Consider the following 72,089-nt stretch of genomic DNA (forward strand, 5'->3'; position numbering starts at 1 on the left):
ATGATTGATAAGGATAAGGTCCACCCATGCAATGAATAAATTAACAGCTTAAGCATGTAAAGGCAACTTCACTTCTTTAATATTAATGAAAATAAAGTGACTCTTACAATACATCTTGTTTGTTTATATACTCACTATTAAAACAAACCACTCAAGTTTATTTTATTAAAGATTCCACTAGGTGGCGATAAATTATATTGTTGGATGAAACGTGCTTACGTATGATGACGTTAGCACGTATGATGACGTAAGCACGTTAGGGCGAGCCCTCCCGGAAGCCATAGAGAATGCATTGCAGCGCCCCCGTTAGAAAAAAATCATCTTTGAATGTAAGTCTATGGGGCCACTCGGGGCGATTCTCAGCCGGAGTGAAATCGCCCAAAAAGAGGCGGTACTCCACAGAACGTGACATGACGCTGATTGGACTATATCCAGAGGCTGACAGTGACGGCTAGCGTGACTCTGGTTGAATGACATTGGTGGTGCGTCGCCCAATCGCCCTAATGAAGAAACCGCCCCTGGTTGTGTCTACAAGGAGCCAGATAGAAAACAAAATCCACTCCGTGTGTTCTCCCAAATAAGGCGACGTTGCTGAATAATGGTTCCCCTTCAAGATATTTGCATCTCAATTTATGTTTCTTTGCTTAAATATTTTCCCTGGCGGTGCAAATAATCAGAAAAACTAATGTTTGGTTACACCTCTCGTGTATATTTAATAATTTCGTCCAATTATCGTCTTCAATTGTTAATTTTTCACCTCCGTCAATTATTTTGATTAGCTTTAAACTTGAGGGATTTGTTTTCTAAGATTTTGCACGCACACCCTTTTACTGTTTTGTAATTGCCTCATTACTTGCGTTTGCCGTTGTAAGCCAGGTCCCCCCCCCCCCACCCCCCCCCCCCCACCTTTGGTGTTCTTTTAGTCTTACGCTGATGTTACGTCCCATCTGTCCAATATAGCTTTTACATCTTTAAATTGTCTGAATATATTCAACAGAAACCATGCAACTGCCCATAAATATCATAAACAAAGACCTCCCCTCCCCCATATAGTCTTAACAGACTGCTGGGACAAGTGCTGTTAGCGAGCGCCTATGAAGGCCGGAACGGCACACGAGGGATGGGTGGTCAGCACAACGCCCGGCCGCCTTTGTCTCCCTAGTGGCAATGTTTACATATATACACACAGACACGTCCATACCCAGTGGTAGCAATCACTACTAGCGGCAGCGCGTACACATCAGATGAACGTCGTGGTGTACAGCGTGGGCCAGATGTCTTGTGACCCCTAATTAATTGAGCCATAATATATTGTTTTTCCTGTGCATATACATTTCCTTTTTAAATAAACCTTGCTTTAACAACAAAAACATTTTAGAGAATGAAATCGGGGGGGGGGGGGTGGTCACCAGACATCTAGACCACCCAGTATAATTTTCGCGAGCCTGTTCACAGCGATGGGATCTCCCTTCCCGGTCGCCCCACTCGAGCGCTTCACCTCTCAGCCGTCGCCTCGCTCACGAGGTGCCCGCTGCCCGCTACGAAGCTTTAAAAAAAAAGGTGCATTGGAATAAGCAAGTCGCTTTTGCGATCCCGGCTCCAAATAATTCAAATTATTATTACAGATAATGTTAAATCCGTTTACTAAATACATCATCAAAATTGTTTTACGAACTGGGTGTACATTAAGAAGCACGGATTCGTAATTATTTTATATATATATAAACGATAACATTCAATTGACTTACATGCAACGTATACTTTCTCCGCAGTGAAAAAAAAACAGAATCCACGATTTTCTCAGTTACCCTAAATCCACAAAGGCAGCAAGACCCTCGTCACCTCTCCAAACACCTCCGTGTTTAAATATCGCGGCGCAATATTGAACCTGCGCGTTTACATTCGGTCAAGGCACGAGAGACCCAAGCGCGAATCCATCTTTATCCGTGTGAAACCGGTTCCGCCTGCGCCGTGCACCGCAACGGCTGAGTGGGGGAGATAATCTGGTCACGTGCCAGAAAAATAAACAATCAATTAACGACCACACCTGGATCACGTGACACCCAGCTCACCTGCAACGGCGGGGGGGGGGAGATCCCCCAGAGCTGTGACCAGGTGTTGTTCATGCGCTGTGAAGTTCATCACCTGGCAGACTTCTAGACGTTTCGGTGACACATTTTACACCTTCGTCGTGACACCGCCACAAACTCGACACGTTGATGGGTCACACTGCTCTGAAAGGCAACGTTTCGGGCAATGCCCCTTCTCCGCAGCAGAGAGATGCTGTTGCCTATTGCAATGGCATCGCTGCCAACGCAGCGTCACAAACAAACTCAACGCGATTTTTGTTAAGGCGCTCTTCCACCTCCAACCCAGCTTATATATAAGCTCCTAGCTTGGTAGTGTCTCATTATTCACCTGAAGACGGCTGCTTGCGTTGTAGCCGAAACGTCGTGAGAATTATTTTATTTTATTATGTTTTATTTTTATTATTTTATTACTTCCCTTCTACGTGACTTTACCGATAGAACCAAGAAGACAAAACTCGACGCGGTTCGCCGCACGCGGCCAATGTGTCCAAGCAGCCGCGGTGACTGTGAACCCATAGCGAGTGGGCTGGGGCAGGGAACACGATGCGACACGTCACTGTGGGATCCGTGGTCTTGTCTCGTTGTGGTCTGGGGACTCATGTTGTTCTTAACACGTCGTAGGCTTTCGCGACCAATATCATATAGAATAGAGTGGTTTTTGGGGGGGGTTTGATCGCGTAAATGTATAAATGTGTCGTTAAAACCCGCCACCACCCGACACGGCCAACTAGTAAGGGTTGTTACGTAAACAGAACTTGGCCAATTCGTCACTAGTACAGCACGCCGGTGTGTTGGAGAGCCAAGCCACAACATTTACAATCTGAGTACGACGTTTCGCCAGTTCTGTTTAAGTAACAACCTTTACTAGTTGGCTGTGTCGGGTGGTGGCGGGTTTTAACGACACAGTTATATATTTACGCGATCTAACCAAAAAAAACCTCTTATGGGTTGTTGTTGTTCTTGTTGTTTTGCTGCCTTGCCCAAGCTTAGATTTAGTGTTGGGAAATCGGCAGGAATTTATGTACATACTTACGCAATTTTATACTTTATTTATTTGTATATGTATATTTCAGTGACTTGCTTACCTTTTCTCTATTTTGCACTCCTATCGTTGTCGTTGTACTGTTTGTTGTTGTAACTTGCTGACCGGCGCTTACTGGACATCGGTGAAGCAGAGCTTCAAAAGTTCACCGGATTCCTCCTCCCGTCTACATTTTGCCATCGCTAGAAAGGATAAATCGGGTGTTCGAGACTCACTGCGGAGTTGCGGCCAAAGGAGAGAAACTCACTGCCGATAGGAGGCGCGTGGTGCGTGCGGAGCGGCGGACTTGAGCTCGTGTGCAGGAGCCAGACGGAGCGGTGCGAGACCACGCGAGAGGGAGTCGCGGTCTGCGGAGGCCTTCATCCAACGGTGGATAAATCGTGACCGACGACGATGATGATGGTGGTGGTGGTGGTGATGAATGTGTCACGAGTTGCAATGTTCATCGAAGGAGTTTAGTCGAGAAACACCGATCTAGAGGCATCACCTCGCTGCGTCTGGAGGGCGGGGGGGGAGGCTGGAGTGGCTGGTGTGTGGAGATCGCGGTGGTCTCACGCCACGCACGCTCCATCTCTGCGCGACCCATCAACCCCTACCGTCACACAGTCACTGGGAGGCCCAGGACCGATTCGGAAATTCGTCAGTAAGTGTTGGTCGTGAGCGGGAATCGAACCTCGGGAGGCCGGGTTTGTGACGAGCACGGAGGACAAAGACCACCACCACCACCACCCACCCGTAATGCCTTCGTCGCGAGCAGCAGCAGCAGCGTGCAACGGGGTGGACGATGCCGCTCGCGCGCGCTTCTGTGGAAGCGAGGAGAAACACGAAGGGCAGAGGAGATGCGGGCAGCCCCCGGGGTCTGAACGGGCACCTCACATTAACAGCGATATAACAGACAAAGACCCCCCCCCCCCGTGTAGCCTTAACAGACTATTGGGGCAAGTGCTGCATGTGGTCGTGTAGGGGTGAGCGCTACGAAACCGGCCAGCCGAGTTCGATTCCCGCCCACGGCCACCAACATCAGTGACTATTATCCGTGTGTAAACATCGCCACTCGGGAGACAAAGGCGGCCGGGCGTGGTGCTGGCCACCCACCCCCTCGTGTGCCGTGCCGGCCTTCATAGGTGTTGCTCGCGAACAGCGCTTGCCTCAACAGTCTGTTACAGGCTACACGGGGGATCTTTGTCTTTGTAGGCTAAAGTGACTCAGTGTCCTCTCCCCCCACTGCTCGTAGCGGATCCTCTTCTGGCCGTGTCTAATTGAGACGGACGCGCATTACGGGGCCACGGGGGAAAGAGGTTTTTGGAAGCCGCGTGGACTCCCGCGGAACATATCACGGTCTCTGCTGAAAATCCGTGGAAGGGCATTCGTTGCAGGTAACTTGGTTGAGCGGCAAAGGCGTACAAGGGCCGCGGACACGTGCGCAAGAATGCAGAGATTTTTGAGCTTCCGCGGATTTCTCATGGATACGCTTACAGGTGCATGCATACATCGCGCGCGCGTGCGTGCGTGTGTACAGGGCCCATCTCTAATATCAAGGAGTCGTTCACGGGCACGCTCACTTGTCATTATTAATGGATGCCTCGCGTGCCATGAGAACATTTTAAATCATTATATCCTTCTCTACTTTATTCCTCTCTGATATTCACACTTTGTTGATATCAACCTTTTTCTCTCTCTCTCTCTCTCTACCTAATCACACAATTTGGGGCACACCACAATGACAAGACGGTGGGCAACCCGCGGGTGGTGGGGTAAAGTGTGGACAGTCCCACCTCTTCCAAGACGTCTGTCCAGCGTGGAAGAGTAGGCCAAATATATACAGACGAGACTTGTGCCCGTCCAAGGACGGGTGTGTTGCAGTAAATCTGAAACTTGCAAGCGAAAAGCAGACCGCGACGTGATATATTCATTGCATCCATTCGTGTGCAATTTGTAAGGCCGCGGTGACAGACTTATTTTATTTTAAGGTTATAATCCCTTGTTCATCGTGACGTCCTTTTTACTTTGATGTCTCAACAGCGTTACGGAGACCACGTGACGTGAGGGTTCTGACTTTGTCGTGAGGGTTGTGAGTTGACGCCGAGGAGGGGGGAGGAGGCGCCTCGGCCCCCCCCCCATGTGGAGTGACGTCACCCGCTAATTATTATTAATGGCGGGGTGTCCATTTGGAAGACGTCACCTCTTCATGATCATTAATATGGGGGGATGTTCGATATGGAGTGACGTCACCTGCTCATGATTATGAATGAGGGGGGCTGGCCGACGTGGAGTGACGTCACGCGCGGGACACACAGACATTCTTGGCTCATTATAGTAGTAAATATATACTCTAGAGGGGGTGGGGGGCTCTCTAGAGAGGGCAAACTCTGTAGAGGCCTCCCTAGAATGTTGGTAGTGGAGGCCCTTTCATCCAGCAGTGGAGTGAGCAAGATATTGCGGGGGCTGCGATCGGAAGGCTTCGGAGTTCCAACCATGGCTGGAGGTTGACTCAGCCCATCGTCCCTCCCTCCGGGGTCGATAAAATCGGGGGAACCAATTTGTGGGGAAGTCAACTCGCCCCCCCTCCCCGCTGCGATGCGAATCGCTTAGACTGATTTATACATTTTTAAAAGCCTACACACGAGCACCTGGGTTAGAATCGTGCAAGCAAAGCGTTAAACGCACGTCCGAGACTGTTGCTGTTGTTGTTATTGTCCATTAATTTATATTTGTGGGGGGGGAAGGGGTTTGGAAAGAAAATGCCGTGACCGATGCCTCGAGTCAGAACTTGGATCAATTTTGGGGCGCAGCGTTGACAATGGCAGGTATTTATCAGGCCCGGGTCCCATTGTACAACAACCGAGAGCTTCGCAGGAGGAGTATAAGGGTGGACGAGAGGCCACTTTAGCATCGCTCAATGGCGCGCCGGGATTGATTGACTCTTGCTCCGCTTGCAGGCAACCGGGTCTCGTCGGCGTGGGAGGCAGAAATGTATTGCCGATCTGACTTGCGAGAGTATTGTCCCGGTCATAAGATGCTTCCGGATGGTAAGACGCACCCAAAACTTTGTTTTGCCGGTGTCCGTTAAAGTTATACAACTTTGGGCTCACACACACAAGTAAAGACAAAGATCCCCTTGTATAGCCTGAACAGACTGTTGGGGCAAGTGCTGTTAGATGGTGCCTATGAAGGCCGGCAGGGCACACGAGGGGAGTGGGTGGACAGCACCACTCTCGGCCACCTTCGTCTCCCGCGTGGCGATGTTTACACACCGCACCAGGTACTCATTTGAGGCTGAGTCAACCTAAGGGAGGTCCATGACCGGTTCAGATTATATTATCGTCACTGGTGTTGTCCGTGAGCGGGAATCGAACTCAGGTGGCCGGGGTTCGTTCGCTTTTCTGTATATCGCAGTTGTTACCGCATTGTTCGCGATTGTAAGATGCTCGGGATATTTCGACATGTGCAACCGGCGTCAATGGAGTTGTACAATTTACACTATGAGACCTCCTTTACCAGTGGCAAGATATAGTAATAGGTTTTTACCCTTTCATCCGGTACAAAAACTGACACCTTTATACAAGGGATCATGTTTGCAATAACCACAACACAAGCAGTCAAAATGCTAACAAAAATAAACAACTCTGATAATGATAATGATATGCACTGTCCTTTAAACTCTTAGGCTTTTTCGGTAAAGTCACGTAGGTAAAAAATATAATTAAAATTAATAAAAGCAATAATATAAATAAATATAGAAATAAATATTATTTTATTTTATTTCTATTATTACTTTTATTAATTTTAATTTTATTTTTGACTTTACCAAAAAACCTAAGAGTATATGAATCCTTGCAGTCACGAAAGCTTCAAATCTAGAACTGTCCTTTAAGTTGATTGGTCCACACCCGAGACAGCTTTTCTTAGAGCCTCGTCTCCATTGGTGTTGGACCAGATGACTGCTTGTGTTGTGGTTATTGCAAACATGATCCCTTGTATAAAGGTGTCAGTTTTTGTACCAGATGAAAGGGTAAAAACCTACTACTATACTGGAGTTGTACAAGTTTTGGTCTCGACGCGCCGCCAATCTTTCAAACACCAGCACTCGTCTCTCAACCAATCAGGCAGCTCGCTCCGACAGTCGCCTCTCGCGAGATTATGATGACAATGAATACGCAAAACCGACTGCTGCTGCTGATGATGGTGATGATGATAACGGTGTTTATTGTATTGTGTTTGTTGTTACGGCGTTCTGACCCCGTGTCCCTACTGGACATCTGTGGAAAATAAGAGCTTTACAGCGCATCGGATTCCTCCTCCAGAATATACTCTGCACCGCATAAGGGGCCGAACATAAATGACGTCACGCGATTTTGGACGATGTTTGACCCCCCCCCCTCGTCATACGGCGTCACAAAAAGTCAGACCCCCCACTCAAATATGACGTCACAAAGCTCTGCACCCCCCCCCCCCGAAAAAATCAAACATGCTTCAAATCGCTTTAAACTATTGTCATTGTAGTGCGTATGTAATGTGGCGCTGCACTCTGATGTTGTAGGAGAAAACATTCATTAAAAAGTATATTTAATTGAGTAGAACGTCTATATTTATTGAAAGTTGCGCATTTTGATGTGACGTCACATTTCTCAACCCCCCCCCCCCATCGTCACACATCGCCACAAATGTCTGACCCACCCCCCCCCCCTAAGCTATACGACGGCTCGACCTGAGATATTTGTGTTGGTCGTGCCCGCTACAAACCCGGCCATCAGAGTTCAATTCCCACGTGCGACCCAACAGACGAACACCGCATCTGTCTTGGCAACTGCGTCAGGTCTCCTCAGCCGACACACCGCACCCGGAGCGGTTGTGCGAACAGCAGCACTGGAGCGATACAGGCGATCGGGGCGTGTTGTGTTGGCCACACTTCAAAGGCGACACTCGCTAACAGCACTCGCGAGCAGTACCTGCTGAAGGCACGTGGCATCTTTGTCTTTGTATGCTCGCCGATCTCTCTCTCTCTCCGCGAGAGCTCAACAACACTCGTCACCGAAACCAGATCCCGACGCAGATTCCGTTTGAGTGAAAAGGTCCACTCCGTGCGAGACATTGCGCCGCGTGCCAATAGCTACGCACGGAGAAGGGTCTCACACGAGCGAGAGAGAGAGAGAGGGGGGTGGGGGAGGGAGAGATGGAGAGTGTCAGCCGCATGTCACGAGCCCTTTAAAGGACGCCAATTAAAGTGCGAGAGAGAGAGAGAGAGCGAGTCTCAGATTTACTTCACCCGTCGGCCCTGGGTCTATAGTCACCGATTGCCATGTTGCCTTCATGCTCCGCTCAATAACTCTCCGTGTGTCCCGCATGTGCGTGTGTATGTCTTTGTCTATGCTGGGAGCGGTGGCGTAGCGGTTAGCGCTACGCTGCACTACGAACCTTGGTCACCCGAGTTCGATTCCCGCTCACGGCCAACACAAGTGACGGTTATCTGAACCGGTCCTGGGTCTCCACAAGGTCGACTCAGCCTCAAATGAGTAGCCTGCGTACGATGTGTAAACATTGCCACTAGGGAGACAAAGGCGGTCGGGCGTGGTGCTGGCCACCCAACCCCAACAGTCTGTTACATGCTAGACGGAGGATCTTTGTCTTGCTTGTCTATGCGCGCGCATTGGGTATATTTTTTTCAGACTATTGGGCAAGTGCTGTTAAGCGGCACCTATGAAGGCCGGTACGGCACACAAGGGGATGGGTGGCCAACACCGTGCTGTTATTTACACACTGAACTAAGGTACCAATTTAAGACTGAGTAGACCTAGCGGAGGCCCAGTACCGATTAAGATATTTGTCACGAAATGTTGATCGTGAGCTGCAATCGAACTCCGGTTGCCGCATTCGTAGCGCAGTTCGATAAGCACTCGGCTACCGCTCCCCACGTAGACACACACACGCACGCTCACACGCGCGCACACACACACGCGTGTGCAAAAGGAATATTCAAAAACGCGTGCGCACGCATACACACACACACGCTCACACGTGCAGTGGCACGCAGAGCCCGTGGCTCGTGCCCACCGCGCGTGCCGTAGTTGATCGCTGCGCGGCTCTCGTCAGTCCGCGTCTCGCCGGATCCGAGCCGAGAGGAGCCGATCCCGACTCGGCGTGTGATTGGGGCGGGGGGATTTATTGAGCCATTAACATTTCCCAGCCCCCACGTGAGCGCCGCGACGACCTTAAGCCAGATCCCGCAGGGCACGCGGGCGCGGCGCTGGTGGGGCGACGTGAGAGGGAGACGCGGCGGGCGTGTTGAGCCACCAGCCTGGGAGCCACCAACTTGGGGAATAACAGTATGGGAAATAGCAGTATGGGAATATAACAGTATGGGAAATAGCAGAATAGAAAATAGGAGAATGGGAAATAGCATTATGGAAAAATAGCAGAATAGGAAATTGCAAAATAGGAAATAGCAGTATAGGAAAATAGCAGAATAGGAAATAGCAGAATGGGAAATAGCAGTATGGGAAATTGCAGAATGGGAAATAAATAGCAGAATGGGAAATAGCAGTATGGGAAAATACCAATATGGGAAATTGCAGAATAGGAAATAGCAGAATGGGATATAGCATAATGGGAAATAGCAGAATGGGAAATTGCAGAATGGGAAATAAATAGCAGAATGGGAAATAGCAGAATGGGAAATTGCAGAATAGGAAATAGCAGAATGAGAAATAGAATGGGAAATTGTAGAATAGGAAAGAGCAGTATGGGAAATAGCAGAATGGGAAATTGCAGAATAGGAAATAGCAGAATGAGAAATAGAATGGGAAATTGTAGAATAGGAAAGAGCAGTATGGGAAATAGCAGTATGGGAAATAGCAGTATGGGAAATAGCAGTATGGGAAATAACAGTATGGGAAATAGCAGTATGGGAAATAGCAGAATGGGAAATAGCAGAATGGGAAATATCAGTATGGGAAATTGTAGAATAGGAAATAGCAGTATGGAAAATAGCAGTATGGGAAATAGCAGTATGGGAAATAGCAGTATGGGAAATAACAGTATGGGAAATAGCAGTATGGGAAATAACAGTATGGGAAATAGCAGAATGGGAAATAGCAGTATGGGAAATAGCAGTATGGGGAATACGAGCATGGTGAAGCATGCAATCCAGCAGTAGATACAATTCCTATATACACATCGTAATAATCAATTAATATTAAATGGTTACTGATTGGACGAGGATGCACATGATGGTCACACACGCGCGCACAGCACATCCCCATAAACAAATTATAAAGATCCCCCTTATAGCCTTAACAGACTTTTGAGGCAAGTGCTGTTAGCGCGAACCTGTAAAGGCCTTCCGTCCACGGCACACGAGGGGCTGGGTGACCAGCACCACGCCCGACCGCCTTTGTCTCCCCAGTGGCGATGTGTACACATGACACCAGGTAGTCATTTGAGGCTGTACCGACCTAGGGGTGGGCCGGGGACCGGTTCAGATAATCGTCATCGGTGTTGGTGGGCACGAGCGAGACATCACAGGAATTCACTCCGCTGCTCCCGAATCGGTTGTCCGGCTTGAACACTTTCATGTGAGATCACCAGGTGAGGCCCACCGAGGCACGGAGCTCTCTTTCAGAAGCGACTTGGCCACAAACGATAGCTCGCTGCAGTGGCTCACCACGTGGACATCGATAGCAGCCAAATACTCTGAACGCGTGTTCATTCAAAATGTGGAGGGAAAAACCGAAGGACCCGGAGAAAAATCCTCGCGACCGCGGGGAGAGAGACACGCAAACTCGAAATATATAGCAGGCGTCAGGGTCGGGATCGAACCCACGGCCTCCTGTACACCAGGCGAGGTAGTTAACACCTCCTAGCCACCGTGATGATGAGAGACAGAGAGACGCAAACTTAAAATATACAGCAGCAGGCAGCAGGGTCGGGATCGAACCCACGGCCTCCTGTATACCGCGCGAGGTAGTTGACATCTTCTAGCCACCGTGGCGAGAGCGAGACTCGAACTTGGCTCGCCGCGATTCGTATCGCAGCTTGCGAACCGCTGCGCGACCGCTCCCCGCACATCCTCATGGGCCCTCCTTCACATTCGCAATTAGGGGCCTTGGCGCTTGGCACAGATATCAATGGAGGTGGTGGGGGTGATGCGTCATTAAATGCGCTTCTCCCAGCCTGCTCACCCCCCCCTCCTCTCTCCTCCGATCAATGCGCGCTCCTCGCCAAGCGCTTCACCTGCGAGAGAGAGAGAGCGAGCGAGCGAGCGACGTGCATTTCCCAAGTCGCATACAAAAATAAAATAAAATAAAAAATTAAAACGACTTCTACTCGCGTGCGCTCCACCTCGTACCCCTCCTTCTTTTGGGGGGGTGGGGGTCACCGTTTCATCGATTTGGCACAATTGCAATGGACGCGCGTTTCCCATTAAAGTCGCCGCCGCCGCCGCCGCTAACGCGATGGCGTGCAATATGTATGTGCGCGAATGCAATGTATTCCCCATCGCCGCCCTCTTTAATCATCCACTCATCCTCGCCGCGCGTCGCCCCCACGCTTTGTCGCCTCGCTAAAGCTGCCCCCGTTTCGCTTTAATTAAAAGGGTTTTAGAGAAATGCCAATTCCCCCTGCGGCTGCAAAGCATATTGGGTTCTACATGCGCATTGTATTGACTCTTATAGGTGGAGGGGGGAGGTGGGAGAAGGGGAGAGGTGTGGGGGGGAGGTGGGTGGAGGTGGGGGGGTGGGAGGAAAATGCGGCGCGTGCCGCGCGCTGCTCCGCACGACGTCCGACGCGTCGCTCCCACGTGCTTCTGCAGGAAGGAGCCGTCGGAAGTTGGAGCGAAACGTCGGACGTAGTGCCGAGCAACACGCGGTAGAAGTCGAAAACGCATCGCTGGGCTGTACGGCACAACCGCGAATGGCGATGCAGGAGGGTCAGCGGCGAGTGGCGTCTGTACCAACCAACGCTGGCGAGCGTGGTGGAGTGTGGTCAATAAATCCTCATTCAGCAGGCGACTGCTAACGGGTGTGTACATTAGCTCGACTGCTACGTTTGCTCAGCGCAAAGTGAACATCTGGCGAGGTGGTTGGTGGTGTAATGTAGTCAGCACCAAAGGTGAAGGTGGCGGCTTGAGCGTGCTTGGCGCTATTCCGCATCATCTGTTCCGTCCGTACGGGATCGAGTGTTGCCCCCTCGCATGCGTGGGATATCTCCAGGCGCCCCGGTTTCCTCCCCGCACGTAAACGCGCATTCATTGTCCGATAACATCCGAACACGTAGAGGGTCGCAGATCTTGGGCGACTGTTGGTAGCGGCGTGTCCGGTTCCTCCTCCTCCTGCTCGCGCCTCTGAATCCTCGAGAGCGAATACTGGGACGCTAGTTACAAGTTGATATTCGTTTTATTATTATTGTACCATTATATATGATCAACTTCTCGCGTGCTGCCTCGACCCGCTTGAATAGGGGACTCACCAAGTGATGATTAAAACATCCGCATTACCGACTTAAATCGTGTTCCATCCTTTTGAGTTTTTTTAGTTTTGCCCAAGGGGTGCTCCGAGGGGGAGTGCTGCACGGCGCCTCTTCATTAACGTCTCGGGCACGAGCAACTCTCGCAGCACGACGTTCACACGTGCTGCGTCGGTGTGCTTCGTGGGCTATGGATCTAAGTTGAACTTCCATCGCACCGCACGTAGCCAACCGCGCTAATCGGAGGTGCGGGAGAAATGACAAACTAAACACAAAAAGCAGTCCTCAAGAAATTCGTTTTCAATCTAGATTTGAAAGTACATCGCTCCAGTGGCTTCTCAATGCTTGAAGGGAGAGCGTTACCTCCCCGAAAGCGTGCGATGCAGTGACCGGTAGTGTAGCGGGTCGCGCCACGCTGCGCTACGAACCCGGCCACGCGACTTCGATTCCCGCTCACAGCCAACACCACGATGACGATTATCTGAAGCGATCCTGGGCCGTCATTAGGTCGACTCAGCCTCAATGAGTACCTGGTGCAGTGTGTAAACATCGCCATTTGGGAGACAAAGGCGACCGGGTGTGGTGCTCACCACCCACCCCCTCGTGTGCCGTGCCGGTCTTCATCGGTGCTCGCTAACAGCACTTGCCCCAACAGTCTGTGAAGTCTACACGGGGGATCTTTGCCTTTGCGGTGGGATGCTACTGTGAGCGAGCCTTCGCGCATTTCTGCACGTGGGTTCGGAGTGCACCTGGCCAGCACAAGCGCCGTGGTGACGCCAACACAGCCACTTAGTTGGCGTGTTGTTGTTGTTGTTGGGACGGTGCCGTGGTGTGCCGGCCAACAGAGGATTTGCAATGCAAAGCGGTTGCCGGTGCCATCTCTGGGCACACGGCAGTTCAAACAACGGCAGTAGTGTGAGCTTGTATGGGCGCCACGGTGGCTTTGAGATGTTGTATATTTGGAGTTTGCGAGTTTCTCTCTCATCATCATCACGGTGGCTATGAAATGTTAACTACCTCGCCTGGTATACAGGAGGTCGTGGGTTCGATCCCGACCCTGACGCCTGCTGTACATTTGGAGTCTGCGTGTCTCTCTGTCATCATCATCATCAAGGTGGCTAGGAGATGTTAACTACCTCGCCTGGTGTACAGGATGTCGTGGGTTCGATCCCGGCCCTGACGCCTGCTGTATATTTGGAGTTTGTGTGTCTCTCTCTCCTCGTGGTCGCGTGGATTTTTTTATTCGGGCCCTCCGGTTTTCCCCTCTACATTTGGCTGCGATACATCCCACGTGGTGATGACAAGCCACGCAGTTGAGCTCCCATTTGTGGCCAGGTCGCTTCTGAAAAATGTCTATACACATCAGCGGGCCTTACCTGGTGGAAAAACTTTCGTTTCGTTTCTAGTTTAACTGTAGACCACAATTAGTCGATCGGCAGATCGCGTGTAAAGTCTGGCCAGTGTGGACGAGTAGGCCAAAAGCTCTCTGTCGAGTGGGCTCACTACGCCCCCTCCCCAGTGCAGGTCCCTTCTGCTGCGCATTTACCCCACGGTGCAGTCGTCGTGCAAATCAGCGTTACGATCTGCGTCGTGGGCGAAGCTTTTCACGAATCCGCGCGCATCACCCGGCGTGGCACGTGGGGTTGGAGACGCGGACATTGACAGCGGATGAGAGATAGTGGCAAAAAATAAAATGACGAAAGGTTCGCAAGTGAAGGCGGAGAGACGCACACCGGGAATTCGCATTCGAGAGGCAACGGGACAGGGAACGCGTGGAGTATCGGAGAAACAGACGCAAATTAGAGAGGCCACATTTTCTGTCATGAAACGGTAAGCGCGGGCTTGGGCAGGAATAGGAGCACAACTAGCAGCGTGGGGCAGGCTGGGGGGGGGGTGCCTTGACCCCCCCCCCCCACCCGTGGTGGCAAAAGCTACGAGTTGTACAGCCCTTGACGACCACCGTGAGATCTGTTTTCAACAACAAGTGTCAAAAAACAGCAACTTGTTTTTCCACAGCGTTAAATGTTCGAGACCGTGAGCGTAACAATGATGTGATTAGGCCAGAGGAGCCCCGATGTGTATCTATAATAATCGCTCCGAGGTGCGACCGTGCGAGACAAATCAAATATCGCCGCACCCCCCAGAGCTGATAACGTCGTCACTACGCCAGTGGGCAGGACGCGTCGCTAGAACGAGGAAGAGGAGGCGGCATGACGACTGATGGCCAAGAAGGAGATGAATGGAGTGGCAGGGCCAAGGATCGCGAGGCGTGCGAGGAGGAGGACGCGCACCGAAGAGAACGTCTCGCGTGCAGCCCCGGCACCGTCCGTCGTCTCGTCGCGAGGATCGCGAGAAGTGGCGGCGGATTCGGGAGACCTTCCTTCATCCAGCAGCGGATTGATCACGTCCGACTACTACGACCATGACGATGATGATAGTGACAATATCAATATTAGCTGGGCTTGAGGCAGTTCTGGATATGCGATTAAACACGCGCGCGCGTACCAAAAAAAAAAAGTCCCCAAACAATCAAATAAATAATCATCACCATGATGATGTTGTTGATGAATCATTCCATAACCGATATCCGGCAGCGACATTCCTCGTTCTGCTTGGACGCGCGTGGAGAATGAGCTCAGGGCCGTGAGCTCAGGGCCCGCTAATTGAATTAAGAGCGGCAGCCGGTGGCGGCGGCGGCACGGCTCCGTAACGATCCCCACCTGCGCCACCTTCACTGCACGGAGGAGCTGGTCATCACCACCACCACCACCGCCGCCGCCGCCAGCCCGGAGCAAGTGGTGGAAATTCTACGTTCTCCTGGCGGGGGGGGGGGGGTGAGGGCGGTGGGGTTGGGGGCTAGTCCATTCATAGGATAACCACTGCAGACTGCAAACTTCACGCAGCGGTACTCATTGACAACAGAGGAATGCACGGGGTGAGTCAACGCCCCCTGCTCCACTTGTACGTATGTTGAACTTTTTTCTCACCGTACGTTGCCAACCTTGCGAATCGGACAAGGGGGGCGGGGGGGGCAACAAACCAAACACAAACAAAACAGTTCTGAATAAGTTAGTTTTAAATTTTATATCTAAAAGTTCATAGCTCCAGCGGCTTCCAAATATCGGAAGGAAAAGCGTTCCAGACGGCCGCAGCATCGCACCTAAAAAGCGCCGTGAGATGCGGTGACCACCACCTTTGTTCGATGGCTCTCCTAAACGCCGCTGCTGTGTCCTCCACTGGTCTCGATCATCTGCAATTTGATTTGCGTAATAACTGCGCGCCGCACACCTGTACAAAATCCCGCCGCTGCTAAGTGTGTCTCGTGAATGTTGTTTTAACGTCCGCCCCCCCCCCCCCCGATTGTCCATCCGCAACACTCCCGCGCGGTGCACGAAGCGGCGAATCAATTCGGTCCACCTCGTACCGAGGAGGGCCACGCGTGTGACCTCCAGACGCATCCTGTCAGCACCGGCAGCAATTCCTGCAGCTAATAATAGTGCGCCATGTCTCCCACCCCCACCCCATGTACAGAGAGAACGTGCTGAACTCGCAATTCTGTTCATATGGAGGAAAAAAGAAAGTGGTCCGTATCCCAAAAATTCCGCTGCACTCTGCACCAGTTATTGAGCGCGCGTACGAATTTTACGAGTTTCGACTGAATGATAATAATAATGATCTTCTTGGTTCTTTCGGTAAAGTCACGTAGAAGGGAAGTAATAAAATAATAAAAATAAAACATTATAAAATAATTCTCACGACGTTTCGGCCAGGTGAAGAAACAGGTCTGTCGAGAAGACAGCGTCTGACCTGTTTCTTCATCTGAGGACGGCTGCTTGCGTTGTGGCCGAAACGTCGTGAGAATTATTTTATTATGTTTTATTTTTATTATTTTATCACTTCCCTTCTACGTGACTTTACCGAAAGAACCAAGAAGATGAATCCCTGCAGTCACGAAAGCTTTAAATCGAAAAATAATGATATCGCTGCAAGAGTTATGCGTACCAAAACAGAAGTGTGTGCGTTTTAATACATGCCCTCTCAAAATGATTACGGCTGACTTGCCAATTTGTGACGAAGCCAATTGGCCACTTACTGACACGCCAAGTATTCGCGTGTTTACCGTCTTGTAAGATTCACCCCCTCATTCCCAGTGTATTTTAAAGAAAGGTTTTGGGTTCATCTTGTCATCTGGTAGGTGTGTGTGTGACCGGATTTCTATAACCTTACTGGCGTCAGAAATAAGTTTTGTGTGCAGCTTCTAACTTGGAGAATACGATAGTCCATAAATGGACTCATACGTACTCCACAATTCAAAACACAAGTCGCATAATAGGGTTATTTACGTGAATAGGACGAATACAAGCAATCCGTGGCTGTACACGTCAACAGAAAATACCCGAAAACGCACACCTCGGTTAAATGTTGGTAAACCTTCGTTTGGATCAGCGCGTGTCGTATTCCCATTACAGGACGTATATTTCGCCAAATTGTTCTTGGCATTGTCCTTACAAAGTGTCATTTTTGGCCTCAAATTGGGTAAAGAGGAGGGGGGGGGGCTGTCACACGAGATGGGATTTAGACCCAGCAGCGCATCCAGAATCAGATTTGTGAGAGGCACGGCACGGGTCGGAAGAAAATCAAAATGACCAATGCTCGCAAGCTCACACGAGTGCGCGCACACACGGACACAAATGTCCACAAAGATCCCCCATGGGGCCTATGGAGGACTGTTGAGGCAGTGCTGTTCGCAAGCTCCCATTAACGGCGGCACGGTGTGTGAGCAGATGACGTGGTTAGCACTATGCCCGGCCGCCTTTGTCTACCCCCAGTGCTGATGTTTACACACTGCAACAGGTGTTGATTGGAGACCGAGTCGAGCTAGGAGATGCACGGGAACAGTTCTGATACAACCAATCGCCGATGTTTGGGTGCTGCCAAGAATTAAACTCGGGTGACGGGTGAGTTCCTGGCTCAAGCGCATACAGATAGATTCCCGGTACAGCCTTGGGACACGTGCGATCAGTGAGCACCTATGAAGGCCAGCATGGCACACGAGAGGGTGTTGGCCAACACCACGTCCGGCCGAGTTTGTCTCTGCATTGCTGATGTTTATTACACACTGCAACAGGTACTCATTGAAAGCTGAGTAGACCTAGGGGAGACCCAGGACCGATTCAGCTATTCGTCAAAAGGGGGTCCTTTGGCGTTCTTTGCGCAGTGCGCTAACAACTACGCCACCGTTCCCCACCAAAGACAGAAGCGTTTTACACAGAGGAGTGCAGTTTAAACATTTTAATATACAATTTTACACACATTCTATTATGTATACGCTGAAAGTTATTACAGGCACTGGCATCAGCAAGTGCACCATTGTTTAAGAAACACAGGGAAGCTTTCAAATTAGCCGAACACAATCTGAGAAGCAAACGTCTCGCGTCGATACAAATGAAGTTTGCATTAAAAAGAAAAATGTGGACACAAGAGAGTAAAAACGTTTATCCCAACAGAGATATTTAAAGAAAAATGCATTTTCACAAGGAAAATGTTACACGCTGTAACACATGCACGTTATGTATATGAATTTAGTTTGCACGCCACCAACACACAAAGCCAATGTGCGCCGGATCAGATGGAACAAGCAAATGACACCGTGCGAGCGATTTCCTTTCCGTTGTTTTGTTAATGCTCCGCTAAAGTTAAAGCAAAGAAAAGGTTATACAATCGATGCCTGCTTTAAAATGTCTGTTGCTTCTTATTGATTACCATTTCATTAAATTATTATTACTTTTTACCCGCTACACGCTGCCAAAAGTTTGTTGTATTCAGCGACACGGGTTTCAGAAGGCGCAATTTGAGTCAAAAACCCACCAGCTGGGCCCCTGACCTTTCAAGCTCTTACCGAAATACAAGGCCTTTGTTTTTTTGTTATATATAATTTTTGTTTAAAGGAGCACCGTATGAGTACAGTATAAACGCGCGGAGGAATCTCAGCCGTGAACATCGACGGTATTGGATTCCCCCCCCCACCTTCCATAGGGTGAGAAAGAAAAACCCGGAGTAAATAAGAGGGCGTCTCTCTTTTAATCCAATATATAATAAATAACAAGTTACAGGTTATAAATAAACTCAACGAGGAAATAAACACGTGAATAAAATGCTACACGTAAACCCTAAAACGTCATGGGGTTATTGGACGTGTTAATAGTAGGGGTGGCGACAGGGCTGTAAGGCAGAACAATTCGGGGTTTTTTGTTTTAAATCCGGGAGTACACTTCTTCGCTTGTTCATTGTGCCGAGCAATCAGACGCACGCAGGTGCAGACCCAAATCAATTCAGCACCAGCACCACCGTCGTCACTTTCAACAGTTTCCATCAAGTGAAATGGGTCGATGGCCAAGCTATTTATCACTCTGTGGTTTTTCATACGAAGTGAGTTTCAGTGACAATGGTGGTACTGGGTTTTTTTTAGTCTCCAGGCTTTACTTTGCGAGGCAAAAATATTAAATTTATGCAGCCAATATCCAAAATACTGTCGGAACGCTCCCGATCCCATCAGTTCTCGTAAGCCGAGCAGCGTTGGGCCCGGATCGTGCTTGGATGGGTGACCACCACGCATGAAACAAGTGCTGTAAGCCACTGCCTGGCTACGTTGTCAGCATAGGGCTCAACTCCAACCTTCACCAACAACCGGCAATGACCAGCGTGGCCAAGTCAAATAAGGCCCACGACCCACAGGGCATTGCGGCCACCCTCATCCAGCAGCAGCGGACTGACAGAACGGGCTGTGCACGCACACACGTCAGCGCGCTTGTAGATGAGAACGTTTGCATTTGCATTCGGAACGCTATGTAAATCCAAACTCAAATCTACCGCATTGCTTGGTTTGCTTTAAATTGAATGGATGGGGGGGGGGGGGCGAGGGGGGGCTACAGACAGAAGATTTGGGTGGAGAATGGCGGAAGTGGGTGGTGGGCTTGTGGGAGGAAACAGCGCCGTCCGCTTGTCCGAGGCGAGCGCCGCCACCCTCTTAATGGGCCTGGGAGTGCCCGTGTTGGGCGACGACCTCCGCAGGGCACACGCATCGATGCGTGAAAGGCAAGTGCCAGTCGGCGTTCGCCGCGAGCGGATCAATTGGCGGCGTTCGACCAAACTCGATGCCGACAACTCTGTCCACCCCCCCCCCCCCCGCCTTTCGCTTTGCCGTGCGGCGGGGTTCTTGTCCCTCTGCCTGCGTCTGTGTCGACAGACCGGCCGGCCTTCACCTGTCCGTTCGTGTAAACACGAGCAGTTTCGTCTGTAAGCGCGTGTCGATCATTGAATGTTTGCACGTCTGCGCGTCTCGCTCGGACCGTGCGAGATTCTAGACTTTGACGGTAATGAGCCAACTTTGGCAAACGTCATTCCCATTTTTGAAACCGAATGATCGTCGGAAGGTAATAAGACAAGGAAACTGGTTGCTTGATATTAAAAGTTCAAGAAACAATACGCGTTTGTATGAAAATGCATGGCGTTAACCTAATTTCAAGCTTATAACAAAGCAATCAGTGGCTTATTTCTCTTCATTAACTACTTCGTTTTCCATAGAGCTGACATTTCCTGTATACACTGTCAATTGAGTATGTGTATCAGTGACTCATGCTGAAGCTTCTACACAGCATGGCATTGTATAAAAGAGAAAGAAATTATTTTTTTGTCAATGAAAGGGGCCCAAACTTTGACACTTCCCAGAAATTTACAAGGAAATGTTTTTTTTTTGTCTCATGAAATTGTGTACATTCACAGAAGTGGTAGGTTCCAATATACACTGCATATATACACACACCGTACATAAGAAGAAAGTCTAAACATTGACTAGCCAAATAAAATTATGCAAGCCTAATATGCTAGGCATATTTGCATGAAATTAACATAATTTAAATCATAGCAGAGATGAGCGTTCTGGAAAAGCAAATACAAGCAGCCCTGTGCCGACATCGTATATTCAAATGAAGAGACAACAGACTCGTATTGTGTCTTTCAACGAAACGTATTGTACGTATCGCAACACGTCAAATGTGCTCGTGTCAAGCCCTTTCTGTCCCCCATTTAATGACCAAGGAATAAACTGAGTGGTGCTGCTTGTTGGTGTCAGCCGAGTCCTCCGACGAATCAGGCGAGAACCCAAAGAAATTCGTTATTTTATTTTACACGACAAACCTCGGTAAACCATCGTCGCGTAGAAGCGATTTTTTTTTCCTCCTCTCTCTCCTTTAAAGTTTACTTAAGGGTAATTTTCAAATGAACGGGCCGGCCATGACAAACCCTGCATTTCATGAAGTGAAAATCGATGGCAGAAAGAGGTTTCACTTTGCTCTTCCACTTGTGTACACACTTCACGGTTCAAATTACCCCGCATAGCGTTTCGACAGCACCTACACGCACCTCGCGAGCATGCCGTCTGACGACCATTCAACGCGGCACACTAATCCCCTATCCTCTCTCTCTCTCCTGCGACAAGACCGACGTTCCCAGCCTCATCCACGTGCTAGAGCCTTCTACCCCCCCCTCCCCCCCGCAAACCGCCAACACAGCCGACGTTTCTTCGTAAACCATGACGGACGCCGCGGCCGTCTTTGCGTCTGCGCCGACTCAACCCAGCGAGAAGCCACGTCGCACGCGCGCTACCCAAGTGGTCCCACCGGACTGCTGCCACGATGTGACCCACTGGCAGGGCGCGCTGGAGCTGAAATCAATCTCCCGACGAAAGGCAAAACGGCACTCGCTCCTAGCGTTGCAAGGATTCAACATCAATTGTGCACGCGTGTCTAGGGCAGGCAAGCTTTCGCCAGGTGTCCTCTGACAAGTAACCAATGCATTGCTGCTCTGTGGAACCGAGTCCAAAAAAACACGCCATTTGAGCGGGTCTCGGCACTAATTTTAGTCCCCAATGCACTTAGCGTTCCGAGTTTGGTTTGCACAACACAAGTGAAAACAACAAGAAATTCATATGGCACATCTGCAAGCCCAGGACGATATGTTTGTTCACCAGTGAGTTTTGTTTTGCTGATGTAAAATGCGCCCAGACATGAGCAGTTCACTTCAAGAGAATGTCAGCAAAGCTTGCGTTTCGCTGTACTGCGGGCCAAGAGGCTATTTTTTTGTGCTTTAAGACTTTTCATGACCAAGTGAAATTTGCAATGTCGTCGAGTCAATATTGTCATGACGAACATATACATAAACTAAACAAACGCTATCATGGTGGAGCCCACTGCGCAAAAGTGCACGGCGCCTCCACAAAAGCCTGGCTAAAGCTCATGCCGGCACTGTTATGCTGTGGTTGGACACACCCGCATATCACCATCAATTTCAATGACCACGAAGCAGAAATAACATTAAAAAATCACCTACTTCAAGTGACTCGCAAATTGCTAAAGTGTTTGGAACGTCGCCGCAATAAAACGTGTAATGGTATTAACTCAATTTTTGTTTTGCGTTGTATTACGTTAAAAGCCTTCATTGCACCACCGAACGAATCCCGACAAAGTCACTGCCGGCTGACGCACCCCGCAAACAGCAAAGTCCGATTTTTCTCAACGCCCCCGGCGCCGACCTACAAGTTCTCCCATCGATGAGCGACGCACCAACCCCCGAAGTCGGTGGAGCAAGTGAAACACTGGTGAGCACCGCCACACCTGGCCAAGTGCATGGCTCTTATTAAAGAAAGAAAAAAACTACTTAAAAAATCTAATCGCCCCCCAGCCACAACGGTGGAAAAATCCAAGCCGTTAAATAATGCCCTAAACTGTGCCAGGGTTGCCGAGATGAAGAGGATATCGTGCACTAGAAACAAAAAGTAAAAAAAATTCTCACATGATCCCTTGTGTTTACGAGGACCCCTTGTGTTTGTTCCATCAAGTATACGCCACATCCACGTTTTCCCATTGCATAACAATTCAGTTAAGATGCTGCATCACTTGCCAACCCTAAGTAATCAATAAGTTAAAACTTTCAAAGTCTGTTACGCCAGTTATAATTGGACGCAAAATTGATGCAACGGGTTCCCTCGTTTGTCGTAAGCGACAAATACATCTTAAAATGTTTGTACTTTGTGGCCTATGACCTGACCACTTCAATGGATGCCATCAACAACACGACGTGACAAACAAACATAACAAAATCTGCATACGTTTCATCTCATTTCAAACCTATTCTGCTTCTTTCTGATATAAAAGTGGAAGGCAAGGAAAAAAAAATCCACTCATCTCACATCTCATTTTTCACTTCAATATGTAATGAGATGTGCAATGTAAATAAACGAGGCTTCCCAGAATTACCAAACGGGTCAATCCAAGATAAATACAAAACGATCGTGAAATAAATGACAAGACTTGTCAATATGATGCTACAAATGGAGAGTGGGGGACCTCATCATAGCGGCGCTCTCCAAAACGGGCCACACCAAAGCCTTGTACACTCCAATCAAAACGACGCCATGCAATCGGAGCTCAGTAAGAATTGTGGAAGATATAGAAGGGGGGATGGGGGGTTATCCATCCGGTTGGCCGGCCCAAGAGGAATATCCTAGCTTAACTCTCGCGGGTGGAACGCTGCAGGTAGTAAAACAAAAGACGCACGCCATCGACAAGGGCGCAAAACAGGCAGGCAGCGTTCGCTTTGAAATGAAACCACGCGGACATTCGTGACAGATGTGAGCCGATAGCTTCCAACGGAGGGGGAGGGCACGATGAATATTGAGCAGCAGCAGTGGCATTGATAGCGCTTGACCACTTGGAGTAAATGCAGGGCCCATATCTACTGTTGACGTGTTCACCACATTCTAAAGCCCTGTTGAGTAAAAATTTTGCACGTTTTCATTTTCGTCAATTTTTTTTTTAAATCATATCCGCCTCCACTCTACGATGGCGGCAATGAAACACATTGTAAAAGTGCAATTTTTATTAACAGCGTCCGGAGTTATAAACAGCGTCCTGTTAGCCCCTCACCTATAACGCAATTCGGATGGGCGGTTTCTCGTCTCTTTTGCCATATTCTTGACTTAATAAGACGTTCTGAACGAGGGAAGAACATGTTGCAGTTGATTCTATTTGTTTGTTCCTCTCTCTGCGGCCTTTTAAACTCCGTAATAACCGATGCAGCATGTGTACAAACGCACGCGCAAAGTCAAGGATCCATTCGAAAAGCAACGTCCGACACGCATGCAGAGAGAAGGCGGTGGCGAGCGGTCACGGAGTGAGCTGAGCTGCACACGGGGCGACAGGCGCCCGTGTCCGGAGATGAAACCGCTTCCCGAGACGTGCTTTGGTGGATGTCGAGCCGGCACAGCAGGGAAGAGCAGACAAACTAAATGGATGGCCACACGTGGAAAAAAAGGTGTTCTTGCGAGGCCAAGAACACCTCGCGCTCTCTCTCAGAACACTTGCAGGATCCTAGAGTTCCACTTGCTGCACGTTTGGACTTGGTGGTCCCGTTTGTTTTGCAGACTGCTTCGCACCCCCCCCCCCCGCCGCCCCACTGCTGCTCACGCATGCGTTACAATGAGGCAATCCCGGAGTCAACTTTACCTTCGTTGTGGGTTCCCCGCGTAGATTCGCATTGCTCACTTGGCTCCACTGGCCGACAATGACCGCCGAATGCGAGCTCCGCTGCTTTTCTCACCGGGCTCCACCACGACCGGATGACCACAACCGTGACGGCAGTTCAGGGGGCTCGATGCGAATGCGGCCAGGGCCATGAAGCGAAGCATTTGTCCTCAGTTCGACGCGGCTTCCTCTTTTCTCCTTGCTTATCTTCAGCAATGTTAATACATCTTTAAAAAAAACATACGCTATCGTAGTAATAACAATTTCATGACGAACGAAATTTTAATAACAAAATCCCAGTGAAGCTTTTGTGTCGGGGGAGGGGGGGGGGGGACACGACGGAGACGACGGAGACGACGGAGGGAGGAGGAGGAGGAAGGCACGGGCTGAGAGAGCGGGCTCATGCCGCCCTCTCACGACTGCTTTAAGCGCTTGCGAGGGAAGCCGAGCGGCGGGCACTGTGCCGTGGCAAGCGCCCGGAAGGCATCCGCCACCAGGTGCGGGTGAGAGCGGATCATGGCCTTCCAACCCGGGGTCTCCATCACGTCGGCCGCGTGGCTGCGGGTGGAGGAACAGGCGAGGGAGGGGTGGGGGGGGATCAGGAAAATAAATAACAGCGACCACCTATACGGCCAACTCTTAATGCTTCCCGTGAACAAAAAGGAGCTCATCAAGAACGCAAAAAGCGCGTGCAGCAATCATCATCCAAGTAAGTCAAACGTAATATTGCCACTTCAACGGTGCACCCTGATCCATGGGCCATGCGATAACTGTCACTTCAAGTGTAATATTACAACACGCAAAAGTGCCATTGTGACCACCAAATCCGTTCTCCCATAATGCTTTGCATGGCAAGTGACGTCATCGCTATGTGTGTATACAAAAAACACCCGGACTTATCTTAGGCCACAAAACTTAAGAGTAAAAAAAAAGTGATTATTATAGCCAAAACATCGAGACAGTATGGTGATGTCGTGCAACAACAAAGGCACAATGGGAGGACTTATCTTACAGTAACAACTGCTCCTTCAGCTCTCTGGAAATAACCTCTTGCATGTGTTATTATTACTTTTAAAAGGGACAGCTAACACGTGGCACAACAACCTAGCTAAAGGGACCACGAGCCGACTAATCGGTTCCCCAATAACAGTGCTGTTACTTTTCAAGTGAATGTGTAACTCACGGTTACCCCTATGATATGCAACATTTAGTTAAGGGCATCATGGCTTCCAATCGCGAATTCAGATTACAGGCATGGTAGAATCATCGTCACCTCCATCATCATTGCAAAACCTTTGGTGGGGCAAAAAAACAATGATCGCCACCTGCCGAGGTTGCTCCACTGCATGGGAAATCAACAGCCGTTATCCTCGACACGGCAAAACATTTTCACCCCGTAATTAATGCACAGCAGCGACGCTCACCAGGCACTAAATGAAGCCGACCGAATAGGGATTAAAGGGTTACTGGCGACGGCGAGAGGCAAATTAAATTGAGACGGCGCGACGCTGAGTGAGCTCAGCACATCGGAGGCGCAACGATAAAAAAGGGAGGGGGGGCACAAACACTGGGAAATCGGGCTCCCTGGGGAACATTCCTCGCGCGACGGTCATCGATCGTGCGTGAGCTATGGACTGCATCCCCGCCGGTCTCCGCACGCACATCAATCGGCAGCGCAAGCTCCACAACGCGGGCGGACAAACGCGCCGCGCTGCTCGCACGCCAAATATAGCCACCGATACCGGGCACCCTGCTGTGAGCAGATGCTGCTCATGAAACAATACAATTACAAGGCGATGCTCCGCGGGTTTGTGTAGCGTCTCGATGCGACGATATCCTCGAGATGCCGTGCAGGAAGAGGGCTTGCATGTTTACATTGTGAGCTTTCATTATTTACCCAGGAAAGTTTCGCAATGTTAAGAGTTGAGCGAGGGTCTTTGCCCGACATGTTATGCTAGAAACAGACGGAACAATTACGTTTGACAACGTGACAGCCCATTAACGCTCAGGCAAGTGTCTCTGGCACAAATATAGAAATGCCACCGCACAACGGAAAATGTAACCGAGATTTCAAGTCATAAGCAAATCATGCGATTGTAAAGAATGCAGAGCGGGAAACACGTTCAACATAACACAATTCAAATGTGATGAAGACTATGAGGCCGATTGCGATTGCGGGCATCTGCGCGTGGGAGGAATCTGGAGTGCCTGGAAAAATCGACGTGAATGAGCGACTAACCACACAGGCGCAAGGGTCGGCAAACCTTGCTGCTGCTACGCTCGTCCCGGCCGACACCTTGCCAGTGTGCCTCTCACACACAGTGGCGGCGGCCCAAAGATCCCCGCACGATCCACCAACAGCGCACCCTCAAAGTCACTCGATTACAGGCATGTGCGCCATCGCATGCAGCAAATACATTTACATTTTTGTTATGCACGCAGAGATAATGACGTGACTAATTAGCTGTAACAATTCATTAGCGTGGCTTGCTTAGTGTGGTAACCGCTACGGCCGTTTGCCCTCAAGCATACGCAGCGCATTTATAAAATGTGACGGTATACACTTGTTTGCGGGCGGGTTTTTTTTTTTTTGGTTCCCTTGAAACGTGCTCATCACTGCAGTCTCGCGTTTATGCTCGGAAATAAGTTTCGCGACCTATCAAACTTTCCCAGAGTTTAAACTCTTTGCCTAACGGGTCAGCACGTACCACTCGAGTATCTCTGCATGCCGATTTCGCTTTTATTGCGCATGGAGCGACAGGTCAGCGACATCAACTATCCGCGGCACTTCACTCCGCCCCCTTCACTGCGCAACAAAATAAAAAAAAGACTCGGGGCACATTACCACGCAACAACGTGCTAGACACGAGCCTCCCACTCGCTCTTCATCACAAATTGTAATTCGCGATCCCTTCAGCTCAACTGTTTAACAGTTCCAGAGCTGGCACGGAGTCTCGACGCGACGGACACAATGCACAGCGGAGACCGAACAAGTCGGCACTGCTGGTCAATGTGCTCATCCAGCTGGGAAAAGAGCGTGGTGGATTTTATAAATGAGCCTAATTATTTTTGACCGTGTGCTAATTTTTTTTTTTTTTCACCGACTGCCTTTGAATTATGGAGCTGGGGTGAGCGCGCATTTGTTGTTTTGAGGGGCGTGCGTGAACAGTTTCACGAGTGAAGCGACAAAAACTTGGGGCCAGAAGAGCACGTCAAACGAGGAAACACCGGCCCGGGAAATAAAGATTCACGCGTTATTTGTTCACTCAACCGCACGCATGAAAGATGGCCCCCAGTGGTGACACACATGTGCCGGACAAACGCAAAGAGTGGCTATATTAAAACGCCCAGAGGCTACTACTTACACGCACTCTCACCCATGCCCCTCTCGAAAAGGCGCACCACTCCGAGAGTGAGCAATAAGCGCTTTTAATAGACGTCATCATGACACAAATGGCATGGCTTGTTTGCGCAGTGTCATCAAGTTCGCCGCCAATATGCCACGTCGGCAGATTCCAGTCACTAAACAGGGCACACGTTTTGCTGGTCTTCACTGCGGCTCATTAATAAGTAACACCTTCACCACGTCGCTGCATAGAAAGGCGCCTTTTGTTAGACTCCTGTTATTTTTAAAGGATGCAACTCAGAGAACAAATAGGTCTCTTGGATATGTACTCAGGCTCTATGTCCTGGGCTGTCCATCCCAAATGAGACAAAAAAATACTTAAAAATCACAGAAATTAACGATCGTATGCCAGACAAGTCAACGATGTCGCTCCCATGCGTTTTAATACGACCATGCAGTGATGTTACTAGAGAGCTACAATGAAGCGCACGATTGCCATTTAAAATCTTCACATTCGTATTCTATTGGGCAGCCTTTATAACAGACAGTCAAGGTAGGAATCCACCGGATAAGTGCTATTTATTTTTTGCGTTGCGTCTCCCTTTGCATCATCGTACCCCCTGTACGAAAACGCTGAAAGGCAACACACTTAACAGACCGTGATGGCAACAAACGCATTTCAAACCCTTACGGCAAAATAAAGCCAAGCTGCCCAAGTCCATCTTTGAGTCAAAGAGCGGCAATATCCTTAAATGACTGGAATGGGCCCGATCTTAACAGATCTTGCAAGCTAAGCAGGGCAGAGTGTGGATATGGATTGGATGGGCGACCAACACCCTGCACGAAACAGGTGTTCGCAGGGCCACATTGTCAGAATTCTGACAAATGTGCAGGGCCACATTGTCAGAATTCAGCGCGTCAAAATCCATTGTTTTACTGTACTACGCTCCCAAGTCTACAATCCCCGCGACTTCACCAATCTGCATAAACCAACGCGGTGAAGTGAGTTCAAGCAAAACCTCACAACTGGCACGGCATCGGGAGGAGGGCCCCCCCCCCCCTATCCAGCATTGGATCGCTGCATCGTTACCCGTAAAGGCCACCACTCTGTCAAATTTATGCTCCCAAAGTTGACAAAACGCCGAACAAAATGACGTGAGCGTCTCGGGTTTTTTTCGGGGACACAGTGGCCCCGTCACCCGCGGGGGTTTTAGCGAGCGCGGCGGCGACGACGTCGCTGCTTCTTCACCTGTTGATGAACTCGATGGCCTGGGCCTTGAGCTGCTCGGCGCTGTGCAGGTCGGCGAGGATCAGCGTGTCGGCCACGTTGTCCACCGACAGGTTCAAGCAAAGCGCCTCCTCGCACATCACCTTTAGGCGCTCCAGCGCGTACTGCCGTTGGGAGGGTGGGGGGGGGGGGGAACAAAAAAAACGGGCGAGCGCACGCAGGCGGGCTCGGCGTCAGGGACGAGGCGGCGACGTTAAGGACGACGCAATGATTGAGCGATGTTCGTAAATCGGGAAAGGGCTTTCATCACAACACCACTCATTCTCCCCGCTTCACTTATTCCCCACACCACCACCCACTGACTCATCATCATTGCCACCACCATCATGAATTAATACTTTGAATGTGCTTCACATGCCATTACAATTTGAAGTGCATGCAAAAACGCTGCATCATTATCAGATGCAAATAAGCACGATAGAAACATTCAGTTTCCGTCTATTTCATCGCACAATGCTCGCAAGTCATTGTTCATAGCCTATTTAACAAGAACTGGTCTTGAGGATGTTTCAGAACATATTGGAACTGATCCATACTGGGGTATGGTAAGCCAGACTGCCCGTTAACTTCAGCGTGGTCATAGTAAAGACATTGTACTTCACAGTTCTCATTCAAGCAACTGCCACCATTCGGAGTCACAATTCCACTCATAAGCATCAACTCATTCGTATCATCTACCTTGTTTGTGCTGTCTCGTTCGTTGCGTCGCGAGTTCTAACAAGTCACATTTGAAGAGATATTAACTACCTCGCCTGGTATACAGGAGGTCGTGGGTTCCATCCTGACCCTGGCTCCTGCTGTATATTTGGAGTTTGCATGTTCTCCCCGTGGTTGCATGGATTTTTCGCCGGGTCCTCCGGTTTTTCCCCTCCACGTTTGGAAACATGCGTTTTAGAATATTTGGCTGCTGTAAATTTTCACGTGATAAGCCACTTTGCTGAGCTATCATTTGTGGCCAGGTCACTTCTTAAAAAGAGGTATATAGTTCAATGGACATTACTTCATAAAAAAAAAATAATGGTATCGTTAATAACTGCATACATCGAAAGTAACTGATGTATTCCTACAACCACGAATCGATTCACATATCGCGAGTATACGATTCGATTTTAACCATAAAAATTGTTGCATGCTATACCAAATGGTCCACGCCCCCCCCCCACCCTCCCTCTGCCCTAATCCCCACAGCACAGCACACATCATTGGACCAACACTCACGCCCGCAGGTTGGGAGTTTGATTGCTTCGCTCGAGTTCGGGTCCATTCATTGAGCACCTATTGGAGAGAGAAGTTGGTGGGGGATGAAACACCGCACACCTTGTCTGCTGCCGCCAAGAGGTCGTCGGCCATCTTGGTGAGGTTTGGGGCCTTGCCCGTGTAGACGAAGCGCATCATCTCAATGAACACCTCAGGTTCCACGTCGTGAATCTCCACGCGGTTCTAAACGTGAAAGCAAGCGGAGCAAAGGCAAAAAAACAAAATACATGTTTCAATAAAATTAAGTCAAAGTAATGCAAGCTTTTGGAAAACTGTTATTCAGGCTTGGCCGGCAGAGGGATTTACAGTAACGTATGATATAGTGGACATTTGTGAAAGATTTACAAAGCAAACTGAATGAAGATATCAATAACAAACCCATCTGTAGATGATAATGAGGTTCCCTGGTTCCATGGAAAAACAGAAATTTGTCAACATGCACAATGACCTAATTTTTTTTCATCATTCAATGACCACTACCAGTCACTATCCACTGCTGGATGAAGGCTACCTGACACCAAAGGCATTACTCTTAGTTCTGTGTACATTTCTTCGGAAATGTTTAAATGAAATTTCTCGAGAAAACTGGGTGAAGAAAAAATGTGAACTGAACCCCGACGAGGAAAGCTCAAGCTAGAAACGTGAAAGCGTTCAAGCAAATACAAGCAATCATTTTTGTGTACTCAACTCGTGAAATGTGAGAATCCAGAATTCCGCTGTCATGGGAAAAAAAGAATGACCCGCAGACTGCCGCGCTTGATATCTCCGTCAAAAAATAAAGGTCTCAAAAACGTCCCACGTGTCGTTGTGTTGGTGCATAAGAGTCGCTTCTTACCAGCTTGCTTTCCTCCATTTCGTGTTCAAACATGGCATTGAAGACCGGAGATCGGGCTGTAAAACAGCATTCAGAAAAATGTATAATTGTGTGGGTGTGTTATTCATATCTGGATGGAGGTCAATTTTGTCAAAAGAAACCCCCCCCTCCCCACCCACCCCCCCCCAAACATCTTGCTGGGTACAGAATTGAATCTCGCAAGCACACGAGCCTTGAAAGCTTTAAGTTTGTATAACTGATCTGCATTGCATGCAGTCAAATTGCAACATGGATATTTTGATTAATATTAATGAAAGCCATAATTCATGTCATTGCATCTTTGGAGTATATTGCATACTTTTAACCTATGAAACACGATATGTGCGACCCACTTTGCAAAGCGAACCGAACCCAGATTAGGCTGTGCAATTTTGCCGCATGGCAGAGAGCAAGAAAACTGGAGATGATTAAAACTGGGAAGAGTGTCTTGCTTGCAGAAACCGCTGCGAGGTCCTTCCCCACATACAGCCCATACAGACCAATGGGGCAAGCGCCGTTAGTGAGCTCCTATGAAGGCCACCAAGGCACACCCAGGTAGTGGCATGGCAACCATGAATGCCCGGCTGTCTTTGAAACCCTCGCGTCGAGGTTAACACACCTCACCAAGCGCCCATTTAAAGCTGCGTACCTGTACGCCGCCCTATTTCTATCCAGTTCATTGCATGAAACACCTCACATGTTAATTTTCACACAGTCTGTACTGATATAATGGTGCTTGACTCACACTTGATTACAGGTTCAAATCTCAGTCGGAGTACATCTCAATTTAGCTTTATTCCAGGGGTCGGTAAAATGAGTACAGCTCATTGTGAGAGCTCAACAATGCTCGAGGCTGGCCACTGCTTGAGGAATCTGGACTTTCCACTACTGGCTGAGGGACGTGAATAGATGCGAGCTCTAACCTACGCTATCTTAAGCAAAAAGTGAGAATTGTTCGTCAGTCAGTCGTCAGTTTATTTCGTAAGACTCACCGAGCTAAGAAATTAGGATTCATCATCCATTAATGTACTACTTTCAAAATATCACTGAGAAAAAAGTGACTCTGATATGGCTGCAGGAGCCACATAAATCAATTACGTGCAACATTTTGTAATGGGCCTCTCTCCGATGACCATCAAAGCTCAGCCGAACAGCCAAGACTCACCTGCAAGGATGGCCTTGTGACCCTTGAACTCTCGTCCGCTCACGCAGAGCGAGCAGTCGGTGAAACGGGAAGCCTCCCACAGCAGGCCGATGTCCTCGCCCAGCTGGCACTCGGGCACCTTGAGCATGGTGCTGCTTGCGTGGCCCGAGATGTTCACCGAGTCCTGCACCACGCTCACCTGCGGCGGGCGGACACGCGCACCACCACCCACGCTTTGTCACAGCAGGCCAAGAGGCCCCCCCCGGGGGTGGCTTCTCCCGGTAGTCTTTAAAAGAGAACTCGTTGTCCTTTTCTGGCCACTGAGTTTATTGCTCATTGACAAAGGCTCTCCAATTCTTTCTGTCGTAAAGCAGAATCAGGATCTTTATTTATCCTGGAGAAAATCCGATGAGCTATGAAGCTCTTTTTCACGGATGTCTAGTGTGTGTGCTGCAGCTGACCTATTGCCTACCGTGTGCCTCTTTATTTCCATTTCCCGTCACTGAAGCCTTTGATCCGTCTTTCTCTAGGCCTTACCTGCAATCGATTTCCCTATATCATAGTAGCCAACATAAGTGCTGCAAGTCTTTGATGGTGCATTCATCGTACAGTGGACAAGTTGGGAAAAAATCACGCATATACATGGATTATGCAATGCTTTTCCATCAAGCGTTTGACAGAAAACAAACAAGTGCCTGCATGCAAAATAGTCTCCTTGGATCTGGTTTTGGGAATTCAAGTTTTGGCCAACCTTTTGGATCAATCTGGCCAGTTTTCTATTAGGCAAATCTGTAAAAGCAACGCAATTTTATGCAACGTAGTGAATCATCTCTACGCGAGTTAGTGCCCTGCAAACCCCTCCATTGCGGACGAACACATAGAGCGTATGCATAAAGGCTTTCAACCTGAGTTGGCAAACATTGGAGAGTCAGGAGGCCCAATTACCCTGTTGGTCAATGTCCGCTTTGGCCAACATTTTGGAAAAACTTTGCTGATGTGTCCATTACCAATAGTGGAGTAAAATGCTGAGTCCATGTGCTTTGGCTGTTTCATCGAGTAGTCAATCGATCCTGATGTGTTACCTCGCTCATATGAGCTTGGGATGGTGCTCATTAATAGCCCCGAGCCAGTGGTGCCAATTCCACATTCCTATGGCAGATGGATAGATAACCACTGTTTAACTTCCTACAACACGATTCCCATTTTACCACCCTCAAAAATAATGCACAGTCATGACAACGACAATGCTGCTTCAATTATGGTAGTACATGCATTTTCTTAAAATAATAAAACGGCCAGATATATTCTGCTCAACTCTGGGATGACAGACCTTTAAAGAAGGTCATCAGGCAGCACTGGGAGAAACAGACGAGTTTTGCATTCATAAGATATCATCAGCATGCCAACCCCATCTGTAGACAACATTAGTTCCCCTGATTCCCCAAAATCAGACAATATATACTGTTACATTATACTTATCATTCACCCCTAATGACCAGCATTATCATTATTGGCCACCGTAAATCCACTGCTGGATGAAGGCCTACCCACCCCACTTCCAACGCTCATGGTTCTCTGGTGCCACAAGTAATCTCACTGATGCACAGGAATTTATAGCGTCGCTAGAACTAAACTGAACTATTGTTTTATTTGACCAGGTAAGGCCCACTGAGCTATGTAGCTCTTTTTCAGAAGCAACCTGGCCACAAATGATCGCTCAACGAAGTGGCTTATCATGTGGAAATTTACAGCAGCCGAATACTCTGAAAGCATGTTTCTAAATGTGGAGGGTAAAACCAGAGGACCCAGAGAAAAATCCACGCAACCACCGGGAGAACATGCAAACTCAAAATATATAACAGGCGTCAGGGTCGGGATCAAACCCATGACCTCTGGTATACCAGGCGAGGTAGTTAACATCTCACCATGATGTCCAGAATTTGCACGTGTTTCCTGACCCATGGATCCCGGTTCCGTTCCAAACATGATAATATAGAAATTGAAGTAATAAAGTTAATTATTAATCTATCTCTATATACATATATATTTAAAAAGGTCATCACTGCGATTCGGAGTGGCTTTTTTTTCCACAGCCGCGAAGACGGACTCAAAATATACAACAGGTGTCAGGATCGAGAACGAACCCACGACCGCCTGCATACCAGGCAAGGTAGTTAACATGTCGCCACTGTGGTGCCCGTCATGCTCTCAGGCTCATTCGCTCCTTTGGATGCCCCTTCCATCATCGCCAGTCTTGACCATCGGCCATCATCTCACCAAGGGATGTCCTGCCCGATCCCACAACTTTTCTTAGCGGCCAATATGACGTCCCTGAGAAGCGTCCGTTTCCAGATCTGATTATAATTGACTTTCATCAACAAATATACAAGACAATAGTTTTCTATTTACTTAATGCTACAGCCACAGGATTGAATACCCATAAAAAAAAAATCCACCAACGTATCTATCACTCCTGCATCCAGGCTCTTTACATGTACAGACAGGGCAGACGCATAAATGTATCGCCGAACAATTCAAAGACCCAAAGGAGTGTGGAAAAAAATCAAGTTGAGTACAGAATCGTTTAGCACATGCTCCTTTGTAAGAGCGTGTTTACAGAAAAAGCACTCGCACACAGGACTCACAGTGCTTTTAAAAAAATGTACCGAGTAGGTGCCAAAATGTGCCCTTTGCTAGTAACATCCAACTCGCTGCCAGTGATCAACCAATGTGCACAAAAAAGACGTAGGCTATTCAACAAAAATAAAATACTACTAACATTCTCCCAGTGCGTCACAACACTTTGGCAATGCTATTTCAAGAGTGTGCTTGTAACTTTTAAACGAACATGCTCCAATGGACAAAGCAAAAAAAATTACAGCATGTTATACTTTTCCGCATTTGCGCATGAGGATTTTTAAAATTATAACTATGAAATATAAATTCTAAAGTAAGTTTTCAGGATAAAGCATAAGGCATACTTTCAAAATATAATCCTATCTGAACATTCTTTTTTTTGCCCGCAGCCATACGCACTTCACAGCTTAATTGCATCAGACTACAGATACTCAATAATGCTGGGCCTGGTCACTATTCGGATGGGTGCCCACAAAAGGACACTTTCCAAAAATACGCGGCGCCTATGGCTCCACCGGCAATGCATTTCCCAATGGATGCCATCAGTGCGAGAGGTGGAGGCATCGCTGTGGTTTTTCGGTATACACATCAATTTAACTTCCTTTTATGTGATGGTCCATAGAGGCTCATTATCTCGTTGGCAAGAAAGGCTTTGCTAAACATATCTACAGAGGCATATCTTTTTTTTTATTTTAGCAATTTAATTGTGGGTCATTTGTCAAATGCGGTGCTTAGGCTATGACCTGGGTAAATAATAGCACGCTGCTGCCAAATGATATGGCAGGGTCTTTAACATCTGCTTTACACCACACTTTGGTGATTTTTCGAGTCAATTGGTTTGACTCAAATATCTGCTAAAAACAGATCGCGCTGCATGGTTAAACACAACGGTGAACGGTCCACAAGATGAAACCTGGCTTATCTCCTATGTGCACACGCTCAAAAACGGAATGCTCTAAAAATGTATCACAACCCCAGCACTCGTGTCAATGCACGAGATCCAGTGCATGGTACTTCGTTGACTTGATTTTACTCGGTACAAGATGATGAAATAAAGGCAGATAAACATGATACAGAAAACAGGTGCAAAGAGTGCCATGCAAAAAAAACTAATTGTGGGAGTCGCAATTGCGCGCATTCGTTACTTGCGCTGGCGTGTACCATCTGCGCCGTGGAAACAAGATCTCCCCCGGGACCAGCTTCCGTCGCTTACACGCCAACCGCGGTGCTTTATTAGAGAGCTGCGGTTTTAAAAATCAAACGGCAATAATAATGTCCCCTTTAATGTAAAGACTCAAAGCACTGGCAGGTAGTAAGCCACTGCGCCTGTGGAGGCCGAAATATGTTTTATGGTCAAGAGGCAAAGCGAATGAGCGATAACTTGATTTAATTCTCCACTTCCGTCAAACGAAAACACATGGCGGCTTTGATAGCTTCATTGCAATGTGCAATTAAAGCCGAACGTTTGTAAAAAAGAAATGTTCGCTAAACAATTATATTATTTGAAACGACGTACGTACAAAGTTAAAGTAATCTGTAATTCAGTGCCCTATGCTTTCATCATACACATGCTGACATGTCTGTGTATGTGTCAGCCTGAGTGAAGGGTCAGACGCAAGCACGGTGTATTTCCTCTCATGATCTCACTCAGACTGCTCATTATTGAGTCACTACAAATAGATGTGTGCATTCCATTGACTCTCCAAAAATAAAGGGCCATTACTAAATTCATGGCAAATAAAAACACTGCCACAGTATGGATGTGAATGTGCATTGGGACTTGTTCAAATGAATAGGGCCTGTAATAAAATGTTGGTCAAGTGCATTTGCTCAACCCAGAGTGCCTTTTTAGTAACAAGACAAAGCAAATGCAGCGCTTGCTAACCATCGCAAATTACAACATCATTACGGCAGAGAGGCACACACATTGTTCGCAACAGTACTGCGAGTAGGTGCTCAAACGCTTTGTTATCGTCATGGCAGAAGGTCTGCAATGGTAATTATTTTGATGAGTTATTAGACGGTGTATTTATGTGAAATTTGCTTTCACTGAACAAACATCGATGTAAATTAAAAGCGGCCTGAAAAAATCCAGCAGGTTTCAGTAGAGGCATAAAGAAACGTGTAACTAGTGAGTATAGTTTTCATTTATAGTTTTTATTTCAAAGTAAACCTTGACACTGGAAGGCATTTTCCCATGTGCAATAAATCTAAAATTAACAGCAATAATTGCTCCGACAATAATTAAATGTGAATGCTCAAAGCAAAGAGCAAAGATTTAATATGAATGGATATAGTCAAGTCCGAAGGATATACTGCCAAAATGTATATGTCAACTAAAAAATCTGAAGCTTGGCAACATTTCAGATATTTTTTAATTATATATGGTACCTTGTAAATAAAAGCAGTAGTGATGAAAAACTAAGTCCTTTCATGGCAATTTAAACAAACACATAATTGGTTTTAAAATGTATGCCTTGTTTTGCAATTTATTTACATTTCAAACGTTTGGCACTTTAATGAACATATTTATGATCTCTTATTGAAATAAAACACCAAAAAAGGATTCCATTGCACACAATGAATCAAAGGAATTCAATTAAACCCTGGCAAGTGTTATGCGATACCCATTGTAACGGGGAAATATTTTTCTTGCGTCAAAACAAATTTTCCCCGTTCCTCCGAACAGCAGCCACGTAATCAACGAGCAATTAAGGGCCCTCCTTCTAATTCTACCACAGCTGCCAAAGGAAACCAAATCAATCAGGTGCCCCCAATGGCCAATATTTACCAATTAGCAATGACAAGAGCACAGTCATCCATCGTTAGAAACATCCAACCCACGCACGCAAACCCGGTTACAGACACCGCTCACATCGGCGCACGAACCACGGCGAGCGCTGCGAACAGCACACGCGCTCGTTTCAAAACCCTCACGAAAAAATACACCACGAAGAAATGAGCCGTTGACAGCTTAGGTGTGCTCCTTGAAAAAAATCATCAAGAGTTCAGGGAATGCAGAAGGAATGGTTGCTCGCTTTCTTAAACCTTTATTTACAGCGACTTGTCACGTGTCTGCGATGCTACATGCATCGCAGGGACTTCAAACTGATGCGGCCAAATTCGGAAAACTAATTGGACAGATTCACACCCGGGCACGCATCCCACAAACTGCCAGTCAGAGCGAGCGCCGAGAGGAACACAAAAAAAAAACATGCGCGTGCCTTTGGACGATTTTCTCCCACTCCAGAGGCCCACATTTGCTCAGAGTGAACCCTGGCTGGAACATGAAGTGTAACTCTTGATCACATCGCAGTCCATAAACGCATCTTTTCACGACAGATAGTTTTTGCCAATGCTACGCAAAGCGGGAGAAACTAAATCCCGATAGCTTGGCAGCTGTAACACTGTGGCTGCTGCGCTTGTGCAGCAAGCAAGGCAGGATGGTGCAGAGGGGCACGGCTCACCTCGCAGAAGAGTGTCAGCTTGTCGTCCGGGAGCAGCCCATTGGCCTCGTCCAATAGGAAGTCGCGTCGAATGAACTTCTTGAAGCCCCAGTCTTTGCCCTGAACAAACCGATATGCCCTCTGGCTCTCTGCGTCCACAAGAGGGAAACGTGACAGGCGGAGAGGGAGGAGGAGAATGAGGCTTGGACATGGCACGGTCGCAACATGTGCCACTACACTTGCACTCTGCTGAGATGTTTTTTTTTAAGTGACCGGGCCATGGGTGGCTTGGCTGTTGCGTGAGCTTTGGCAAAGCAATTCAAGAATCAATGAGCAATTTGGTACACAGCCAGCCATGAGCAAAAGAGGTAAAAATAGGGCAGATATTTTGTAAATAAAAAAGCCACAAACACACACAGTGAGGAAAGGTGGGGAAGAGAGGAGAGTCATGATGCACTTGCACCTGAATAAATGTCAATTCTCTTAAAACAAAATAAGTTTTCTACCGATGTTGTTGGCATGCGATGCATGTGGCATGTGGCATGTGCTCCAAAACAAAATTGCAACCAACATGCACTTGTTTAGTTGCAGTTACTCATTCCTCACCACCCCCTCCCCCCCACAGATGCATGCATACATTAGACGTAGTCGAAAAAGTGGCTGAAAATGAAATATCGCTAAAACTATTTTGAAAATGCCAATATTGCTGTAAAGTTTTTTTTTTTTAAACAAAATGTTACATTAAAACAGCAAAAGCGGAACAGCACGACCGAGCTGCCAAATTAAATAACCATCATCGATTTTCTGTAGCAAATTATTTATTTCTAAAGTGTCACGGAGTCGAAACACATGGGCAGTCACAAATCTCAAAGTGTCAAATGGCTTAGGTTAAAAAAAATGACAGAGTTATCTCGGGTCATAAAACCACCCCAGGCATGACCAAGGAATGTCACATCATGAAATAATGGAAGCCTACAAGCTGTTTTTTTTTACTTTTTTTCTTCCTGGCCAATTGAATTACTGGAGGAAGAAAGACGGATTCCTAACTGCCAGCGTTGGCAGGGCAGTTTTGACAAAGGGGCATTAAGCTTCGCCATAAGCAATGGCAAAAAACTCTACATTAACTTATTCGACGATGAAATTGTTTTAACGCTCTTCCCCTTTCAGCATGTATTGCATTTCTGCATTCTCAAACAGATCCAGTGGCATCTCAATTGAATGCCTGTCCATGGCTGTTATTGTTCACTGTGATTTGCATTGTACTCTCAGCATAGAATTATCTACATACGTTGTAAGTGGTGGGATGTGCTCCCACCTTCAAGTAAGCCACATGGCAATAATTGAGACCTCTACCAATAACTGGATTGGAAAAAAATGCTCTAATGTCAATGATTAACATAAAGTAGCCCATCATTATCATCAGAAGCAGCAGAGGCACAGTGGCTAGTACACTGCAGTATGAACCTGGCGATCTGAGTTAGACAGCCGACCATGACTAACATCAGTGGTGGGTGATCCAAAACACTCTTAAATGCCTCCAAGCTCTCACTTCACCAACACCCACTGCCCATCAAGAAATATGGCCAAACAAGCCCCCATGACCGACATGGCTTGGAGAGGCCTTCATCCAGCATTGGATTTTCAAAAGACTGCCAATTATTGATAATGTAATTTACTCCGATCGACACCCTCGTCTTGTCTGTAACGAGGAAATGTGTGGTGACAGCCCCCACGCCACAGAGTAAAAAAATCCCAAACCTTTCATCAGGCTACAAGCCTCTGTGCTTCACTCAGCAATCCATTAACCCCAAATAATTTTCGTGACTGCAGGAATTCATATTCTTTGGGTTTTTCGGTAAAGTCACATGACTTTACCGAAAGACCCAAAGAATAATAATTAGCATCCAATTTGAGATGTGAGCATTGCATCACTTAATTAACATACTTCTTTACCCAACGGTTACAAATGCCTAACGGATTTCTTTTGCATGCAATCTCATAGATATGAGGGTAATTTCTGTTCTTTAAGTTTCCACTAACAGAGCAGGCCTCCCTCTCACTTTGCATGGCTCCAGGTCATAGAAGCACATTGGATAAAACCATTGGGGAGACCTGACACTCAATTAGATCCCAAACTTGTACCTATCCAGATCACAACCTTCACCCGACTTCGTCGCAGCCCACCAGGGAGCTCTGAGCCACAACCGTTAGAAGCGGCAAAGCCCAAAGGCAGCAGTGTACTTGTATGAGAGGGAGAGAGACTGGGAGAGTGAGAGAGCGGCGCGATAACGGATGTGAACAAAGGTGGGAAGGTGGAAAAAGGGGAATAGCAGTGAGAGATCTTGATCTAAGGCAAGTTGAGATGACACTAGACTTGTCATGATTAAATTTCACGCCAATGCACGAGGGCTTTGATGGCACGAGAGTTTTCAAGATAAAAGAACGCAGCCCAAGGGTTTTCGTTTACTAAGCTTGAGTGGCATTGTTCTATGGTGCTGGAGACAATGAAAAACACCCCAGTGAGAACACAGTTGGCTCAGCAGAGATGCAACATTTCAACGTGCTTATATTTCCCTTGTTAATTCCGACATCAACTTATGAAACTGAGCAAAGTGCTCTTCCCATTTTACCATTTGCTCTGTATAGACAATCGTAAATCTGTGCGCCAATGCCCAAATTTGTATGCATGTACGTGCTTGACTTTGCACTACAAAATGCCTCATTATGCAACATGATGGTAGCTCACCGATGATTGCAAATCTGATTACGTGTAAGTTAACATTGGCAGTATTTTCATTTCTGCTTGTGCATGCAAATGCAAGGGTGCGTATGTGTGTGTGTATGTGCTTGTTTAGCATGCAACGCACACCGACTATGGCATTCTGTAACTCCCAGAAAATTAACTGTAAATGAGAACTTGTGTGTGGTGTAACATCAACACGAGGTAGACAAAAACTGTTTGGGTGTGGCCGTAAACCCCACCACCTTCTCTCATGCAATAGCATCCTTACGGTCCAAATACACTCTGAAATTTAAATGCAATCAATGGGGGTAGGACCAGATGCATTAGGATTGCAAGCAATCGGAGGCAAACACTACCACAAAGGATGGAAGTTGGGGGAAAACAAAGAATCATATACACTTACACACACCTACATAAGCAAACACAGTAACCCATGCATAACCGACACAGACTATCAGAGCAAGTGTTATAAGCAACCACCAGTTAAGGCCGCCACAGAACACGAGGAGGCCATGTGGCCAGCGACACGTAGGGCCACCTTGGTCTCACCAGTGCTAATGTTTACACACCATCAAGGTGCATTATTGGTGGAGTCGGCCTGTATAGGCCCAGCTATTAATTTGCTAAGATATTCATTTGCACCGATGGCAATCGTGGCTGGAAATCGAGCTCAGGTCATTGGGATTCATAGAGCAGTGCACTAACCACCATCACCGAGCCATTTGATATGTCTACATTCATATACACAAATAGCCACACGCGCCATGTGCACGTACATATTACACTGGTCACACTTTTTCTGGCATAAGGTTTTCCAACGGTTTCAAGGTAATTTTGGGGTGCTGATTCCAAATCTGGCATCAGTTTTGGGCTATCACATCAGGTTTTTGAGATATCAAATATTGCATTTTCAATAAAAACTGCAGAAGAAAAATATTAAATAAGTGTGGATATCTACATACAATTATATTATAAACACACTATCCTAAAAATACAGCACCATATTTTAACACTAAAGCAGTCACTGACTCGCAACAACTTGCAATCATAAGTGACAGAGTTAATTTCGGGTAAAATCAATGAAAATGGGGTATGCCGATAACATAAAAATGAGATGTGATAGAGCAAATCTGAGATCAGATTTGGAATCAGCACCCTGAAATTAGTCTAAAACAGCTGCAAAAGTCCAGGCCAGAATTTTTGTTTTTGTTGACCAGTGCTATCTGCATAGTCAGGTAACTCTCACTTACTCACTAAATAGGTGAATATTGGATTGCGATCGCGTCCAATCTAAAAAATTAACAACGCAGATCAATCAAGCGTGGCAGTGTGCGACTGCATCACAACCGATTGCATGGCGCAATAGTCACGCAATAGCGCGTTGAGTCGTGCAATCGGCCGCTCGTGATAGGATCGTACCCCCACCGATTGCACCAAAATTGCATTGTGCATCTAAACCCTTTATAGATTATTGCCAACACCATATGCATTTAGTCTGCCAGGGCTGAACAAGGGTTAATAGGGCATACTCACTACCTGTGTGTTTACATTGCTGCAAATGCAGTTCTCTAAAATTGGAATTGGCAGTTAAAATGCAGCTAATTCTATGTACGTTTCGGTATGCTACAAAGTAGCTCCTGTCAAAGGCCCCCCATCTTCAGTGACTTCAGATATATTCATTGGGTAATTTTCTAAATCGCAAGTGTCACGTAGCCAATTCAGTCAAATGTAAAATGACACGCTAAAACTTCGTCACCAGTTCAAAGATGCACTCAGTAAGGAAGCTACCAGCGGTCATATGTGATCTTGAAACGCAGTGTCACTAGTTCACTATCGAGGGAGAAACACTCTCAATGAGGCCGAGTTCCCATACACACACACACATTTACATTGCCTCCATTGCAGCTAATGTGAAGAAGGCTTAGTATACAAGTCTAATTCATCTTATTAAAGTACTCCACTTCAAACAAAGATAACTGCATGAACCAGATTAGTTTCACAGTGCATATATCAAATTCACGGGGGCGACGTCGCAATTAAAGAACACTTGTTGTAGCCCGATTTTAAATTAATGGGGGCAGGACATTTAGCCATTTTTGTTGGTGTCGTTTGGGGAAAATACTAAATAGCTATTGTTTGAACGCGCAGCTCTTTGAAATGCAAATATTCGATTGGAATACAGTCGGCTGCAGCTCGGCTTCTGTGCCAAATACAGTAAGTGCACCTCTTAACAGGCGCTATTCCCCGCGCGCCCGCAAGCGCACCAAAGCTGCTAATTAGATCTGAACAAGTGAGCAGCATGCGGCCGAGAGCGGAGTGCTATATCGCAGGAGTGTGCCGTGCCAGGGGAGATGGGGGTCGGGGGTGCGCGGGGTGGCGAAGGATGGGAGGGATGGTGCCAAGGATGAGGTGGGGGGAGAAGGAGAGAGGTGGGGAGGAGAGAGGTGGGGAGGAGGCAGGGGGATGCGAGCAAGGGAGGCGTGGGGCCACGACAAGAAGAACTGCAGCCGACTAAATCAACATCCCAGTTGCTTGATTAAGTGCGCATGACGGTGTGAAATCCCGAGAGCATGCTTTTCCAAGAGACGCCTTATTACACAAGCCCTAGCGAGGATAACGGCAGTGTAAACCCTTCCTTTAACTCCCTGCAACCCCACCTCATCGCCCTTTCGCTAATAAATGCGCCCCCGACGGAATCCCCGTGGAAATAACTTACGTTATTGTAAAATTGTTTAACATCTCAAATCCTGGCTCCCTCTCCCCCATCTATTGCCACTAATGGCCGTAATGTGAGCCTAATTACGATGAGGGATTTGTCGCGCGGTGTGCAGAGCACTTGTTTGTCAGCAGCCCGTCACGTTGGTTGAGCGACGGGTTGTTTTAGCGCAACTCTGACGTGACTGAACCTGGCAGCGGGAAGCGCTGCTCGGAGCAAAGGTTGTCGACGATTTGCTTGTGCAAAATATTACCATGCAGTAAAACCTTGGATTGCGAGCATAATTCGTTCCGGAAACGTGTTTGTAATCCAAAGCACTCGTATATCAAGGCACTGGTATATCAGTTGTGATCACGTGATGCTCGGCAGACAGAGCGTATACATACTACTCGTATTGCAAGACCTCACTCGTTTATCAAATTTATATTTATTTAAAAAATTTGCTCGTCACGCAAAACACTCGCAAGACCAAGTTACTCGCAATCCAAGGTTTTACTGTATATATAAAAAAAAGATCTGGCTTCGATTGATTAAGGAAGTGTACATACGACGGGGAAAGGCTTGTAGAAAAATAATTTACAATGTAATGATCCAAGCTGGCAAGATAAGCTGGAATCGTGGGACTCTGCTTTCAGTCTCGTTGAGTGGAAGAGTAATGAGTTTGAATGCAGTTCAATTTGGCCTAACTGTCTTGAGAAAAGCCAAAAACAATACACATTATGAGTGTACAAATACACCCCTTTGTCAATCCAATAGGGCCACCCCATGTCATGTGGGTGGTGTGATTGTACTTCACGAAGCAGGCTGGTGAATGTGGGGAGCATATATGGAAGAGCATAGAAGTATAGTACAATGGATTATTCTGCACTGCCCTCTCCTGCCCACAATGTATCCCCACCGCAGCCTATAACCTGTTATATGCAGTGGTCACCCATTGAAGCATTATCCAGGCTCAAATCCCACTTAGCTTCTGAGATCAGACAAGTCTGGGTGCACTTCAGGTGATATGATTATAATGATGGGTCTAATTTATGTTAATCATTGACGGTAGAGCATTTTTTGCCAAGCCAGCTATTGCTGGAGGTCTCAATTAATGCCATGTGGCTTGTTTGAGGATGGGAGCACATCCCACCACTTACAAGTAAGTAGATATAAAAATGAGTGTGCAGAGGAAAACGTTTGGTCCAAGGATGATTCGCGAATAACTAATTTAATGAAAATATACCTTCAAACATTTCCTGTCGGTATCACAGTCATTACGCTGCTTGCGGCAACAGCTGCGAATGCGGAATTCATTACGGTCTCTAGAAAATGTGACAGGTAAGATTTCCTGTGGATTGGGTGCACGGAATTCCCTTTCCATACGCCGCGTGTGGGGAGACGACGGAGTCGGCACAACGTCGTTACGCGAGCAGGTGGTGCCCGTCTGTGGGTGGTCGATCGTGGGCGTGTGCTCGCTTGCATGGTGTACAACGAACGGTGGAACAGCGGTAAGCGCACTGCATTAACAAACCCAGCGACCCGATGTTAATTTCCGGGCAAAGTCTAACATCAGTGGCGAGTGACATCTGAACCGGTCCTGGGTATCTACGTTCACCAACCTGCACTGGTCAACATGATCAAGTGTGGTCGAACAAACCCCCGTCGTCACTCTCGTGATGTGGGGATACCTTCTTACACCTCGGTCTTAGGCCTCCCCTAGGTTGACTCAGCCTTACACGAGTGAGTACAAGATTGCAGCGTGTATCCTGGAGCACTGGGGGGAGGGCAAAAATGGCAATGCTGGTGACCCACCCCCTCGTGTGACGTGCCAGACTTAATAGGTGCTCGCTAATAGCACTTGCCCTGACAGTCTGTTAAAGACTATATAGGGGATCTTTGCCTTTGTGTGTAGGTATGCTGCAAAGAGCACTTGCCTCAACAGTCTAAGAGCTATAGGTGGAGGGCGGTCTTTATATCTGCGTACCATGAACATGCATTGCACACGTGTACTCATGTACATGTATGTGCAAAGAGCACATCGTGTGTACTCAGTGTTGTGTATTGCGTGTTTCGTGTGTGCCGTGAGTGGTGCAAGACATACAGGACATTCCGTGTGCATCGTACCCCAGGTACGGTGACGCGTGCACATAATACAGCGTTCTGGAGGCAAGAGTTTGTGGATCGTGCAGATCCTTGAGATTCCCAAACCCTCTGGGGGTGCTCGACGCCAAGGAGTTGGACGTAGGGCAAATGGCGTTTGTGAAACCGTCTACGTTCTGGTCATTCTCCAGGCACTCAAGTTTCCTCCCACAGCCAAAACGCTCCTTAAAATAAAACTGGCTAAACGTCCGTATCGCCCAGACTGCAGCTGATCTCGTCAGATCTCAGAGGCTAGGCTGAGCCTGGATAGTGCTCCAAATGGTGAGCCCCAAGCGCAAACAAGTTGCCATAGGTGGCTGCGAGGTTACACTGCGAGCGGCAGAGGGCAGCGTCGCAAACGCCGTCGTTAAATAAAATTATACTCGCACGTCGATGCTTGCTGCCTTCACCAACACGCATTGACCAGCATGCTGAAGTACGGTCGTTATACTTCCATGACACGAATGGCATCGTGAAAAACCTCATGCAGCGGTGGAATGAGTAAAACACATGTACATCTCAAAGTACGACCGTGGAAAAAAAAAACTCTTGAGTGTCTGAGAATGTGTGTGAGCATCAGCATACGCACGGGCATGCGCACGGGCATGCGCACGGGCATGCGCACGCACGCAAGCACTCGACGCCATCCTCACCCATTGCCTTGGTCTCCTCTCCCTTCGCGTTGAGAATGGAGAACTTGAACTTAGCCCGGACCTCCGACTTGGGGCAGCTGACGAGCAGCAGGTAAAGCGAGAGGTAGTCTTTGCTCTCCTCATCCAGGCCTTTGGGGTTGACGCGCAGGCACCTGTGCGGAGATGACAGCATCGATCGTCACGCGAGCCCTGCAATCCGTCCCTGCCCCCTTGCCCCGACCAAGCTCCCCTGAACGCCCGTGACGTCGACGAGGATTCAAGAGAACAGAAAGCTTTTTATTGACGGATGGATTGATTGATTGGCCGGACATGGGGAATTCCATTAACCTTGGCAGCAAAGCTCACCGTGGGCGCTCGGCGAACAGAACTGCCGGAGTTTGTTAGCCGAGCAAACGCAGCTTTCCACACACCCAATCAATTTTCAATGAAACCGCGCAGGTTCATCACATCAGCGGCAACGTATTAGGAAGGATGCTTGCTTTTTTTTACGCTCTTAGGCTGTCGGCTACATCAATGCATAGTCTCTTAATCTGAATGGATTCACCAGCCAGCTGTTTAAAAAGCAACAGAAAAAAACATATGGCACCTAATATACCTCCAACGAAGTACACAGTTCATAAATTCAGTGGAAAGATGGTTTAGTGCCTGAAATTAAGTGTCAACCTAATTAAACAAATGTAAACATAAAGAAGGATTTTTTCTTTCTCATTTTTTTATATAAATATTGTCAATTGGGACATTCCTGGCTCACTGGTTGGGGAAAAAAAAAGCTATGGGCAAGAGATGAAATCCTATAACAACATACAACCTACACAGTGATATTTGCACAGTGAAACCCACACGTGCCAATTCAAGCTAAAGTTTAAACTCACAATACGCGGCAAGAAAGTATCATAGATGTAATCCGGAAAAGGAGGTTGTGATGGGTGGGGCATGTGTGCATGAATGGAGGAGGGCCGGGTTACCACTGGAGGTTGGGAACAAAGGGCAAGTCCAACAGCCAGATAGGGACATACTGTAAGAGCAGGTCTGGGAAGTCGGGTTTCGATTTTACAACGACGACATCTGCAGACAAAGTGCTTGCCACAAATGAACCGCAATACCTTGCTCATCTCGTCAAGAGGTATAAACCACCATGTGAACTCCGTGCTTCCTCGCAGTGGCTTTTGGATAGCCATCGAACAAAAACGATCACTGCATCGCGCACTTTCAGATGTTCTTCTGCGACCGTCTGGAACGCTCTTACTTCCAAGATTAGGAAGCCACTGGCGCTATGTGCTCTTAAATCTTGATTGAAAAGTAATTTCTTTACAGCTGATTTTTGTGTTTAGTTTGTTGTCATTCCCCCCCGTACCTCTGATGAGCACAGTTGGCTATGTATGGTGCAAAAGAAGATCGACATACATAAATACATTGCGATGTGTGGCCGATGACCTCTTGATCGAGACCATGACTACGAACATATGAAGGAATTCCAAAGTGTCACTGTGGACGCTCGGCACTTTATCTCCATGAGATTTTAATCACAAAATATTGCAATGAGCGATTTGCTGCCCCGCGTACGTCGACCTACCATTTCAGCTTGTCGTTGGCTCCCGACGAGAAGGTCGAGCTTTTAAGCACCTCACCCATCTCCTCCCGCGAGAAGCTGAAGTTGTTGATGGTCCACATGTAGGAGAACTTGACCACTTTCACCTGCGGCCACGCGCAGCGACGCACAAGGTCACTCCGACTCCGTCACCCCCCCCCCCTCACGCATTTGATGACACAGCCGCGCTTTGCATCACTCCCCGCAGACCAACGCGGCCCAAAGAACGCTACTATCTCCGAATGGAATTCGAGATTATTTTTAAACCGTTTTTCGAGAAGGCTACTAATGGAAGACATTCTACAGCACATGGAGTTTGCTGTGGATATTTTGAGTCGGTATGCATGTTCTTCATTGTTCAGCTTGTGTAAGAAAGTTATGAGAACAACAGATTAATGTGCTGCCATTGTGTGAAATTGTATTTAATTACTTTACAAAGATAAAGATGAGTCCTTAATTTATGCAATAATTCCCGAGGGGCCCTGCTGCGAATGTTTGACCAATTCCTTAAGGCAACATTCATTTAAAATAACATGATAATATAGTAATGAGAACAACTCTAGGCAGTGGATTGTAGTTAGGCAGTAGATTGTGATGAAATGTAGTCTTCCGAACGAACAGAAATGAACCTCTAAACGAAAGACATGTCATTTGTTGACATACAAAAGTACATATCACACGGTCAAGTGTTTGTAACCAAAAGACTTGTTGTGTAAATGTGCTGACCACACTGCACACACACATATGCTTACACACACGAGTTGGCTCAGCTCTGCCATACACATGACCTTTTGCATTGAGCCCTGCGCTGAAATTCATGAAACGCTGGGTCAACGAAGACCAAAATGCATCGACTGTACAACAACCCAATTCGCAAAACGACACCGTGAAGAACCAATAATGAAAAGGCAACAAACGAGTGAAAAGAGGGTTTATGTTATACACAAGAGGTGGGGGCAATAAGAATGCGGTTCACGGTGTACAGGGCTCATGCTAGGGGGCTGCTTGGTTAGTTTGTTGGGAGTGAAAGGTAGGGTTAGTGTAAGGTTCACTAGAGTCTTTCTGCCCCTCAACAGTTTGCCCTTCACACCCTGCCCCCTCACCCACGCCCAAGTTTGGCCTTTTCACGTTTGTTTGATATTCACTAGCCGATGTTCACAGCGGCACAAACTATAATTTTTTTTTTATTTTACCAGGTAAGGCCCACTGAGCTATATAGCTCTTTTTCAGAAGTGACCCGCCCACAAACGATAGCTCAACGAAGCGGCTCATCGAAACGCATGTTTCTAAATTTGGAGAGAAAACTGGAGGACCCAGACAAACATCCACGCGGACACAAAGACAACATGCAAACTCCAAATACACAGTCGCCGGGGTCGAGATCGAAACCACAACCTCCTGTATACCAGGCAAGGGAGTCAACATCTCGCCACAGTGGCACCCTCAAGAGTTGCAAATGCGGCCGCTGCTCGCGCACTGACTGCATTTGGAAACTGGAGCATGGCAGTGCGAACTACCAAGCACCCGATTGCAGCACCGCTTCCAACATCTAGTGCATGTTCACTCACCACTGTTGGAAAAGCTGCCATTAAAAAAATGCATGTTTGGGCGTAATAAGCTCTTAACATTACACACTTCCAATTAACACCACGGTACAACAGCAAAGGAAAACAAATAACACTGATGGGGGTGAACCTGCACAAAATGCATTATTATTGCCGATAACATAGCTGCTGCATCGTGTTTAGGCATGCTGTTAGCAAGTGTTAATGCTGATGTTAATAAGTAACAGGATAAAAAACACATCAGATGGCATAAATTGAATGTTCTGTTGGAAATGAGCACACCATTCAGTGCTGTTGTAGGAATGCGTGAGGAACAAGGGCTCTGGCCAATTTCCCTGAACTCAATGCAATGTCATCTTGACACTATAAAACAGATGGGGAATTTGTATCTTTGCAATAGGAATAAAAGTTTGTGCAAAATTTTAGTCTGGAAATGTTTTAAATCGGGCAAGTTTAGAAAGTCATCTCAGGATTAATATAGGCATCTTAGCAAAAAGCACACGTGTTATTATTCTTACTACCTTTTTTTTGCAAACAAAAAAATAGACTTGCTGCAATGAATTCATGATGTCACCTCTGCCGGCCACCGTTTGGCATTATATATTTTAATCACGGTAGGGCTCTCTGTATATTCGTGCTTGTATGAACTTTCAAAAGAAATCGTTCAAAATCCTTGTCAAAACATATTGGAGTGTACAACTGAAAGATTACAATGTAAGTAAATGCCATAATGCCATGTAAATAAAGAAATGCTGAACATTTTCTTTGGGGGGGGGGGGGGCTATTGAGTTTCGTACATTGTTAAGAGGTTGTTTCCCCAATGGTGGAGAGGTTTTAAGATTCCATAACTATATGAAAGGTTAAATCATATATTGTTGAACAAATGACATTTCTAAACTCATTTTCACTTCCTAAAATTAACTGAATAAAGAGATCAATGGAGCAGGGATTTTGTTTTTACATTTGCAAAGAACAATGAATACTGTTTGGATTTATGGCACTTCTTCATTCAACCGCATCTCAAGAACACGTGAAATAATCGACTACAGGTTTCCCTCGCTCTACGCAGGTTCGGTTTGTGCAATTTCACGTAAATGCAGCGAACCTATTCTTACCAAAAATTTGCTATCGGCAATTTGAACTCGCTCATATGCGGTTGGACGTGGGACAACGCTGTGTGTACTGTGTCTACTGTGCGTGTACTGTGTGTGCTACTCGGCAAGCAGCTGTCTCGTGCGGTTACGCTTTTGTTGGAACGCATCTACCGCGTAAAATGAAGAAACCTGTATCTCCATTACGAGGAAAAGGTAGGCATTCCATTAGATAGAAATACAAAATGTGTGCATGCATCATAGATGTGCTCACAAATTTCGGGATTAAAACCAAAATCGGACATACACATGAAATGTTGCATCCGAAACTGGAATTGGTGTTACGAACACGACCTCACTTCCACTACTTTCCCACAAAAAGTGGTGTCACTATTGTTAGCAAAAATACATTTTAAATTAGCACGAAATGTAATTACATGAACATCTGAAATATTCTAAAGTCTGTTTTCATGGGTAACTAATCCCCTAGATACATATACATCCAACGAAAAGAAACAGTCGTAGGCAGTAGAGCAAGTGATTCATCTTGAGGCAGCTTGGGGCAGGGAGTCAAAAGCATGAATGGCTGGGGGAGTGGCTCAGTGATTTTGAGCCAGGATTAATCTCCCTGGATCATCAAACAGGCTTTGCAGACTGCCTACATCAGGTGTCACTGATTAATGCACAACGTAGGCAGATAGTTCTCACCACGTTCCATTCCTGGAGTTGCACAGGAATGGAGTATTCTGTGAACCTGGCAGCTACTGATAATGAACTTTCAACAGAGCTCAACCTTCGATCGAGAGGTGCACAATGGAGAATAAGAGAGGCTTGGCTCCACAAATAAAGTCTTACTGAACTGCTACGCAGCAAACATTCATATGCTTATGAATAAGACTAAAAATACGAACAGCCCTTTGTTTATCCAGGGAAGCGTCATTCAATCAAGGATTTTGAAATCAAGATATTACTTGGGATATTCAGGCAAAATACTTTATTTTCTTTCTATGTGTATAGCGTGCAGCGAAAACCCATGCATAGCAGGGCTCATATAAACATACCAGGTCTGTATGAATAGGTCAACAACCTATTCTCTATCACCTGCAGACCAATGTCTCGCAAACATGACATCGAAAAAAATCGACCAACCCCTCCTGCAAAGCACCCAGTTAAACACCCGCATCACCAAGATGTCCTCTTTTGCCTCGTCACATAAACGACAACAACAAAAACTCACATTCAAAACAACACTGCCCCCAAAATCAAAAGGATACAACAGGCGACGTCTCAGGACAATGGCCACTCATGTTGTGCTTTATATGGAATGTATGGTGGTTGACTTCAAAGACTTGAGGAAAATATACAGTGTACTTTCGTTGTACGTTCACATGCACGATATGGCATTAACTCGTGGGCACTGGGGGACGTTATCATGTTCCATTTCTCTTCGGGGCATCAGTAATAGGGGACAATCAGTCGGCAGATGCTGGTAATGTTATCGAAAACAACGGTCGTGCTGTTTGCAGCGTACATCTTTCTGGATTTCTTTTGTTGAGTTTAATATTTATTTATATGCAGTAAATGGAAATGCAATATCAATTTTACCCGCAGGGTCAGAAAATGAAATAAAAGACAAATCAGGCAATAAAAGCTATTATGGGCAGGATAAAAAAGGACCATGGTTTGTTTTTTTAATAGAGCGCATTTATGATGACATTTGATTAGGCCAAAATGCTGTGTTTTTAGCAAAAATACAAAAAGCAAGCAACGTTTTGTATATTTTGTTTGATCTTTTTGTTCCCCAAGGCTATATTTTCATCTATCAAAAAAAAGCATTCTGGAAGGTAACCATTCCCACCGTATTATTGCCAGCAATGCCTGAGCTCAGCACGCATTTACTGCAAATTACAACGTGCGTACTTAACACATTATGCTAAGCGCAACCCTGTGTGCCCTCTGGTTGTCAAATGCTGAAAAATCCAATAGCAGATTTGCTTCGCAAACATTACAAGTTGAATTTTAAACGACTTCAATAGCTGCCGAAATACAAGCTCTAAGGAAAAGGAATAATAACGTCAGACATCAAGCACCAACATTACCAAAGCCCGACCGACACTTAGCAGACAAACACTGCCGTTTTCGCTAGCGGGTCTTAATGAGAAATATAAAGTGCCATTGGCCACAAAGTCAATTTCCTACCAAGGAATGTTTTTTTTTTAAACTATAATTCTACACTATCACTGTAGTGGTTTTGTAAGGGTTAGCCATTCACAATGTCTGACACTGCAAGCTTTATTCATATTGCTTTCAAATGCCTCATTTCCAAACGAGCGGTATGCATTGCACACTGGGAGACATTTAGTAACGGGGGTGCGATTTTGCAGACATTGGCGACGGCACAAGCACAAGATGCCATCGTATTGCAAATAACATCATGGAATATTTTGCCAGTCACAGGACATCCTCTGCAGGGAATGGTATGCGTAATGGATCGTTTGCGCACAACTGTTAAAAACAGTGGCTCGAACCAGGTGAAAGTGCATGCGAGGCTTGAAGCTGAGCGAGCAGAGCACAATATAACTGACACCACATTAATCGTCTGAATATCAGAAGTTTACATGTGCACCACACACCACCCGCCACATCCAACATTACTGGAATCCACCAACGATCCTCATTGCGCATCTGTTTCTCCTTTGACCGCATAACCACTTGGATAGAGAACCACAATCACCTTCAGCTGGCATATCATGCATGCCAGGGCACCCCACTCATTCCGGCAAAGCGAGGCAGGACTGTTAGTACGGGATCTCTCAATGGTTAGAGCGCTAGAGAAAACAAAACTGCATAATTACAATGCATTAGTTGCTGGGAGGGCATATCCTCTTGCTGTTTGTTTGCAGTGAGTGCGCATTAAGAATGAATGGCGAAACAAACCCTGGTTCTAGACTTTACATTGGGTCATTGAGATCGTGTTCAAATGCCCAGTGTTGTAATCAGCTGTTGGCGGGCGTGCTGGATAGGGCGAGAGGAAACAATAAATGTGCCTCACTCCATTGGAGCACCCTGAATTGTCATTTTTTTTCGTTATTGTAACGGCATTGTAAGGTCTGACATTTGACGCCATTATTTTAGCACTTGAGTGCAGCTGAGCTGTAAATTAAAACCAGCATGCAGAGGGTGGAGTCGGGGAGGGGGGGGGTAGCTTTCCTACTTAAGTGTAACCGATGCTTGGTGCCAGTGCCAATCACAAACGTGGACACGCAATTAAATGGGGCTGCGGCACGGTGTAATCAGCTTAGTTTGCCATGCGGCAGCTCGCAAAGGCCTCATTCTCATGGTGTCCCTAAGCTGATATAGGCCCGTGATTGTCTTTACGCAGGTGGATTTGCTACCGAGGCAAAGTTGTGTTTGCTTGCCACAGTAAGTACGTGTGCTGAACCAGGATTAAAGGGAGGCCCAAGTGGTGTTAAAGGCCATTACGAGCAATGATATGTGCAAAGCGTAGACCTTAATAATGTCCTCTTTTCAAAGCTATGTCGTGATGGCATAACTATCAAAATATTTGGCTCTTCATGCAGGTTGTCTCAGGGCACAATACACAGTACAGGCAGCTTTTGCTGCAGGTAGCATAAACACATTCTAGATAACCAATGTTTGAATAAGATGAGACATGGCTTGTGAAAGTAATTTATCTAAACGAATTATTTCACTGTCAGGCAGGTATATACAACCTCATGACATGTTGCAGGCCACCACCAACCCAGCCAACACAAATGACGTCTGTCTTATAACCAACTTGCCCCGACAGATTTCTGGTTTGTTAGTAGATGAAGTCATATTTCAGCAGTTAGTTTTTCTAACTACATTTTCCACCTCCTGGTATATTCCAGTGTATTTTAAATGGTGTCCTCAATTTTTAGGCTTACGCATTCATGTAAAAAAATATTTAAATGTAAGCTCAGAATATTGGTACATCTCTGATGCAATGTAAGATACGCTTTACTCTGGTTACATTGCCGTTTAATATGAAATATTTCTCTCATGATCATATCCAGAGAATAATTTTAAAAAGGCATTTGACAAATGCTTTATATGTAAAAGAGGTACTTGGAGGGCATGGGTCAGATATTTAGGATAGATTTAGGTACACTTTCATCCATATGAAATCCAAAAGGGGATATTGGATTCATAAAGTGATAAAAGACAAGGGGCTTAATAACGTTTTCTCTCTCCCCAACAACTGCACTCAGCTCTTATCCTGCAAATTATTTTCTTACACTCGAATATTCTACACCAGCTGCAGATTTTAAAATAAGGAGCAATCTTCTCACGTGTTCTACATATAAATAGCATTTACTGCACACCAATTCTCAAGAATTCCGCTCACCCTATCCGACATTAATCTCAAAAAGGTGACCACCAACTCAAAGATGGACAGGCACCCATGCAGCTTGTATCTTGGGATCAGTGCTAACAGTGTCACGATAGTATTGAGGCTTGAGCCAATAGCAATAGTAAGTCAATTATTTATCCAGGAAAGCCACAATGAGTATTAAGACTCTTTCAGGAGCATACTGCATGGTACATCTGGTCAAATCCACATTGAGCATTTACATGTGTGAAAGGAAATCAGAGGGCTCTGTTTCACAAATAACATAACAAACAGACAAAGATTCATTTTTACCAGTGAAACAAAGTGCCAGACAATAATATAGTCTCTCAGCCAATGGGTCAGGCAATACAATTTTTATATCAGGGTTCGATTAAGCATGGAAACTCTGGACCAGTCCCCCACTTGCAGTACTGCTAACTCCTGGCCACCTTGTAGCCCCGCAGCTTTGAGTTCTACACACATGAGAAGGCCTGCATGATTTACCCATCCCGCCTACACACAAGCGTGGGATTACAGGCGTGTGCCACCACGCCCGGCGCGTCGGTGGTAAATAATCGCGCAGGGGCTGCCTGCCTGCCCCCCCTCCCGTGTGTGTTGTGCGTGTGCTGGTGGTGCCCCGGGGGGTGTGGTGCCGCACCTGCGTGTAGCACCAGCTCTCGGCAACGGGGCCACTCGACATGTCCGCCGGCGGGGAGGGGCTCGAAGCTCGAGACATCACGGTCGTCGGGGTGTGGGTGCCGATTCACACCGTCTGGAAACGTCAGCGCATGAGAGACACACAAACAGATAAAAAAAAACGTATGTAAAAAGTGGTAAAGATCCGGCTCTGCAATGGTTTGCTCATGCCACTGCTGCTGGAAGGGCCTACACTAGAGGTAGCTCTAGGGAACACCTCTGGTGGGTCTTTGGTTTATTCTTCCATGCTGGCCACAGGTCTCGGAAGAGGTGGGAGTACGCACACTCTACCAGACCACACGAAACCTGCCAATTGGCTAAATATACACAGATAACAGCAAGTAAGAATTAAATGGAACATCGTTGTGTTTTACATAAAAAATGATGTCCTTTGTACAGCCTCTTGTCTGTCAATGCACTGTGGGATGGGGGGACTACCCAGCCTGTGCGGGTCATGGGCATACTTCACCACACTGGTCAGTGCACGGTTGGCTACGTACGATGCGTAAGAAGTGCAACATACATACATGTCGAGTACAGTACAAAAAAATAATGTGCTGCAACTGTCCCCTGCTGACAATGTAGCCCTGTAAAAGCCTGCAACACCTGTTTCTGTGCATGGTGATCACCCGTACAAGCACTATCCAGGCTCAACCCTGCTCGGCGTATAAGACCAGGTGCATGTCATGTGATTTTGTCACAGGCAAATCCTCATTATTTATCATTTTAAAAAAAACTCAACAATTTTTTAAGGGTTCTGCTATGGATACTTGGCAAATTCATGATTGAATATTTAAATACACTATACCAAAAAGATTTCTGCATGGCAATTCATTAATTTGGCTTATTCTTTAACAGTAGCATACAAATAATGTATTATTTATAGCAGTTTGTTTCAAAAAATCCCAAATGTCTGAAATGTATGGATACATTGTATTTAGTGTTCGTTTACATTAATAAAAAAAAAAGCAATTTTACAAATTGGGATTTTAAATTAACACTGGCTGGTATGCAAAGCGAAGATATTATTTCTGTTTACTGTACCAGTGATCATGTTTCCAGATGGCAACATGCCTTCAAAATCAAGCTGAGAACACACCCGTCAACGTCATCTGGGCCAGAAAAACATCCCCGGTTCAGTCTTTTTTGCTTTCAAGTCATTGGCAGATCAGACGGTTTGCTGTGCCTCATATTTCAAACACAATAAACATGATGAGGATAGGCTGTTTTTAAAAGTATTGCATATTAAAGGCTTTCAAACAGATTTGGAGATTGGTTTGCAGTGATATATTAATCTGAGTCTGCATCTGTCCATCAAGAAACGCAAATCCGGCTGCAGGGCAACTTTAACACAAGGATAAACATGATTAACAAACCACAGGAATAAATTATGGTTCGGGTTCATGCAAGCCGCCAGCCGCATGCAAATTCACCTACCGACCCGAGGCTGTAGCAATAATTTAAAATTTCCTAAATGTAGATCTATAAATATATCTGAATGATCCCTCATCAGTTATCAAATAAAACACTATCTAACCACCATGTCTGAAATATCCCTCACCAAGAGAAAAAGCCCCTCTGGCTGCAATCATAAACTTGACATTTTTTTCCACCACATCTGAAAGGAGAAAAACATTTCTGGTGTGCCTTTATTTGCCCTATATCTGAAAGGCCTTGAAAAAGTACACTTTCAGCTTCACCAGCATAGCAACAGAATGGCAATCGTGCACAACGTGATACAATGGGCTGTTTCCCGGACAAGTGACCACAGCTGCTCTGTTTAGGCACGCTGACAATTTTACTGACGTCACATAAATGCTGTTTTATTTAGCAGTTTGAGTATAGTGCAATTATACTGCAAAGACATGTGGCCACTTGTCCACTTACGTGGCTATATTAAACCTAACAGCTAACAACTGCACTGGTTGTTAAAAGTCGCTCTCGACTGCGGTGTCATATTCCGGGTGAAAAGTCACACACGTTCAACATTTCACTTTTATTTCACATTCCAGCTGGAGTTCCAAATCATTAACAAGTCTGTGTTAATTTCCGATCAAATGTAGACAAACATAGTTAATGTGTTCCATGCATGTAATGTTATTTAAACACGCAACCAGCCTTTACGTATCAATCGAGTATTAAAAAAAAGAATTCCGTGCAAATTTTCAGCAGATAATAACTAGTGTACCATAAATTATATACACGCTGTGTATCAAAACTTTAAAATCCAAGTTTTGCTTGTCGACAAATATAGCTCAAGCATTTGGCAGAGATACCTTTTCAGAAAGACATCAGCAGTGTCTGCAGCAGCATGGCAGAACAGCGTAGTCACTACAGTTAATCATCGCACAAAAGGGAGTCTCTACCACCGGATTAGTCTCTCAACTGTTCTTTTTACGCTATTTGCATCGCGTTCTGCTGTCGAAGCATTATGGAGCTATATGCCAAGCATCGTGTGCCTCTCACATCCAGCTTAAAAGTAGCATTATAAAACTATACTCTTCTTCATCTTATCAATACTAGAAGCCCGTATCGTGAATCTACGTACTCTCTTTGTATACGTGGCACGTATTTTCCCATAAAACGTGTTGCGTCTCGGTTCTGTCCTGTTACAAGACCCTTAAGTGGCGCGTATTGAACCTTCATAATCTCAGCTAAAAAGGACATTTACAGCCATTTGTCAATTCACTTATGGATGAATGCCTCCCCACAGTGTGTCGGACGTGGCAGCCGATTGACCAGACGAGCAGAGTACTTCACTACGCGCTGGTCAGTGACCCTTGCTGGCTGCGGGGTGGGGAAATCATCAGAATCCGTTCAAATGTCAGTCGCCACTCACGTTAACCGTGGCCGTGAATCGAACGATCTCCGGTCACCAAGTTCACAGTCACCGCTCCTCCCCCAAAGGATATTACAGATTAATAATATGATTCAGTAAATATCTCACCAATTACATTCCTCCACTACGTTCCGAGTGAATGCGTTGAACAAAAACCACAACAGCACAAAGCCCTTTTTGGCGTATTCATAAACTGCTGTAGTGCAATCGATTGAACTAATTTAAACCAGGTCAAACATGACTTACTGCTGAAAACGTAAAAAATGTATAACCCATCCGAAGCAAGGAGCTTAATCTCATGAAACAGTTTAGTTTAAATTAAACAAAATACATTTCGTTATACCACACTGCGTTGGCTGTAGTGGACAAACGATCATTACAAAGGCCAATCATCTCCCTTGAAGGGCCATTGCCCGAAACGTCGCCTCTTGTGTATTCCCCCTCACCTCAGCCACCACCTTTAAGCGGTGTTATTGACGAATGTGTTGAGCGTATGTGAAATGAGCTGCATTAGAGGCACCACTTAACATTAAACCTGACGGACGAAGCGCTACACTCGTGGTTTACTCGGCACAATAGTCAATTCCGACTCCCCCCTCCACTCACACTACCCGACCAGGGCCTCAGCAAACTTTACCAGACGCGACCAACGACGTCGGTACGATATTTTCACTCGCTCGGCCTCTTCCAAAAGCCTCCAAACATTTCTTACTTTGTGTTTCTACGTTAACGGCGGCGCTTGTCCAGAAAAGCGAAAAGACCGAGTAGGCCGCCGCGCCTACGGCCTTGCCTGCGTCGTTCTGCCGGCCTCGCTGCGCCGGGGTCCCGCGGGAAGCCGCCGCCGCGGCCGGCGTTGTGGGGGGAGGGGGGGGGGTTAGGGATGGGAGTCAAGACGCGATCACCTCACCGCCACAAAGCTCTTTAAAGCGCCGGCTGACTGCTGCGATTGTGTCGCGGACGGCTGTTTGCGCGTGGTTTGGGTACAGCCGTAGTAATTGTAGCCGCTGCGATATGAAGCTTATTGAACACTTATTTTCTATTCCACAGATCCGGGCACTTTGAGCCGCCGAGCGAGCTCGATTCCGGTACGTACGTCACGCGAGGCGGTGACGTCACGTCGCATGAGCTTTGAAAATGACGTCACGCGCGTAAATTGGGAGGTGACGTCAGCGCGCGTTGTTTGTGTCTGGGTTTTTGGCTTGGAGCTGTATTCCTGGGTGTTTTCAATTGTCAGTTTCATTTATTAGTTCAAGTTAATTTATTAGGTATAACCCTGTGAGCCATTCGGCTCTTGAATCGGGTGCAACCGCAACAAACAAAAAACAAAAACATGAACAAGAAAACATCTTAAAGTGACTATCTGACTATGTGCAAACAGAAAATCCAAGAAAAGACAGCAAAATATTGCAGAAAAAGCACAGTACACCAACGCTGTGTGCAAAAATCCCAGTGGGATGCAAGTCAAACAACAACAACCACAAGACAACTTAGATCAGGGGTCGGCAACCAAAATAACAAGAAGAGCCATTTCTTTCCAATTCGGTACAAAATTCAGTATTTCAAGAGCCGCAATGCATCTATGTACATACGTACATATCGTCAAGAAGCAGCCCGTAAAGAGCCGCATGCGGCTCCGGAGCCGTAGGTTGCCGACCCCTGACTTAGATTAAGGCCATCAGTCTAACTCCGTACTACAACAAACAAACATGGCCAAACCAAAAAACTTTTTCGAAATCACCAAAATAAAGCCATAAAAGCAATGAAACAGGTATATATCCCTGTGAGCCATGCGGCTCTTGACTCGGGTGCAACCGCAACAAACAAAAGCATGAACAAGAAACATGTTAAAGTGACTACACGCAACAGAAAAATCCAGGAAAAAGCAGCAAAGTCTTCCAGAAAAGCACCGTACTTCAACGCCGTGTGCAAAAATCACAGTGGGATGCAAGTCAAACAATAACAACCGTAAGACAATTTAGATTAAAGTTAGCAAGCTAACTCTGTACTACAACAAACAAACATGGCTAAACCAAAAGTTTTCAAAATCACCAAAATAAAGCTATAAAAACAATGTAACAGTGATCATAGGAACTGCGATTCAAATGTAACAATAAACGATATACATAACATGTACGACCTAAACTTTGCAACCATATCTCGAGTCCCATTGCCCTCCAAGCTTCCGTTGTGCACGAGAGTGCTGCACAGCACGTAATTTTGCGTTCAGCTAAGACCCATATAAGACGCACAGCACAGAATGACCAGTAAGCTTCCTTGCCGAGAATGTAACAAAATAAGCAGACAATATAGCAAAGAGGCTCCTGGAATATCTGGCGGAACACCATCAGGATCGAGCAAGTCTGCCTGCTTGATGACACGCTGAATGGGGGGTACGTTAAAAACATGATTATCACCGTGTGGCCGTCATCAACCGGTCCACGCGTGTTCAGCCCCCATGCATTTTCGTCATAATCTGAACGCCGAAACCGACATCAATTCCCCTGCCCCCTATGTGCCGACGGATATTTCGCGGATGTCCAAGTTTGACTGTGGTTCACCGATTTATAAGAATGCACGCAAAAGCGACAGGCGTGCAAAGTAGGGAAAAGGTAAGCAAGTCATGAAAAATAAATATGATAAAATGAATAGAAGTACACATTGCATAATCAGCATCGGAAATATAATACTTGTTTATACTGGAGGAATCCGATGAACTAATAAGATCTATTTTTCGCAGATGTCCAGTATAGCTACGGTTCACCGATTTAAAACAATTCACGCAAAAACGACAGGAGTGAAAAGTAGAGCAAAGGTAAGCAAATCGAGAAAAATATGTTTAAAAAGAATAGAGGTACACATTGCATAATTAATCGGCCTCAAAAATATAGTATTCATTTATACTGGAAGATTCCGATGAGCTATACAGCTCGATTTAAAGCTTTCGTGACTGCAGGGATTCATATTCTTGGTTCTTTCGGTAAAGTCACGTAGAAGGGAAATAATAAAAAATACAAATAAAACATAATACTGGTAGGAACCTCCTGGTTACACCAGCCCACAGGGGATTATTGTGTCTGTCCGTCGTGCAGGGAGGGGCTGGGTGGGGATGGAGGGGCTAGGTGGGGAGGAGAGGGTGGGGAGGAGAGGGTGGGGAGGGTTGGGCTGGGTGGGGAGGGGAGGGTGGGGAGGATGGGGAGGGGCTGGGTGGGGAGGGGCTGGTCACCCCATGGTGCCCTTATAAAACTCAACGTTTAATCTACTCACGCCGGCTTGTGCCCGCCCTCACAGTCGGCATATTTGCAGAATACACCATGCCGCCGTTGACCCTGGCCATTGACCGAGCAACCCAACGTTCCTACCAGCTCCCTCCGCAGGAATGTGTTAAAAGAAAATTCTCACGACGCCGAAACGCCGTGATAATATTATTTTATTATGTTTTATTTTTATTATTTTATTATTTCCCTTCTACGTGACTTTACCGAAAGAACCAAGAATATAGCTATAAAGCTCTTTTCACAGATATCCAGACTCAACCCTCCCTGCGTGACAGTTTATATGCCTTCATTTCTTGGGTTTCGCTACCGGTTTCTTCCTGTCTCAGTTCCGTTGGTGGTATCCCCCAATGTTAGTCAGTCGGAGTCTCACTGATTTGAACCCCCTGGTCGGGGTTGACACGGTTATGCTACCCAATCACGCTCTTTTCTCCCCCAAACCAACTTGGCTTTTAGTTGCAAAGCCTCACTGGGGGGGGGGGGGGGGTTGGACAAACAAACCTCAACAAACAAACAACAAACCCGCAGCACTGCCTTTTAAAACAAGCCCAAGTGTCCGGAGGAAGGGATTCGGAGCGTGAAGGGAAAAATAGAAATAAGAGACTTCCAATTAAAACAGGAACCAAATGCCACGCAAACCATCTACTTCGTCAGTGTCCATTCTGATCCACGTGCCAGATCGATATGCCATAGCAGGTAATACGCATTGATTAAAATCCAGCACTCATTTGAACAAAAAAATTAGGACCCCAGCATTTGTACTGTCATGCCTTTTCAAAGTTTCTTTCAATTATGAATTAAACCCCAATGGACAGGGTCTGCGTAATGCATAAAGTCGATTGCGTGGTTAAAGTGATGCAATCAATAACGTTGCTCGGTTAGAGCGCAAGAAATGGAAACCTCATTACCGAGTAGAATGTCAAACAATACTTCGTTATCCCCACCCCCCTCCCCCATTTGCTGCATGCATTCTGTCGAATGCCTTTCGGTGTTACGGCATTAATGTGAAACGGAAAATACAGTGCAAATATAAACACACACCGCCAGTTAAGGTAGCGAGGGCGCTTTACGTCCAGAACTGTCGCGGGGTTAAAATTGGTCAATGGCCAATTGTGGCAAAAATGAAACTGAGTTAAAAGCAAACAGAATACACAACTCAAGGCCAACGAGATAACATTGCGCGATGCAATTGTGCCCGATTTTTATGCCAAAATGTGGTTCTGAGCCCGCGGTCTGATCTGACCCAGGATTGACCCGGTACGCAGCACACTACCGCACAATCTACCTTTATTACTTAGTAATAAAGCGACGTGCTTTTTTAGCCACTTCCAGATGCAGAAAGATTAATTTTACCATTCGATGGCAATGGATGTCGCTCGCAATTCACTGCCAGCACCTGTGGCGTTCTATGAAACATATTTTTGCTCAGATGTCATTTTAAAGCTCAGGAATCGATGCGCATATTCTTCACGCACTCGTGCTTGCTGTTGGCAAACGTCTGGAGGCGTTGCCAGCGCTTTGGAAACTGGTTTTGTTTTCAATATTTATTTACACCAATAAGTGATATATGACCGATTAATAGCCGGAAGGGTGGTGGGCAGAGTATGTGGTGAACTTGCTGACCTGATTTTAGATTCCAGACCACGGCTAAAATAAGTGCTGAGTGATATCTGAACTCCTACAAACCGACACGGCCAGGGGGAGCCTTTACCCAGCTGTGGGATTGGCAAAGGGCTGCCAATTATTAATTGATAATCTTATTATTTGGTAAATGCTGCTGCGTTGGCAGTGGCACACAAGCACGAAGAATAAATATAACCTCAAGGCATTCGCCAATAGCACTGCCTTTAAGGGCAATGGCTCTTCTTCGTAGCACATAAAATCTAGATGATAGCCATGATACACAGAAATACATTTCTATGCGAGCTTTGACTAAAATTCACAAAACCCATTTATTTGTAATGAGAAATGGCTTCGTGTCTCTGCTCTGCCTTACAGGCCAATAGAGCTCTGTCTGGACTGGTTGTTTCTGGAAAACTGCCCATTTCCATTCCATCATTAAAAAAAATCACACAACTACAAGTAAAAATGAGTGTAGCACACAAGGAATGTATTGTGTCTTGCAAAAAAAAACACACAAATGTGTTCATTCATTTTGAGCAGCAGCTTTCAGCAAAGTAATTCAACAATCCGTCGTTTAATGTATCAGCAGGATAGAGAGAGAAAAACATAATTCGGTAGTAAAATTATATAGCATTTTAAAACGTTGTTTAACAAGCTTTGCAATCCATGCAGGGACGTGGACATGCAGAGCAGAATGTAGCATGGTGGTCTTTGTATACTACACTGCGAACCCAGTGGCCTAAGTTCGATTCTTGGCTATGGCTAAAATCAGTGGTGAGTTCTATTTGAACCAGTTCTGGATCTTCCCAAACCCCCCTTCACCAACCTGACCAGTGTGGTGAAGTATAGATAAAAATAATACCGTATAATCTGCATGGCTTAGGGAGCCCTTCATCCAGCAGTAGATTGACAAGTAAGTTGCTATTACATTGGTAGTGTATGATGATTATGAACGGGAAGAGTACCCGCACTTCACCACACCGCACGTGACCTGCTAACGGACGAACTTTGGTGTACACAGTAAATGTATACTGCCGCAAGGAAGAGTACAACAAAATACCCTCTGAAGAGCCTCTCCAGAGGTCCCTCTACTGGAGGTCTTTCTGCCAGCAGTGGCGTAAGAAAGTAATTGCAGGGCGGCACCTTTACCGCGCGATATTAGAAAAAAAAGTTTTGCTGGCTGGTGCGCGGTCTGGCGGTTACGTCACCACGCACATCTGCGCGATGACGTCACCCACAGCGTCGGGGCCAGGTTCGTGCGTGCTGACGTCACGCCTCGCCCACACACACGGGATCGTGTGTCCCGCACAATTGCGTGGGCAGTGTTAGTTCTTACAAACGAATAACAGTACAATAGAGCTCAGCATAAACCCATATTCAGTACTGTGGTAATGCCAAGATATATCTTCTTATAATTAAACGTAAGTGGTTGGTTTATAGGGCAAAGTACTTGACTTATTGTTACGTATTGCTGCAGCCTATAACAAGGTCAAGCATCAAGGCCCCCATCGTCCAGAGGAATGTGTCGTCTGGCTTGAGGTCAAGGCAGTCCAGACTGTTTGGCAACATCGTTGTTTGCCCACTGGCAGCAGTGAGCCACTCAGCGGATCGCGTGCGGTGGTGAGGCAAAGTGTGGGTATCGATCGTGCAAGATAATCAGTGGAAAGATAAAACCGGCAGGTGCACAAACCGCTGCGTGCGGCATTGATAAAACCACAAGCGGGTGGATTGATCGACGGGGAAGGTGCCAAACGAAAATAATCACTTTACCGAACCTAAATGGAGTAAATATATTAGCAATATAGACAAACAGATAAACAAGCAAATGCGCAAACCAGAAGCGAAATTGATTTAGCAATCAACTGCAAAGAGCGTAATGGATTTGTGTTCAGGCAATTCCATGCCCTGCCAACATTTTACTGCCACAAAGTGCCAAAGACATTTTTACAAAGCGATTCCAGGGAACTTTTTGAAACATTTCAAAACAAGGGCAATTGGCTTGGAAGACTGCCGCTATTACCCGGTCCAAACATTCGCAAACGTTCATCTCTACGCGTTGCATTCATCATCAGTCGCAATTTATCCACTTCTGGATGAAGGTCTGTGCAGAGGATGAAGGCCATGACATCGGGTCCTCGTGTGCGGGTGGCTGGAGAGATGTACTGGACTGGGATTTCAATGCGACAATGTTGCCTAATGTGAGTGAGGTTCATCTTCTTGGTTCTTTCGGTAAAGTCACGTAGAAGGGAAATAATAAAATAATAAAAATAAAACATAATAAAATAATTCTCACGACGTTTCGGCCACAACGCAAGCAGCCGTCCTCAGGTGAAGTGGGTGAGGTTGCTTTGTTTTCGTGAAACAATAGACGTCTCCCCCACCCCCCACCTCGAATTCATTTCAATATATGCCACATCACCACCATTCGTGCCATGAGATGAAGAATCCATTTAATCCATTTGGAAATCTTGGAGGGCAGCGGGCCGCGGTGGTTCAGAGGACAACTGTGGAAAACACGTTTTACTTCTCCTGAACAACGGTGTAAAATTTCGATTTAAAGCTTTCGTGACTGCAGGGATTCATCTACTTGGTTCTTTCGGTAAAGTCACGTAGGAACAGGGCTGTCGGAAAGACAGCCCTGTTCTTCACCTGAGGACGGCTGCTTGCGTTGTGGCCGAAACATCGTGAGAATTGTATTTTATTATGTTTAGTTTTTATTATTTCAGTATTTCCCTTCTACATGACGTTACCGAAAGAACCAAGAAGATGAACTGCGTAAAACACGTCTTACTTCTCCTCAACACCGGTCCCCCTTCTATTTGAATGTTCATCCTCCACACAGTAGGGGGTAGACTTTGCCACACACCCTACTGTGCGCTTGTTTGCAGCATGACCATCAAACCAAATGTCTAATTCCCAGAGTTGTAATGTAGCCAAATTCAGTGAGATTTTTTTTATATTATGGGGTTTTTAAATCCTTTATATTAAGTTCACTTGCTTGCTTGCTTGCATGCTTGCGTGCTTGCTTGCTTGCTCGCTTACGACCGTGCAAATCTTTCGGTCGTTTTTTAACCCACTTCCCGTGATCCAATCGAGCTTACATTTTGCACACAGACTCGTTGTGCGTGACAATTAATTTTCGTGAAAAAATTTTTCCTACATTTTACACAGTTTAGGGAAAAAATTTTAAATATTTAATTATCAATTGCTTAATGGTGGCAGACAATCATCTGACCCATAGGTGGCAGCCATCTCAAGCCAGAGGACGAGAGGACTCTAGCCGCCCGTTTCAAAGACCAATGTGGGCTGGGTTGTGGCCCATTGAACACGCATATAAAATTTTATAGTGAAAAACTTTGTTTTTACGGGTTAATTTTTTCGTGCTGTCATTGGTGATAAAGCTGAGGACCACCAACTCTGCACTTGAGACCCAGTTTAACCCGCACCTCTGTTGAGCACGGTTGGCTACGTAGGGTGCGAAAAAGGTTCAACTTACACACATACATCATCGCTGGCTGCTGAATTTGAAACCCAGGATCTGAGAGCGGTGCATGCTCGGTTCTGTGACCTCTGAGCCACCCTGTAGCCTCATACGATGTTGCTTTTAAAGTCCATCTATGAACATATACGACAGCTCTTACTGCGTTACAATACATATTGGATTGTCACTAATGCCACATTAACACAGCGCACGTGGTGTTTTTCTTTGTAGGCTTAATAGGCATTTCTGAGGAAAGTAGGCAATACCCAGGACCGTATCCCGGCAAAAAATGATCTCGGGAAGCAAATAAATCAGGTTTTGCCGCCAACAGAAGTATTGCAGGAGGTGTAAACAGATAGTGCTGTATCGAGTTGGACGCGCGTGCCGTACGACAGCTGCCACGCTACATAAGCGCACGATAGGATACCCCGCGGTGCAATTCGTGGGCTATATAGCTGTCTGATTCGCCGGCTTTTAGCATGCAAATGACAGCTAATTGCACTTTCGCCAGTTCCTGCCTTGAAAAATCCTCCGGCGTTGGCGGCCCCTTTCGCAGAGGCTCCGGTAGGGCCCGCTTCCGCCGCGCGCCGGAGGGTGAATTTCGACACGCTGGCCGCGATTCTCGTGACGGAGCCTTCGCTGAGGTGGTGTCGTGGGGACGCGTGGGCACAGACGTCGAAACTCGTGTTACTGGAAACGTTATTTAACTCGCGGGCGATGTATATTCGCGTAGAAATTTTAGATTTCTCTAGTAACGCGGTTGTTCCACTGTGATTTTGTTGCATTTTCTGAACTAAATATTTTTGTTGTCATTTTGTGGTGTTGACGACTGTTTTGAGTGTTTTGCTATTTGTGCTTGTACACCACTGTATCACGCAATAATTAATTTTAATCTTGCAAATGCGACGATCTTGCCTTCTCACCTGGTTAAATAAAATAAAGTAATTTTTGTTTACTGCATTGAAATGCAACAAATCGGTCTTATATATTTATTTTGAGGTTGCTTTCAATTCTCAACTTAATTACAATGGTGTTGTAGGCATTCAGGTAATGAGATCATGAATCCATTCGGCAATCTCTAAGAGCGGTACCACCATCCATGTGGCACAGAACGTTCGCAGAAAAGACTTCTGAAATAAACCCTTCAAGTTTCCTTTTTACCATCAACGCCGGCGTGATGCAATTCGTGAGCTTTCGAGCTGCCTTCTTTGCCTTATTTCAGCATGCAAATGACAGATAATCGCACTCTCGACAGTTTTTTTTCTTTTAAATCCTCCAGTGTTTGGCGGCTTCGTTGCAATCCGTCCATCCTGCGCCCTCCGTGCCGGAGGGGCAACTGGCAGGAATTTGAAACTCTGGCCGTGTTCCTTTGGACGAGGCCATTAATGCCGGGGTAACGAGAGCGGCGCTGTGGGATTCTGGGGCTGGGTGGAACAGAGGGCAGGGGGGAGTGGGGAGAGGGAGGAGGTGTGGGTTGCTTTGTTGGCAGGGCTTCATAACAGCCAGGTCTGCTCGGATTCGGCGACCAGAAATATATTTCTGCACCATATCCAGTAATATGTCTTGCTGTATCCATGGCTAATATTAGTCACGCGTCACCCAATCCGGTCTGCCAGAGGATTCCGACGACAAACTTTCCACATCCGGCACACCACGTCCAGTCTGCCTCTCACTATGGCTGTGGTTGCGAGTGGCGTGTGCGCGGCCTTCTCCAGTTGACCAGCGGACACAGGAAATATTCCGTGAGAGACACCAAGCCGTGGCTGTTGCGAAAAAAAAGGTCGCTCGCCCACGTCTAAGCGGGTGAACCCCTCGAAGGGACCCGGGTCAATCCCACCTTTTTCCCGCTCAACTCGCAAATCCCCTCCTCTCACTTGCTTTGAAAGCCTCTTAATCCAGGCACCTTGAATGTTTAATACGGGCCAAGTGCTATTGACCAGAGCGTGGGCTGCCACGCAAATAGCTATCTGCTTAATGCAAGTTAAGTAAGTATGTTTTTCATTCATTTATTTCTTTCACAAGCAGGATTCTGCGCAGTGTTTTGTAACACAGCATCGCCTCTGCTCGCTCGCTCGCTCGCTCGCGCGCTCTCTCTCTCTACCCTCCGTGAACATTTCCACCGTGAAAATATCCCTCTGCTGTGTGTGTAGTAGATCATACCAGAGGCCGACCTTAATGTACATAACTCCCCTGGTTTCCGTTTCACCATTATGACCCCGCTGTATATTTCCCCTTCCCGATCACCCTTTCGTCTAAGTAATGCCTCCCCCGTTGTACACCATCACGAGATACAAATGTATTTAGATGCTTTATAAATCCAAATTATACAGTGTAATTGTAACCAGACATCTGGCCCCATTTGCATTTTTATCAAATGCGTTGTATGGTTTATTTATTCGTGAACTGTGTTTGGTGGTTTTTTGGGGGACTTCTATAAACATATTCCAACGAATATGACCAGGAATACATTTCTTACTCGACATTCTCCTAAATACTGCTACATTGACTTGACTTTGGGTTACGATTCATCGGCATAAGGCACTAACTACTAGAGCAAAAGATATGCCCATTCATAATAATGCTATATTGTGGTGCCCTACATTTAAATGACCGAACATGGATTTGTATTTTTTTTGCGGGAAAAACACAGCACCGAAAATTGTTTATTCTCAAAATAAGTCTCGTAAGAGTGCTCCGGACAGTTCCGGCCGAAATGTCAACGCTGGGTAAGACAACAACAATCCCCGCCAGTTCTCGAAGCACGCTGTCGAGAGGCTCCCTGGCTTGGAGATGTGCGGCGAATTCTGTGCCTTTGTGCGTCGTCACATGCGGGAGGAGACCAGAACCTTCCAGCACGGATCTGTCGTGCGTCTTCATCGTAAAGAACGTGGCTGTATATTCCGCCGCCTTACGGCTGACATTCCCAAAAAAAAATAAACCCTGTTGCTGTAATTTGGAATGCGCCAGGCCAGGCTTCGTCATTCACCCGTTCATCCATTCACTTAATTATTCATGCACTCATTCTCAGGGGCTTCCTTTTGTTATAAAGGAGGGGATTATGAAGCTTGCGGATGCAAAGCAAAAAAAAATAACGTGGAGGAAAAAAAGGTACCGTCGTGACCTCCGACCTTCGAGTGGTTACAAGAGATGACCCTTAGGCTTTATCTCGATGAGCCAGCTGACCCTATGGACAAAAGGATCTCCGATGGCCTTCGCCAGCCTGCGGCAATTGTCAGGAGTGTGGCACAACCTGCATCGTTGTTTGTCGTCCCTCCCACCCAGCAAAGGCAAATAAACTGCTGCTAGTAATACGAATAATGTGCAGATACAAACGTATTTAGATGCTTTATAAATCCAAATGTAAAGTGTAATTGTAACGACATCTGGCCCCATTTGCAGTTTCATAAAATGCGTTGTCTGTGCTTTATTTATTCGTGAACTGTGTTTTGTTTTGGGACTTCTATAAACACATTCCAACGATGCTGTTGGCATGACCAGGGATACATTTATCACTCGATATTCTCCAAAATACTGCTACATTGACTTTACTTTGGGTTACGATTTATCGGCATAAGGCACTAACTACCAGAGTACAAATGCTGCATAATTTATAATAATGCCATATTGTTGTGCCCAACATTTATAAGATGGATGTATTTTTTTCACGGCAAAAAAAAAAAAACGGCGACAAAAATTGTTTATTGTCAAAATAACTCTTGGAAGAATAATCATGAGAAAATAATAAGAAGAATTTACATCCCTTGGACAATGCACTGCCAGATGACGGCCTCCCCTTGCTATGTGGATCGTGGGGAGTGTGGGGCAATGCGAAAGTTACAAATGGGGACAGTTATTAATCTCACGGCATGGCGAATCATCATCATCATAATCATCCTCAGCCACGATCGATCCACTGCTGGATGAAGGCATCCTCGAATTGTCGCCATCTCTCGCGGGCCAAGCGTTGCAACAAACCCGCCCAGCATGTGCACACGAGCCGATTTCACCGCTCCGTCTCCGCTGTGCGCGGTGCGCGGTCCATTTCTACTTTCCACATGCTCTATGTACCATTGCCACGTGATCACATACAAGTATGTATGGTGAACTTCTTTTGGACCGTACATAGGCAACAGTGCTAGTCGGAGGTGCGGTGGAAGGACAACAAACTAAACCCAAGAAGCAGTTCCAAACAAATTAAATTTCCATCACATGACGCTGATGGTACAATTGAAATACAATTTTCAGAACAAACAAAAATAATTGAAAAAAAAAACCTATAACATTATACTACCGACGACTTTTTTCGGGTGACAGTCCTTTTCTAGAGTGGAGAGGGTAGGGCTGGCAGTACAATTATTGCTACTCAAACCGTCAAGGGCTTCCCAGATCGGTTGGACCGATGCTGAAAGTTGGAGATTCAACTCGCTGCCACGGGATTTTTCTCGCCTGAATCTGCAAATGACAATGGGCTACATTCCATCATGAAATACTCTGGTTTGCTCAAAAAAGGTATTGTTGATTGAGTTTGGTCATTACGGCCACGTAGCGTAATGGAGTGTGCAAGGCGACACATTTTCATTGTGGTAATAATAATAATCCCCACTTGGTTGGGGCAGTGGGCCCTAATTCACCTCTACTATGAATGTTCTCGACGCGCCGATGGGAAATTTCCGCAGATTTTATTTTCGTACCTCTCCTATTGAACACCGACGCATTGTACTCGACCCACGTTTTGTTGCAATAGCAACACTAAGTAAATTTTGTTAATACTCATAATATTACGTGACCAGCGTGGTGAAGTATGCTCAAATAACCCCGACGACCCGCACAGGCATGGGGAAGCTCTCACCCAGCAGTGGAAGATAAAGGTACAGCCGCGCAATTTTCTTTCCCACGCCACCTCTAGCAGGTCTTGACAAAAGGGCTAAAAATGTCCTCGTGAAATGTTAGTTATCTTCTTAACTGTCGTTGTTAACGGTTTAGTAAATGTTATGAAAACAAAAAAAACATTCCATAATGAAAGTTCCAAACATACCGACTTATGCATGAACGAATGCATGAATGAGAGAAAAATCTCACTATCATCCTGTAATTTTATTTTCATTAGCAAAACTGTCTACAGAGAGATACACACACACACACAACAAAAATCAATGCAGTTGTGGCTCAAGGACACGAGATAAAA

At 46.5% G+C, this 72,089-nt stretch overlaps 1 protein-coding gene across 4 annotated transcripts; it reads right to left on the minus strand.

The window, feature by feature from the left end:
* Positions 1–23,919: 23,919 nt before the first annotated feature.
* LOC144729084 (speckle-type POZ protein-like) lies at positions 23,920–59,617 on the minus strand. Of its 4 annotated transcripts, none has more exons than XM_078608975.1 (10): positions 59,241–59,617; positions 55,652–55,765; positions 47,948–48,069; positions 46,375–46,526; positions 38,163–38,290; positions 32,080–32,257; positions 30,897–30,952; positions 30,122–30,244; positions 28,766–28,908; positions 23,920–24,728 (listed from the first exon to the last, which is right to left on the minus strand). In XM_078608975.1, the coding sequence occupies exons 2-10, from the start codon at positions 55,727–55,729 to the stop codon at positions 24,584–24,586; spliced, it is 1,125 nt and encodes a 374-aa protein (XP_078465101.1). In that variant the 5' UTR covers positions 55,730–55,765; positions 59,241–59,617; the 3' UTR covers positions 23,920–24,583. The 4 variants fall into 4 exon arrangements, with proteins under 4 accessions (XP_078465101.1, XP_078465098.1, XP_078465100.1 ...); XM_078608972.1 differs by having other exon boundaries at positions 59,436–59,559; XM_078608974.1 differs by lacking the exon at positions 59,241–59,617 and adding an exon at positions 56,734–56,822.
* Between the last annotated feature and the right edge of the window lie 12,472 nt (positions 59,618–72,089).

Source organism: Lampetra planeri, chromosome 31, assembly GCF_965212315.1.
Source record: "Lampetra planeri chromosome 31, kcLamPlan1.2.h2, whole genome shotgun sequence".
NCBI classification, from domain to species: Eukaryota; Metazoa; Chordata; class Hyperoartia; order Petromyzontiformes; family Petromyzontidae; genus Lampetra; species Lampetra planeri.

Coding starts and splice junctions, on each gene's coding strand:
- LOC144729084 (XM_078608975.1), bottom strand. CDS start 55,729: ATGTCTCGAGCTTCGAGCCCCTCCCCGCCGGCGGACATGTCGAGTGGC. Junction 48,070..55,651: donor AGAGCTGGTGCTACACGCAG/GTGCGGCACCAC, acceptor GCGTGGCCGCAG/GTGAAAGTGGTCAAGTTCTC. Junction 28,909..30,121: donor TCTTGGCGGCAGCAGACAAG/GTGTGCGGTGTT, acceptor TCCCAACGGCAG/TACGCGCTGGAGCGCCTAAA.